Source organism: Megalops cyprinoides, chromosome 17 (assembly GCF_013368585.1).
Source record: "Megalops cyprinoides isolate fMegCyp1 chromosome 17, fMegCyp1.pri, whole genome shotgun sequence".
NCBI lineage: Eukaryota > Metazoa > Chordata > Actinopteri > Elopiformes > Megalopidae > Megalops > Megalops cyprinoides.
The window spans coordinates 4,504,579-4,576,667 of NC_050599.1; the positions used below are offsets into that span (position 1 = coordinate 4,504,579).

The 72,089-nt window shown below is 43.4% G+C and overlaps 2 protein-coding genes across 3 annotated transcripts; one reads left to right on the top strand and one right to left on the bottom strand.

Moving 5' to 3' along the window:
• The first annotated feature begins 208 nt into the window (after positions 1 to 208).
• LOC118792504 (histone deacetylase 2) lies at positions 209 to 16,379 on the top strand. 2 transcript variants are annotated; one of them, XM_036550372.1, is made up of 14 exons: positions 209 to 432; positions 2,935 to 3,047; positions 3,359 to 3,476; positions 4,200 to 4,274; positions 5,312 to 5,450; positions 5,734 to 5,875; positions 7,501 to 7,593; positions 7,899 to 8,007; positions 8,362 to 8,502; positions 9,229 to 9,337; positions 9,971 to 10,101; positions 10,625 to 10,780; positions 11,533 to 11,593; positions 15,983 to 16,379. In XM_036550372.1, the coding sequence occupies exons 1-14, from the start codon at positions 378 to 380 to the stop codon at positions 16,011 to 16,013; spliced, it is 1,473 nt and encodes a 490-aa protein (XP_036406265.1). In that variant the 5' UTR covers positions 209 to 377; the 3' UTR covers positions 16,014 to 16,379. The 2 variants fall into 2 exon arrangements, with proteins under 2 accessions (XP_036406265.1, XP_036406266.1); XM_036550373.1 differs by having other exon boundaries at positions 11,536 to 11,593.
• A 4,750-nt stretch (positions 16,380 to 21,129) lies between these two features.
• On the bottom strand, positions 21,130 to 24,741 carry marcksa (myristoylated alanine-rich protein kinase C substrate a). The gene is made up of 2 exons (XM_036549733.1): positions 24,368 to 24,741; positions 21,130 to 23,112 (listed from the first exon to the last, which is right to left on the bottom strand). Exons 1-2 carry the CDS (start codon positions 24,461 to 24,463, stop codon positions 22,390 to 22,392), a joined length of 819 nt encoding a protein of 272 aa, XP_036405626.1. The 5' UTR covers positions 24,464 to 24,741; the 3' UTR covers positions 21,130 to 22,389.
• Between the last annotated feature and the right edge of the window lie 47,348 nt (positions 24,742 to 72,089).

Genomic DNA, 72,089 nt, shown 5'->3' on the forward strand with positions numbered 1-72,089 from the left:
CATAACCTGAGGAGGAAGGGGAAAGGTGTTATTCAGGAGCACGCATGGGACTCACTCCAACCGAAGGAGGATGTCACGCCAAGCGTTAAGTGTACTAGCGTGTACACTCACCCAAAGGGAGCAATTGGGGAGAAGTGAAAGTAACTCCTGCAGAATGGGGCACCCTATATCACGTGACTCTGCGCCATTTTGAGGGGAAGTGCTTAGGGCAAGTGAGCGAAAAATGCAAATTGACGCAGCCGATCCTTCCCTCTCTTCTCTGTGGTCACGCCTCCCGTTCCGTGCCCACCGTCTGCTCTTCCTTCCGACTGCTCCGTCCCATCGTTTCATTCAGCCGGTCAGCTTCCCAGGCAAATTACTACCCACCTAAAGCAGTCATGGCATACACTCTCCAAGGCGGAACGAAGAAGAAGGTCTGCTACTATTATGACGGTAAGAAGCCGCATATTTCACTGGGTAAACACAAAGACGTAAAATTTAATTTTGCAATATGCTGTATTGACGATGAGTGGAGATTAGGTTGTGTTAGCCAACTCCAGCTAGCTGTCTCAAGTGAGGAGAGAATGAAAGAAGCGCTATCCGGTGAATGGTTGGAAATATAACCGTGCACAAAACTCCTCACTAAATTTGCGCTATATAAACAACTATGTTGTGCTCGGTTGTTCCCCTGTAAAAGTGCACGGGATGGTAACTGGTGATTGCACATAGATTTCAGGTAATGTACCGCTACAAGCAGGACGGCACATTCGGACACTCTTTGCACTTGTATTTAGCTAACGTTAGCTACCGAACTCGTTACCGCACAGTCAACGGACCCTGAAACATTTCGTTTCGCATCTCAAGGTTTACACCTTGAAATGAATTTGCGTGAACGACTATAGATGTCCATCGCTCCCAGACGGCTATTCGAGGCTGATTAGCTAGTTAACTGATATGGTGGAAAAACTGGGTTAGTAATGGGCAGCTGCTCGTTGCCGCCGAGGCCCATTATTATGGACTTGAAACGGAACTGCGCACAGTGCGCATGATCGCGTTTCATTACGGCACTGGAATAGGCTGTTCTGTATCAAAAGCGGTCCCCTTTATTTAGCCACGGGATGTTACATGCTGCTCATTACCATTGCCATTACATCAGCTACTGAAGTGTCTTCGAATGAAGACGGATTGGAAAAACACGGTTCTCTTTTTTACGGTATCCATGCTAATATTGATCAATCTGAATAATTATGCAACCCCACGTAGCTAACTAGGCAGCTAGTCATGTCGTGCCATGAAAATTTGAAGCAAATTAATTAAAATAGAAAACGTTATTTTTTACCATTTGGTCTCACATCTGGATCTACATTTCTGGCTGTACTTAATCTTGTAGGTAAATGGTCTGCCATTCAAAGTTTTATTAACATTAACTATAAAGTCCTGATACCGCTTATTAGAACAGCAGTTTCACCCATACAAATGATGTGTTCTCTATTAGACAGCGCATACACATTTGTTTAAAAAAATTCTGGCATCAACGTATTGCCAGTTTATGACTGGCTACACTACCTCGCACAGACTAAAGCGTCTCTGTTCCCAATGAGTATTGCAGCTGCTACAAAGGTAAATGTCATATACACCTGTAACACCTGTAACACTTGCCAAGGAGAAAACCAGAAACACAGAAGAAAGGAGTCAAAGTCTTTATCACGATGATTTGTGGCCCCCTAGGGGCACGGTTGTGGCTTCATATTAAAGCGTAGCAAACAATTTGGTTAATTACTCTTATCACTCTTCTCTCTCTTTTTTTTAATAACTTTAGTAAGGACACTAATAATGTTCACGAGAGCAGATGTTGGATTAACCATACAATAATCATGTTTGGTTGACCTACCATACCTTTTTGTTCATTGGCATGAAGTCAGCATGCGTATCCAACACACGCATATGCATTATGGAGAAAGGTCGTTGCTGTGTGCGAAGAATAATTCGCCGTAAAGGCTGAATTTGTGGTTGTGAAATGTGAAGGTGAGGTGACGTCACCGCAGAATGTTTCAGTGATTCCAGAATGAAAGAAGCAGCACTGTAGAGTGTCACTGCTGACTGCCACTGTGGAGTGGATGGACGGTCTATAATCAGGAGTAACAGAAACTAGGAAGTCCAGCCAGTGCAGCATGAATGAATGAATGAATGAATGAATGAATGAATGAATTTATGGCAAATTTCATGCTGTGTTCGGCATGTTTTCCAAGCAAATTTACAATATGGCAGCAGTGTGGTGTAGTGGTAAGGAGCGGGGCTTATAACCAAGAGGTTGCTGGTTCGATTCTCCGCTGCCGTTGCAACCTTAGGCAAGGCACCCACAATTGCCTTAGTAAATATCCATCTGTATAAATGGATAACATGTAAATTGTGACCTATGCAAGTCTCTGAATAGGAGTGTCTGGTAAATGGCAATAATGTAATGTAATGTAATGCAATGCAATGCTTGGCTCTATCTGGTGGTAGTTCGGGCAACCAGTCCTGTGTGACGTGTCTTGGCAAGGGTCTAAATCAAAAGTAAATAGGCCTACTGCCTGAAGTAGGAGCCATCAGAAGACTTATGTAAAGATATATGCCTGTTTGAGTGTGCATGCAGGCATTTATTAGCAGTTAGGACACGCTCAATAAGCAGTGCCTGTTTATCAGTTAATTTTTGAAGCTGTACAGTTGCTGTGTACATGGGCAGAAAAAATGTAATTGGCTGTTATAGGGTAGCAATTATTATGTTTCGCATTGTGTCCATTCAGCATGGTAAGTGGCAAGTGTACCATTGCGATATTATGCGAGGTGACATTTACCTGGTTGATCTGTCTATAATATAAAAACAAATTGAAAAAAATATAAACCAGCTCAAATGAACAAAATCCACTTTATATTGTATTTTGTGTGAATTAATACCACATTTGTGTTTTTCAGGGGACATCGGCAACTACTACTATGGGCAAGGACACCCCATGAAGCCTCACAGAATCCGCATGACTCATAACCTGCTCTTAAACTATGGGCTTTACAGGAAAATGGAAATATATGTAAGTGGGTAACGTAGTCATCAGGAAGTACTATTCCGTGGATTTTACTCCATCTCTTGTTGTGGTAACCCCTACTGACACCAAACTGTCTGTTTCAGTTCTTTATCTTTCTGTAAAATGGAGGAAAATGTGTGCAGTTTGGAGCCCGTTTGATATGCTGTTCTGTGTCTTCAGGTGTGCATTATAAAGCAGTTAGAGTATGTGAATGTAGACATGCCTTTGTTTTGAAGGCAGCTTTTAAAAGGTTTACAAAGATATCCGGTAAATATATGTCATATTTAGAGTAAAAAAAAAATTGTTTCTGTCCTAAGCGACCACACAAAGCCACCGCAGAGGAGATGACGAAGTACCACAGCGATGATTACATCAAATTCCTGCGATCCATACGCCCAGACAACATGTCTGAGTTCAGCAAGCAAATGCAGAGATGTGAGTGAAGCCGGCGGAGGTGTGGGCGGGGGGGAGGACCTAAGCGCTAACCAGCACGGTTTTATAAAACCAGTCATTACCCACCTAAAGGGGGTTACGCGAATATACTGCAGGTGCCACCCTGCACCACATCCTGGTTAGTTTTATTCCTATGTGCATGTGTTTGCATGCGTGGCCTTTGCAGATTTAAAACATAGACTGAAATATAGACTGAAATAGGGGCGGCAGTGTAGCATAGTGGTTAAGGAGCAGGACTCTTAACTGAAAGGTTGCCAGTTCAATCCCTGCTGGGGCACTGCTGCTGTACCCTTGGGCAAGGTACTTAACCCACAGCTGCCTCAGTAAATATCCAGCTGTATAAATGGATAACATTGTAAAGACCTGTAACCTATGTAAGTCGCTTTGGATAAAAGCGTCTGCCAAATGAATAAATGTAAATGTAAATAGATCATTAATAGATGCTGCTCACCTGCATGAAATCTCTCTGCCCTGTGGATTACCCTGACAGGCTCGTGATCCTCACAGGTTTGCCATGCACACATTAGTGTGTTCCAGAGAAGCTCACCATCTCAGATTCATTCAGATGCAGTGGTCAGGACCACATGCACACTGTTTTATTAGGATGTACAACGTAATGCATCTGGATAAATATTATCAGTAATTACAGTTCACGGTGTGTTTGCCTTGGGGGTTTCTAATTAATTCTGAATGTGTTTTTCATAGTCAACGTTGGGGAGGACTGCCCGGTGTTTGATGGTTTGTTTGAGTTCTGTCAGTTGTCAACAGGAGGCTCTGCTGGTGAGTGTGAAGTTATTTAAGAAATGTATATCATTATTATCCTAGTATTAAATTATGACAGGAATTACACATCATGCACTCATTTGAACATGAAAGTCAGCTTTTAAATGCTTCCTTTGTGCTTTGTCCCAGAGGACCTTTGGATGAGTGTGTATACAGTATTATTGAGCGGGGTTAGGATACTTTCATTGACATGGTTACTGTAAACATCCCTACAGCTGATTTCAGAGGTAAAAAATTGCTACAGTGTGCATTTAACTAGTGCAGAGAGACCTGTGTGTGCTTTGGGAGGGTGAGACAGATGTTCAAACAGAATTGGATGACTATTTTATTTTATGACTATTTTATAATATACTGCTTCTCACAAAAGTGTAGCTGAATGGCATTCTTTTACTCTTGATGATCTGGGGTCAAAAGCATTACCGTCTCATCTATATAAAATTACATAGTAATCAACAATAAGTATATCAGCAAACATACAGCTATGTTACATTGTTAGTTAAGTGGATTGCTTGCTTGATATTTCATGTTCATTTTGGAAACCACAAGCATAGCTAAAATGTGTGCTCAAAGTATATTAGACCGCTTTTCAGAAATATGTCGAAAATAGGTGATTAATGTGATGTGTTTTTGATGTACTATTTTGAAGATAGTTAAGAGGCTAGGTAATAGCTGAATGGTAGGTGGGCTATGAAGTGTGATTGTATGTGAAATAGAATATGTTCTAAAAGGTTAGCTAATAAAGTAGCGTTTTTGCTAACTATCCAGTTAATTGCAAGGTCAAAGTAAATGTATGCTATGTGCTCCTATATTCTGGATTTAATAGTGGATAAGAATGGTCTCAGACACAGCTTTCTTTCCCTCTAAACATTTCTGTAGTAAATGTGCACCTATGCTTCTGTGGTCTTCACAGAAATTAATACATTTTTAGTGCTCATCAAGTCACCTTTATCAGTAAAGTGCTTGTGTTTATGTTGATGTTATTTTGGAAGGTTTGGTTCTGACAGATTTCTTTTTTTTTCCTGTGGGTTGCGTAGCCGGATCAGTGAAGCTCAACAGGCAGCAGACTGACATTGCTGTGAACTGGGCGGGCGGCCTCCACCACGCCAAGAAGTCTGAGGCCTCGGGGTTCTGTTACGTCAACGACATCGTGCTCGCCATCCTCGAGCTGCTCAAGTAAGGAAGGCTCTTACAAAGGGGCGGATGAGTCATGCTTATACACAGGACGGCTGAAAGAGCTTCATTGTACACAGGAAGTTTATGTGGACGGAGTTCAGTTGCTGTGCTTTTTGTGACATCTCAGGATTTCTCGCTAATCCATCTCTGTTACTCCAAACAATTGAGACCAACAAACTCTGCTTGTGTTGTATAAACTTACTTTGTCAACGTTGGACAAAACGTTCAGAACTTCCTGGATTTTTACCTTACTTACCATTTTGTGTTTACTATTCACTCTCAGATACCACCAGAGAGTGCTGTACATCGACATCGATATTCACCATGGCGACGGTGTAGAGGAGGCCTTCTACACCACTGACCGCGTCATGACCGTGTCCTTCCACAAGTATGGAGAGTACTTCCCTGGGACAGGGGACCTCAGAGTAAGAGAGACTCTTTTTAGGGCTGCTGACTGTCATGAGTACAATAATGGTACATGCAGGGGACAGATAGTTCTGGTCTCAGGGGCTTTGGGTGTGAAAGATGCCACATGAGCTCATCTGTATCAGAATTGGAACATTAATACCCTGTTTCCACTGCACCTCTACATGGCCATGATTTGGGTTGGTTTTACATTACCATTACTACCATTGGAGCTCAGCCAGTGCAGGGAGTAGTCATTTTAGGAGCTAATATTCAATATCACCGAGCTGGGCTGGAAGGAAGTGTTGTTATTTGTTTATACTGTTTGTCTGTTTTCAGAAAATACCACATTATTGAAATATTTTTGAAACAAAGATAGATTGTCACCTGTCCCAGAAACATGCATTTGTATGAAGAAATTCACAGTTCTCAGGAGTATTTTGCATTATGGGTCACTTACTTTCTGCTCAGCACAATATTTCTTTGTATTTTGTAGGTTATATTGTCTCAAAGTGAATAATATCTTTAGTAATTACATAGTAATCATAGGTCTCTGGTTATGGGTTCTTCAAGATCTTATGGCACAATGCCTGAACAGTAACAAGCTACAGGAACCTTTAATTTAAACGGCCTGGTCCTTCAGGAAGAAACACACACAGCTTGATGCATCTGTTCATTTTGCAGTTCTCTTTCACACTTCTCACCGGTGGCAGACACAGAAACTGCAGCATACCTGCTGACTCTGTGCTGTCTGTCACCAAGCTCCGTCCTGGACATTAATCACAAGCTGTCTCTTCCCTTGTCATGTCCGTGTCTGGAAGTAAAGCAAATGGCTTTTTGAGAAATGGAAAGTACAGCTTGTTTGCTTTTGAGTCTCATTTAAATTCCCATGTTGTGCACTGGTGTATAAACCCTGCAGTTGATTTGAGGGGTATGTATGAGAGATTACTGTAATCTACTATTTCACTCTAGGTACTGTGACTCATTTATTTACTCATATATGTAAATACTGCAAGGATGTAGTTTTCAGATGGCTAAACCACAGTTTGTGTTTCAGTAGATTTCCATAAGCATTCTCCTTAATGCATAGCAATAATGTGTTCCATTTTGTGTTACAATAATGTTATGCATTTCTGCTGTTTCTTTTGCAAATGAAATGTGAATAATTTCAGAATTAGTCTCAGCCTTAAATGCCTGCCTGTTGCATCTGATACAGACTTGCATATAGGCTGTATGTTTCACTTGTGTCAGGAAGCAAATGGTACAGGAAAAAGTATTTTCAGATAGCTTTCTAGTTTAGCCAAATTGCAGATATTTTGATTGAAAGATACTTCCTGGAACACTTGCAGTGGTCTATTCTTTCCCAGGATGCTGTGCATTCAGTTCAGTAATGCTTTTCCTAGAACACTTTAGTGCAGTAATACTAACAGCAAAATTATGTTTTGTAACAATAAATACAGGAAATATGACTACATAAAGTTTTGTTTCATTAACATTAGAGCTGTGTTGTTTTTGCTGAGGAGCAGCAGGCTGGTATTTCACTGAAGGAGCGGTGAATGGGTGTGTAGTGGTGTGGGTGAGTCTGTGGAGCTGGAGCAGCGGCGTCTGCTTCAGTAAGCCTCTTATTGTCACTGTTTCCCCTCAGGACATCGGTGCAGGCAAAGGCAAGTACTACGCTGTCAACTTCCCCCTGAGAGACGGCATCGACGACGAGTCCTACGAGCAGATATTCAAGCCAGTAAGTGCATGCGTGTGTGTGTGTGTGTGTGTGTGTGTGTGTGTGTGTGTGTGTGTGTGTGTGCGCGCGCCAAAAAGTGCAAGCTTACTGAGAGGATGATGGGAAATATAAGATGTTTATGAAACAGAAGTGAAAAGACTGGAATGTAGAATTACAGAATTACATATATATGTATATTTGACAGAGGGATGAATGCATGTATAGAGAGGCATGTACATACAGATATTTTCTCATGGATTGGAAGTACTCTGAGGCTCCTTGCGGTTGTGTTTGGTTGTGATATAGTGGTCTTTGTCTGTTCGCAGGTGATGTCTAAGGTGATGGAGATGTACCAGCCCAGTGCTGTGGTCCTGCAGTGTGGGGCGGACTCGCTGTCGGGAGATCGCCTGGGCTGCTTCAACCTCACCATCCGAGGTAAGGGGAGGCGTCTGCAGCGCTGTCTTTATGCCATCTGTTGACGCTCCGCTTCTCTGTGGCTGGAAACATATTCACGCATCCTCATGAAAACCCTGTCTTTTGACCTTTACCGTACCCATTGGGGGGGGGGGGCACCATTCGGCAGCAGTACCATTTGGCAGCAGTACCATTTGGCAGGACGTGTATTCGTTTGTAGTATTTCAGCCACTGTGGTCAACTGGCACATCACAGCGTACTGAGATGCCAAGTGAAAGATTGCCAAAAAATGTCTCCTTGAATTGGTGAAATAAAATGAAAAGCGTTGCCTTCGTTTGGGTCCTGCCTGAGCCTGTCCGTGCTGTGTGCCACCAGGCCATGCCAAGTGTGTGGAGTACATGAAGTCCTTCAACCTGCCGCTGCTGATGCTGGGGGGAGGGGGCTACACCATCCGCAATGTGGCGCGATGCTGGACCTACGAGACCGCCGTCGCCCTGGACACCGACATCCCCGACGGTACGAGAGGCTTGCTGCCGAGGCCCCGGGGCCCGGGTTCGAGCAAATCGCATCACACACACGGGAAGACACTGTTCAGCTGATGCTACACTTTACTGACTCAACGGGATGAGTTCAGCAGCTGCTAGACAGAAAAGATGGTGTCTTGTCATAGTCTGGCTGAGCTTAAAGGAGAGTACCCACACCCATTCAGAAGAGTAGTCCATGAGTTCAGTGTTTAGTGATTCTGTTCATCATTTGCACCATCTCTTTAAATGCATTTACACACAGTTACTCATATTCATTTACACATTCATTCATAGAATATTAATCATTCATACATCCTGAGTGTTAATATTACCACACATCTTTAAACATCAACAAAATCCAATCCATGGCAGTGTTAATATAAAATTAAACATTGAATTACAATAAGGAAAGAAGCCTCAGTCGCACACCCCGCGGCTTGGTATTGTCTTTACAGCTTTTATACCCTGAGGAACCAATAATAGAAATGTGCGTTTCTGTAGATTACTGTGAGGATTGTGTCCCTGAGACTGGAGACTGCAAGTGAGGAAGAGGAGGGGTTACAGAGCGCTGCTGTCAGCTCTGTGATTCCCTCTTCCCTGCAGGGAGCTGAGCTAAATGTCTGGGAGGGAATTATCACTGAGAAATGGCACTGAGCATTGAGGACCAGTAACTAACACTAAGCCTCACCATGTGGACTGACTTTGTTACACGTTACAGAGCTGCCCTACAATGATTACTTTGAGTACTTCGGACCTGACTTCAAGTTGCACATCAGCCCGTCCAACATGACCAACCAGAATACACAGGAGTACATGGATAAGATCAAGTAAGAGCTGTTTTCATTACATTACATTAGCCTGGCAAATACATGGGATAACAGTTTTATTCATTTATACAGATGGATATTTACTAAGGCTATGTAAATAGCTTGCCCAGAGGTATAAAAGCAGTGGCTGACCTGGTAATGGAATTGGCAACCTTTTGGTTACAAGCCCTACTCCTTACCATTACGCTACATTGCTGGCCACTGTGGTGTTCATGATTGTATATTAATTGTTTTAGTAGCAGTGTTTTGTGTGTGTGTGTGTGTGTGTGTGTGTGTGTGTGTGTGTGTGTATGTGTGTGTGTGTGAGTAAGAGAGCTTGGCTAGACATGCTTTGCCCCCTAAAAATTGTTTGTCAGCAGAAAGAAGTTTAATTACTGAACATATTAAATTTCACTTCCTTAAATCAATACCATGTCAAGGGAATAATGTGGGTTCAAAGAAGTTAACTCCTGTTTGTGTACGTGTGTGTGTGTGGGCTTGTATATTTTTGTGCGCATTTGTATTTATGCATGTGTGCATTTGTGTGTGAGCGTGTATTCCAAGGTTTGACCTTGTTGTGTGTGTATATGTGTGTGTATGCGTGCGAGTGTGCGTGTTCCATGGTTTAACCCCTGTTGCATGTTTGCCCCCCAGACAGCGTCTGTTTGAGAACCTGCGCATGCTCCCTCACGCCCCGGGGGTCCAAATGCAGGCCATTCCCGAGGACAGCATCCCGGATGACACCATGGACGAGGACACGGAGGACCCCGACAAACGCCTGTCCAGTACGGCTCCCTCTCCCCATGCCGCTCCAGTGGCATATGTGTGAAAATAGCGTGCAGGAGAACGCAGGGCTCTTTGTGCATTTACAGCACCGGTCAAAACTTTGGACACACCTGCTTAAGATAATGGGAAACATGCATTCAAAGATGTTTTGATCTAAAGATTTATACTTTAATGCTTGAATTTTTTGTCTTAGACAAATATAAATCGTGGATCATTGATTCGATGCCTACGTATGAATTTCTTTCCAAAAAAAAAAAATTTTTGAAAGAAAGTGGTTTTGATTTGTTTAGCACTTTTTTGGTGATTGCACAATTGCATTTGTGTTATTTCATAGTTTTGGTGTCTTTACTATTATTCTGAAATGTAAATAGTTGTTTCCAAACCTTTGACTGGCACTGTACATTTCAGGAGGTTTCTCCTCTTAGAAAAAAGCATAAGCAGTTCGGAACCCTGTGCATAAGTTTAAAAACTCCGGGGTAAGCTTGTATGGAGACTGACCATCCCTCCTCTCTCTCCTCTCAGTCCGTGCATCGGACAAGAGAATAGCCTGTGACGAGGAGTTCTCCGACTCCGAGGACGAGGGGGAGGGCGGGAGGAGGAATGTGGCCAATCACAAGAAGAGTTCAAAGCGGGCCCGGGTGGAGGAGGACAAGAAAGACACAGAGGAGAAGAAAGCTGGTGAGCACTGTGGTAGTGGGTATGATGTGTTCTTACAGCACAGAGTAATCGCATTACTCTGAATCAGCACAGTCAAAACTGTCTGTGGAAGTGACCAACACTGAAAGTGAGTGGAGCTCTTTTAACTATCCTACATCGAGGATATGGTTTAGCAACTAAGAATAAGAAGAAAGTTCAAGCTTTACTCATTGGGGTAGGGGGGGGAGGGGGTGTTTTCTCTGTTGGGACAGAGAGGAATTGCATCACCCTGAACCAGTGCAGTCAAATCAATCTGTGGAAACAGACAGGAAAGGAACACTTACACTATCCTGCATCAACAAAATGGTTTAGCAACTAAGAATAAGAACAAATGTTAAAACTTGACCTTTTGGGGTAGGGGGTTATTTGCTCTTGAGGCAAATTGTACTTGCATAATTATATATATTATATATAATTGCTTATATAATTAAAACTAGACCCAGTGGGAGCAGACCCAGTTAACACGGACATGGTAAATAAATGTTGGTAATGGTGTGTAAGACTTTCTTTTTTGCTTTAAATTACCTCTCTTAATCATGAGATAACGTAGAGGAAACGGTCCCTGTGCCTAATTACTGGCAGGCTGTTGGTCTCTGTGAGCTGCTTTGTGACAACTTGTGTTGTAAAAAGCGCTATACAAATAAAAATGAATTGAATTGAATTGTGATATGACATGTAAATATATGAATATGTGAATATATGTATGATAGATGAGAATATCATTTCTCCCCCAGCAGAGGTAAAAGAGGAAGAGAAATCGAAGGAAAGCAGCTCGGAAAAGACAGACTCTAAAAGGTGAGGTCCAGACCGGGGCTCCAGCAAGCCGGCTTCCTGTTGTCACTAGCCATTAATTCAGTAATTAGCCAAAGTGATTCACACTGCAGTACGAGGCCCTGCCCTCAGGATAGAGGCCGTCGGCAAAGGTTTCGCCAGTTCACATCAGATCATAACAGCCAGTTATTGCAGAAGCAGAAATGCCCTTAAACACAAAGCAAAGGAGTGCCTTTTCCCCCCAGCTGCCAGCAACAGAATAAAATGTGAAATCGAGGTCAAATTACCTGATTTTTGCAAAGTAGTTTGTTTTGGTCATTGGTTTAGGTAACTACATCCACAAGAACAGAAACATGCTGTCCCTGCCTCAGAATAGTCATCAAAGAATGTACCTCATTGAACTGTAGCATGAGCTGCTAATGTATTACTTTGTTGGTATTCGCTGGTCTGAAGTCCTCAAAGAAGAATGTCACACTTGGGACCGTTACACAAGTCTGTAACAGAGAACACTGAATATCTGAAATATTTGAGGTGCTGTTGATGCATTGAATACTGGGTGCATTTGAGCAGTTTTGAATCCTTCGGTTAGTTTTTGCCAGTCAGACACACAGCCGTGTGACGCAGAGATGAAACAGATCAACACTCACCGAGCACAGAGGGTTCACATTCTGAGTTGCTGCACACAGGACCACACAGAGTCTCGAAGATGAACCGTCTGCACTGTTTTTCATTGTTTTCATTGCTGTATTTCGGATAAAGAAACCGCAGCGTATAAAATCTCCAGAGGAGGTTTTAAAGGAAGTGAAAGTGGAGTATCTGCTGTCAGTGAAAGAGAACACAGTGGCTGCTCTCTAGAGGAATCCATGCTGTTTTGAATTGGTAAGTAAATCCAAATGTGGTTTTTTATTATTTATTTATTATTTTATTATTTTTTATTATTTTTTTGATATGTATCATCCTCTATGTATATGTATAGTCCTCTGTGAGTTTGCTGTGAACTGGGTGTCACGGATAATTTCTCCAGACTCTCTGTTACTATGTGTTTTGTGGCCCATCTGCTTTGTCTTTATAAATGTTTCCTAGACACGTCTAGACATACAAACATTTTTTTTTTTAGATATTTTATGATATTGACTTATTCTTTTGCAGTGTGGGTTCAGATTCTGCAGCTGACAGGGAGGCCTCCTACCTGCCCTGCCCCTTCAGGCATTCTGACAGAGAAACTCGCCCTTTCCCTGCAACATCCACACCTCTAACACTGAGGCCCCTCGCAACATCCGGACCTGTAACACAGCTGCGCCCTGCGGCATCAGCAGGCAAATCCATTTGCTGAAGTGGACAACCCTGAAAGAGAAAGGAGTGCTTAAACTATCAGGGTTCAGCAGCTGAGAATAAGATCAATGCACAGACTTGCCTTCTTGGGGTAGAAGGGAGTTGTCTCCCCTACCGGGGCAAATTATACTTATATGATTATATATAAATAAATTAGATGTGTTACTTATATAATCAGAGGTAGATCCAGTTGAAAGCTTAGCACATATGTTTTAAAGAAAGTTTAGAGCCACATAGTTAATGCGCAAGGCTTTGCTGCTTTAAATTACCTGTCTTAATCACGAGGTGATAAAGAGGAAATGGTGCTTGTGCCTAACTAAAGGCAGGCTGTTGACCTCTAACAGAGGCCAGCTGCACCCAGGAAAGTTCCCAAAAGAAGGGCCAGTGCCCCAGAAGCATGTACCACTGCTGCAGCGGAAGAGGAGGAGGAGGAGGAGGAGAGGAGGCTGAATGCTTCAGAGGAGGACGAAGGACACAGGGCATCCCAGGAGCTGAGCTGGGTGCTGTGCAGTCCCGCTTCACCACCTTATTCTGCAGGATTGTGGCCAGCACTAATGAGCATGCTCAGCTGGGGGCTGCAGTGAAGTGCCCATTGACTCCACTCAGCGAAAATGAGCGCTACTCATACATCTCCCTGCTGCTGGACAGAAAACTACTGGCCTGAAAACTATTTCTGACAGTTGGAGCACAGCCACTACTACTGCTACTGCCGTACCCTGGCTCTGTCACGTCCAGGCCATTTCCAGGAACCTTCGCCTCTGCAGCCCTCAAAAAGGTGAGAAGAACCACAGGAGGAAGGGGGGAGCAGAGTGACTGACGGCTCAAGATCAGACGTCTCCACACTGACACCCTGGCTGCCTGGGAGGCCCATTTTCACCCAGGCAGGCCTGTCATTTGCTGAGAGAATGGTGGCGTCAAAGGCCAGGATTGCCCTAAAAGAGCACAAATTGGCTAAATGTGTAACATGAAGGATGCAGTGTGTTTGCGTTGGCTGACAAGGGCTTGTATTCACACTCATGGAATTTCATGCAGCTTATAGACTTCCCTTTGCTTGTGTCAGGGTAGATTTTTGTTGACAGTTTCCACACAAGCCCTTCCCATTGCAAAGTCCTCCTCAAGACAGACATTGGCACAAGTGGCAGAGTCTGGCGAAAGAGACAGGGCTTCCTGCAGACTAGAGTAAAGGGCACGCCAGAGAGGGGCGCCCTCTGCTGGATCCGGAAGGGATGAACACACAGGAGAGAACGATGCGCTCCGCTACCCACCAGGCCTGTGGTGGAGACAGTGTCAGCAGGAGAGTGGTCCACAACCGGGGACACTGCAACAGGAAGAGCCTTCTTGTCCCAGAGTGTGTGAATGAATACATCAGATGTATGGGAGGAGTAGACCTTGCAGAAGCCTTGAGAGGTTGATCAACGTCTTTCACAAGATGAAAAAATGTTACAAAGCTCTGCTTTACCCTCTGTGGGACACTGCCATTGTGAGTGCCTCTATCCAGCACCAGCATGCCCAGGACCGAACAGGAACAGCCACAGACACACAGGGCCTTCTGGGAGGATTTACTGTAAACGCTGGCTGACCTGGGGGAGCAAGACACAGCTGCTCCACAGAAGACAGTGGGCTACATGTCTCTGCCCAGCTGTGACCAGGGTGTGTGTCTGTGCAAAGCTCAGGGCATGAAGGTGGTGAGGCCAGTCTGCTGCACACAGTGTGACGATTCCAAAAGGAGCCGTTTCCACCGGAGGCATGCTGCCAAATAGCAAATGACTGTAAAGGGGGCTTTCATTGTAAATAATCTGTTTTGGGACTTTGCTTGTCAGTATGTATCTAATAGGGAAACTAATGATTTGGTTTGTGTGACTGTGTGTCTCGGTGTTGTTTGCCCCCCATTGTTCACATTTCTGGCAGGACCCCCCCCCCCCCCCCCTCAATCTCCATGGCAACCAAGAACTCAAACACCTCAAAGGACAGTGAAAGCTCTTCGAAAGCAAAAGGCCCCGCTCAGAGTTTTCTGAGCTGTCAAACAGATGGTTTTGAGGTCTTTGCTATGTCAACTTCAGATTTTGCACTGATACTGTTGGCATAGGACACAGGTTTTTCCCAGCTTATTCGTCAACTACTGACTGATGTATACACTGTCAAAAATAAAATTCCAGTAAAAAAGTAAAAATGAAAACACTCACTTTCTCTCTGCATTATTTATTGTGGCTTGGCCACAGGGTGTCTGTGATGAAATCAAATTAATATCATCCGTATTTCTGAAGTCATCGACTGAAAGATCTGGGCATGTAGCACCAGGCAGAGAATTTTTGCAGTCCAGTGGTTTCCTTAAATGATCTCACAAATGTTACAGGCAGTTTCAATTGGATCTGGATGATTTTGGGTGAAGTGGTGGCCTCGCTCTCTAATCAGATCGTGTCATCCTCTTCACGGCTGTGATGGGCTAAGAAAATGCAAAATTGTAGTTGGCCGGGTGACTTCCTTTTCAAGTATTTCTGTGTTGTAAAGTAGTTCAAAACTTTTTGGCTCTCAGTTTTTGAGCAGTTAAAAGTTGGGTCGTAATTCTCATGTAGGTTATGGCAGCAGTACTTATGGGTTGTTAGACTTCCCTTTTAAAGGTGTGACTAAGGAGACTGGCCCAAGTGGACTGTTATAAAACGTTGTTCATCATGGAGGTGTTGATGGACCTGTCCAAAAGCACCTACATGATGAACTGTAAGGACAGGCCAGGATCGCCCCCTCAAGAATTCCTCCCACACAGGTGGAATGTCAGGTCGTATTTCTTCTGTAGTTTTTATGCTTCTGCAGAATGCTCCTTTACATATTCCTCACAGATCAGAGGTGTAAAATCCACCCTCTTTTGGGGGAACAAGCAGAGACACTTTAAATATTAACTTAGTAATCAATAATTAAACAAGGGAATCGGAAATGTTTTCTTCTTGTGGACTCAGCCATTATAAATATGCAATGTGGGGGGAAAAACACAAGTACAAGGTTAGCGCTAAAAGTGCATGTTCCCAAATGTGCCCCGTCAGTGTGTGGTTCCTGTCTCTCACCTCGCCTCTCCTCTCTTCTTTGCAGTGTGAAGTCGGAGCAGACCAGCAGTGCCTGATGTCACCACAAGGGGGAGAACTGTTGGTCATAGGCAGCCCACAGAGGGAGGCATTTTTCAAGAGACTGGACTTGTGTGTCGGAAGCCACACCTTAAAATATATTTATTTTGAATCTGTGTGTTGTAGATTTAAGGTTTTTGTGCCGTCAGTTTGTTGCAGAATTAGTTTCCCTCAAAGATGTTTTGTAATGGTGTCAGTTTTTCAATTAAATCCACAGGGAGTGTTTGCAGTATTTCCTTTTGATACCCAGTACGAAAGCATTTGTATTGCAAGGGATTTTTGTTTTTTTTTTTACATTTTCTATCCATTTATAATTAAATGTTTATTTTAGAAAAAGATTATGTATGTTCCTTTAGACTATGAAACCCAGCAATGACTTCATGTTTGTTTAAACTTTGATATTTTGCATTCACATATTAAAATTGTTTTTTATAAATGAAGATGTGATGTTATTTCTGGATTTTAGAAGAAAAACATACACAGATTATGTTATATACAAACTATGAATACTGAAAATGAAAAGATTAATTGCTTGTATATTTCAGTGACCTTATTACAGAAACACAGTGCATGTTTAAAATAGTAACCTAAACAATTATCTCAGGAAGATTGTTTTGTATATAGTGTTTTTACATATTTCCAGCCTCAAGAGGGTGCTGCATGCATATATTTATGCACGTGTTTTGGATTATACCATACATTAGCATCTTAAATGCCAAATTAGGTATATAATGCAAAATTACCCTATAACTATGCATCCATATTATAGCAAATTAGAAGTTAAGCCAGTGTTTGTGAGTTTGCTGTGAGATTGGTTCTAATCAAACCACCCAATGATTTAGGAGACATACTATTTATAATACATAAAATGAAGATGACATAATCTCTCTACCTCATCTTAAGAGTTCTGCCCCCTGCATTGTGAACCTGGTAACTTCATGAGCAGACAATTATGCGGTTTAATTTCAGTGATTTAGACTTTAGCAATTGGAACACCTTAGCCAGAAGAGGATGTAGTCCCAACAGTGATAAATAGTCTCATCTCAGTGAACTGTGTTTGCAAGATAGTGAAAAGTAGTGACACCTCATGCTGACCTGGGATTGGAGTACTCTGCAAAATCAACCACCCACATAGGACAGTATGCCCTCATCCAAGGAGTCCTCTCTCTGTTGATGAGCCAGATGTGACACACCTCTGTATCTAATTGAAATTTGAAATTAGATGGATATCTGAGGGTGTCTCTCAGCTCTGTTAAAAGAGAATTTTTTATTCCTCTTGAGGTGAGCTTTGCTCAAGCACAGTTTGCTGATCAGACAACTAATTTTAATGCTCTAGGTTTGAGTCTCAGGTGTGGCTACAGGTTATTTTACCCTCCTGAACACTACAGTCACTTCAGTGAAAGTAGCTGGCAGTATAAATGGACAACCTATTCAAATATTAAACGACTTGGAAGTCACTTGAGATAAGGGCATCTATTCTACGGATTTAATTAAAAAAAAAAATTTTAAAAATGGATGCGATCAAAACCCACTTAGGCAACATTTCATTGAAATAAATACTCCAAATAAGTGGCTATTCTGTAATGTATTACGTAGTGTATTGTGTATTGTATAATAAAATATATATTGTATAATAGGTGTATTTTGTAGTGTGCTAGGTACCCATTACAGGATTGTATTCACTAAATTACATTACTGGCTTAATCTCATATATTTGTGTGATGTTAGTTGTGCATAGTTACAATACATGAGCAAGAGACAGTTTATGGCATTTACTTCATCATAAGCAGTACAGGTCAGAACAGTTGCTGAGTTTTCTCAGTCTCATGTTGTTCTTGTTCATGCGTACAATTCATGTAAAGTTATAAAGCAATATGCTTTTATGTCTCAGGTGTGCCTAGTTAGAAAGTGACTTCCTATAATGATCCCTATAACGTATGACTAAATACTTTGCTTGGAATACTAACCCAGTGCTCAAGGAATTTTGGACTGAACCTATGAGGCTGGGGATTAATGGTGTCCTGTTGATTTGTTTTGCCATGTTCTGCCATGGTTTACAGCTCCCGTCAGGGTTAATGACCACCACTGTTCCCTCTAAAACTTTCACCCGTGCAGCCTTAATTGGAAAATGACATCAGCTGTAAGTGGTTGGACTTTGCTTATGAAGGTGGTGACAGTGAAGCCTAAAATCTGCGGTTTTGAGGGAAAACAGGTATGGATGGTTTGGCATTCAGATGCAAACCTGTACATGATCTGTACATGTACAGGTTTACAGCAGTAAACTACTGAATACTGCAATGACGCTAAAACTAAACAGATCGCTCGACAAATGTATTAATGATTTTTCTCGGTATCCTATACAGTATTCTACTGCCATTTTATTGGTTTATTGGCATTTTGTGCGGCAGAATTTAAACTTCTAGATAGTCTCACATCCACACTTTAGAATATCACCGCGGTGACAAAATAATCCGTTGAAAAAAATTAATTCAACTGATTTCGAAATCTGAGCCTCACGCGGACACTCACACAGTTTCAAAACGCAACGGTTTTTCGCATGAAATAATCCTGTCACAGTAATGCTAGCTTCGTCCGCTAGGTGCCGCACTGCTCCAAGGTTTGTTTGCTGAGGGACCGAAAGGCTACGCTGCCTTCTGTACAGAGCTGTATAGAGTTTTCTCTACCGCTCTGCTGTGGGCACCTAATATTTTATTATATTATAATATTTTTATATATTTTTTATTTATATTTTATTATATTATAATATTTCTTTGCATTTTTTTTTAGCGGAAAGCTGTCATCTGATGTCACGTTTCCGGAAGGCTTTTGCGTTTTGAGGGTACAGTGAAAGAAACTGTTGATATTGACGTCGTCATTTCTAAATGTTGACCCATTGTGACTTTGAAGAGATGTGTGTATCTCTAAAAGGTGGTGCATACCTAGGTAGTTAATTGACACAACACGCTCGCTCTGTCGTCTGCTTTTTATAACCACAAAGAGTATCCAAAAAATTGATTACATAATAGGCGGGAAAGTCATAGCTAAGCGCTAACAGTCCCGATTAGAGGAAGCACTTAAGAAGAACCAAGCGGCCGACCAAGTTTTCCCAAACAAAATCCCTCTGGTTGATGATCCAGGAAAAGAGGAGGACACTGTTGCAGGAAGTGAGTAAAACACATTGATTTTCTTGAAATGAAAAGCTAAGATTTTTGTTTAAGTTGTGAAAATGGATGTACGGGTATCTATAATAAGAGTTTCTTGTTGCAATGCCTTTACTCAAAGTTTAATTGGTACGTGTTTATGGATACAGTCAAACCATTATTCAACATTTATCAAAATGCTGCTATACTGAAATATTACTTACCTAGAATGACTTACATGTTATGCATGTTGTAGCCCATTTCTAAAACTTGGTTTTTATAAAAGCAATTATACTGTTCTAACTACTACTCAACATCTCGCTATCTGGACCTGTGGTTCTACAGTGCAACCTCTGTAGAGATTACAGGGGACGTGAATGTTCACTAAACAATGTTGCTGTTAGTGACTGTATTATACTCTTACGGACATCACCATAAAAAACTCCCTTCTTGTACATAGTTACACAAGTTTTTGCAAAACATAATTGTCATCAACCTGAAGGGGTTACTCATGTTATTTCTCCCAAATTATGAAATGGCCCCCAAAGCATGTCAAAGTGTCCACAATACTTTGGTGATATCTATGTTGTCCCCAGCTTGTACTGTGAGTTACAGCGGCAGTTCTGGATGGGCTTTGAACCCATGATAATCTAGCAATGGCCATACTCTCCATCTCAATAATTTGTTTCAATAGGTGGCTCAGTAGGAGTAGGTCCCAAGGCTGAAGGTGTGGTTTCTGTGAACTGCCTGGCCTGTGTTTTCATAGACCCTGTTGTGACCGAGTTGCCATTTTGGATCAGTGGTTTATACTATGACATGACCCCCCATGAAGTGACAGTGTGCTCACCCTGTCTCCTCTTCAACCACTGCTTCAGCTGGCTTTGCAAAATAAGAAAGAAAAAAAAACTTGATCTTACAGGACAGTACAAAAGCTTTCTCGCCATTCAGGAGGAACGTTTGATTACTAATGGCTGGGAACTGTACCCACTTATTGATGGAATGCTGTGTCATATCTATAAGCGTGAGGTAATTCATGAGATGCAAAGTTTACAGTTTTGTAGATTTATTTTTCATCATTTCAGATGATTAATGGCTTTGCAAGGCATTCTCATCCACAGGGATTGATCATAAATGTAAATTGTAGATACAAATAATCTTTACTGTAATTTCCAACAAGTTTGGTTTGACAAACATCTATTGAAGCATTCGGGAGTTTGATGTGGCTTCCCTCTTGGTCATGACTTGTTAGGGCCGTTTCCTGCATAACACCAGCTCTGTAACTATCGATGACAAACCCATTACTAGATCACATACAACATTCGGTGCAGAGAGGGCATACTGCACAATGGCTTTCAAAGGACCTCTCCAATAAAAACTGTTGGATTTATCTTTAACTGCACTGTAGAAAAGATGGAAATTTTGCAGCAACCACAATAGTAGAAAACAGCAATGTGACTGAGAATTTGTAGATCTTAACTGAGTCATTGCAAACTTTGGAGAGCCACGTTTTGAACAGGAAACACTTCAGTGACGGATGCAAGTTACATATATATGGACAACTGAATCCCATTTGGCTTGAGTCCTCCCATCTATGAAAAGATGCCTGCAACTATTTGTGATTGCGAAGCTTAGTATGCACGGGATAGTCACGTGTTAGCTAGGGGATGTGTTCCAAGTAGAACTATTTAGGGAATAAACGTGCTCTCACAGAGGCTGACATTTTAAAGACCCGTTTTCTAATTAAAATGTGGCAAATTAGGTTCATTAAAACACAAAGATGCCACATGAAGATGCATTCAACGAGGCAAACTCGTGGTTCATTTCCAATCTAGTCCTATTTTTTTGGCTAGAGAACCCAGTAAACAGTTGCTTGCCTGCCCTCCTTACATAGCCAGTAAGCTATTCCATCCCACCTTTCACTCCCACTATGCAGACCTGCCCTTCCCTGGGCCAGGACAAAAAGACAAAACTATCATAAATTTTATTCACATTTATTTTTGCTTTTAGTGTGCTCACAGAAAATTAGAACACCTTCAGCAGAGGAGTTTAATAGCAATTTTTGTAAGCAAAGTTACATTCCATCTCTAAGTCAAATTGGTCAAAGCTTCTCCAGTATTTACAAAAGAAAAGAAAGAGACAAGATGCTACACAAACATTGCATCTGATAAAGATTCCTTAATTTGTCAAAGACCACTGAATGAAAAGCATTGTCTGCTGTCATCAAAACATACCACAGTATATAAACAGTAACCATTCCACTTATCACAGCTTGGTTTTGAGTTCAAAAATTGCTTAAAAGGTCTTCCAGGATGACTTTGTATTTTGTTATCTTACAAAATGAGCAGGGTGGAAAAGAGCTGCAGACTTCATGTGCTTCTTGAGATCAAGATTTCATTTGTACAATAATCACAGTTAAAAACACCCCGCCTATACATACTTACACTTTATTAAGGTCATAAAACCAGCAATAAACAGGAAAGCCTATACAACTTGTATTTCTACTGAATCACTGACTGGTACAGCTAATGAGAGAAGTGAAAAGCTTCTATGGTTTTAAAAATGACCTCCTAAACCTAGTTCTGGGAATTTCTCATCTTTTTGTTGTCTTCTCAGAGTAAAAATGACTTAGTGTTGTAAACCGCATGGTACACTTATGGTACACAAAAAGACATTTGTAATTTCATTTTTTAAGACTACCCTTTACATCATAATCTGTGGCATGTCTCCCAGGCAACAAAGGTGCCGTTTCCCGCCCCTTTCCCACTCCCTCCCGCCCCCTCATCCCTTCATTTACATCTCAACTTTTGACCACCCTCCTCCTTCATACCATGGGCATGTCCATACATTTTGACAAGTTTACATTTTGTATAAAAAATGCAAAATATGCGACAAAAAAAAACATTTAATACTGATGCAAAAAAAAGTATACGGCAGAGTGTGGATGTATTTTTTTTCCATATTACTTATCTAAGCCACCCACCTCTCTGCCCCTTGGAATGGTAGTAACAATGGACCGAGATGGGTTTTGTGGAGGGGGTAGGGGAAAAAATAAAAAAAAAAAAAAAGAGAGAGAGAAAAGCTTTAAAATATCCCTGGTTGTAGGACAAGTTCTCCAAAAGCCAGGACCCTGGCACCGCTCCCACATACAAACAGGGAAAAAAGTTCTTTGATTATCTTTTTTTTCTCCTTTTTCTTCTTTTTTCTTTCCGTTGCTCTGGGCGTCTGGGGGGGGGGTTTACTCAGCGGCTTCAGCAGCCGGGGCCTCCGGACTGGAGGCAGGCTCCTGCGTGGCAGGTGCGGGTGCGGGCTCCTCCGCTTTCGGGGCCTCCTCCTGCTTGGCTTCAGGGGCGGGCTCGGCCGGCTTCTCCTCCACCTTCTCCTTGGGCTCCTCGGCTGCCGGGGCGGGGGCGGCCTTTGCCTCCTCGGCTGCGGGCTCCTCAGGCTTGGCCTCCGGCGAGGCGGCCGCCTCCTCCTTCGTCTCCTCGGCAGCAGCGGGTGCGGCCTCCTCCTCAGCCGGTTTGGCCTCAGCTGCCTCGGGTGCCTCGGCGGCCTCGGTCTTAGCTTCCTCCGTGGAGGTGGCGGCGGCGGCTTCCTCGGCCTCCCCACCCTCTCCCGTCTCCTTTTTGGTCTTCTTGAAGGAGAACCCGCTCAGCTTGAAGGACTTCTTGAAAGAGAAGCGCTTCTTCTTCTTTTTGGGGGTCTCGGTGCTGGTGGAGGGCGTGGCGCCCTCCTCTGCCTTCGCCGAGCCCTCTCCGTCGGCAGCGGCAGGAGATGCCGCCTCCGCGTTCTCCTTGTCTCCCTCTGCCGCCTCTTTCTCTGCGGGGGCCGCCTCTGCCTTCTCCGCCTCCTCCTTCGGACTCTCCTCCGCGGTGGCGCTGCCGTTGGCCTGCACCTCCTCCTTCCCGGCCTCCGCTGCAGCGGGAGAGGCGTCTCCGTTCACTTTCACATGCCCGTTTTCCTGCAGAAAAAAGAAAAGCTTTTATTATAACGGCAAGAATAGCAGGTTATGAATTAAACATGCTACGTGTACTACTACTACCGCCACGCGACGCAAGGGGCAGCAGACTCCACATAATCACAAGGCGAAATGGCTTCACACGCCAACTGTCGGTTTTACAGCATCGATAACCCTTTCCACGCACAATGTAGTGCGTTTTTAGTTTAACGTTTAGGACATAACCGTGTTTAACGCTCACATATGTTTATAATGATAATCAGGTAAGATTTCTTTCCCTGGATCTGGAAATCCCTTTCCAGGCATCTGCAAAACGGAACGAGGATGAGCAGCTTTCGAATTCACCACTAGGGGGCGATAGACACCTACCACGGCTACTGGTGAATTGTAGCGCCAAATCAGACCAGATGCTCATTAAAACAGCAGATGCTCATTAATACACCCGATCACGCAGAGCAGCGTTCAGTGGAGGACCCAAGTTGCGACCCTCGTTTGTTCAAATAAAGGTTTAAATGACCAGAAATCGTGTTTCCTGTATTTAAGTTACTTGGTCTTAACGGCACAGGTGAAAACAGAAATTGATACGTGCGAGTGACTGCCAGTCGCCGTGATAGTAAGCATCTCCACTCTAGCCTCTAACAAAAGGCGTGGTGAGCCAGATAGTAGCAAACCATTGTTGCTGCCGCGCAAAGCGATTCCCAACCACGCTATCCTGCAAGCTGCCCCCCAAAAAACACAGCGTCCACTTAGTGGTTGAAAAAATGCATGAGAGAATGTTAACATTGGAATATTCAGTTGGCTATAATAAATTACACATGCTCCGTGATAGATAATACCCCCAACTGAAGCCGAATGCTTCAACCGTGGCTCAACATCCATCCACGTCTTAGAACAAAGCAGGCTGGAGGCGCCAGACCCTCTCACTGCTAACACGCCGTGTTGATCACAAATTGTCCAAACGATTGACTTCGTGTACCCAATTAAAGGCGCGACTTTCCAAATTCCAAAACTAACTTAATCCATATCATTTTTACGGGACCAATAATTACACCAAATTAACATCAGCACAAACTATGAAAACAGATTGTGTCTTCCCGGTTTTAATCAGGCAATATAAGAATAATCCACAGAGTCGTATCGAGCCTCTGGCGTGCGCTTGGATGAGGTCCCCGACAATAACGCACCGCGAGCGCACCATAGCGCAAAACATCGAAGTGCAAACAATTAGCAAAACCACATATTCTTAAACAGTTTTTACCTGGCCGTTTGTCTTAGACGGTGAAGCAGCCGCCTCTCCTGGCTTTTCAGCCGCGGTTTCGCCTTTTGCAGCGGTCTTGGAGAATTGCGCTCCCATGCTTTCTGTCCAACAAAGAAACTCAGCCTATCCAAAAAACGAACAAAGACCACAAACCTCTTTCTTATACGCCAGATCAGTACAATTGCCCCCCCTTTGAAAAGTTTACACTAGAAGTAATCGAAGTCCAGTCGCAGTGAACAAAATGGGTAAATCGCAAAAAAGCCTGCCAAGTTAAGAGAAGTAATAAAAAATCCCAGATTTGTGGCTGTGTCGCTGTAGACAGGGTGGAAAATGGAGAAATCTCCCTTGTTGCTAATAAGATGCGGAGTCCAACGCCCAAGTACACACATGAATGGGCATTCCGAGCGATGACGGCATCCGCACCCTGATCCAGCCAATCAAAAAACTCACACAGAAAGTGGGCGAGGCTTAGAAAGCGAGTGAACAATGAGGCTGAGCAGATTGTTACAAACCTGAAAAAATCAGCTCGTCCCGGCAACATTTTTTCCTCAATTAGACGACCAGTTAAAGGCAACAGATTTGATCAATGCCCTTAATGACGCCGATATGATAAAATCTGGCTTAATTATCCTCCTGAAAAGTTTTTTTCTTTCTCCACACGCATTTTGTGATTGTGCACTTATTAATGACTTGTTGTTTATCCTATTTTAATTGCTGTGGGTGATACGTTCGCTTGTAACAAATTAATTGGGATTGGATATCTATGATGGGAAGCGATTGGATTTTTGTGATCCGAAGGGCTGGTTCAATCAGAAACCAACGGATGGTGTATTGCAAGACGCTGCAGCCAATCTTCCCTTCGTTCTGGTACTAGTTGTAGTTTTAAATGTTCAATTGGCAATCAACGGCTCATGGATTTTTTTTTCTCTTTGGATACTCTATAAAAGCTTACACCAGTGCAAGCTCTTTGATATTGCTGGCAGAATATAAACTTCTGCTGTGGCGTACGGATTCAAAATTCTTTTTTTTTTTTTTTTCTTCAACCCACCCCAAATTATTTTAATCGCTAGGGGGAAATGCCCAGTATCGTTACTTTCCCATCAGCGTATTGCTGTTCTTTCTGTTTAAGACCTTCAATTTTCACTCATTTAACCTATATCGTGTAACGCCAGTTACAATGGGGGGGAATGGGGATTAAGAATTGAAACGCGGCGTGCTTCTGACACAACACCCATACATTTTGGGCCACCATTTTGTGAAAATAATGAGCCATCATGTTTGTATCACGCTTTCTGAAGGCACAAGACCCCCCCCCTCCACTCCCCACCCACCCCCTGCGGGGTGAGCAAGTGCATTTAAAGATTTTTTTAGTCTTAATCATAAGAATTTCCAGTATCTCGAGAGGCGGGGTATTGATGCTATCAAGAACTGCAAGTTATCAATTAGGCAAAATGACGCTGCAGAGATGCACGTTGTCAATTTTGCTTTGGAAGTAAATCGTAGGCTATGTATACTACGTAATAAATAGACTGAACGAATAATATTTAGTGACCCGTTATTTCTACCAAAGGGAATGAGAGAGGGAGGGGCGACAAGCCCAAATCAAGGGTATATAAAATGGAATACCGTATAAAAACTTTCATTTCAAAAGCTCGAAGGAAATTTGCACCAGAAGGTTTGAGTGTTCCCGTATGGCCTAATTCCTCTGATATAATGTAGAATTTTAAACACCGGGTCATTCTGGAATGTTTTTACTGAAAACACATAGCTTCGTATTGAAGGATTTTCTTTCATTGTGTATTAGGAGTAAATTCGTTTTCTCCGTTCTTGTCGCTGGGAATCCTGTGGTTTCCATGGTGACTTCACTGGCAGAAGTGAAGCTAAGGCTGGATCGCGAGTAAGTAGAGGAGTGACATGCACAAAGCAGCTCTCCTCGCCGCGACAGGGCGCGACAACTGCTGAAGGCGAAGGCTAACAAAGAAACGAGGAGAATTTAAAGGGGGTTATAGAATGGGGGGAAACGTGAGAGAGGGAGAAGAAAGCGGCTTTTTGTGTGCGTGCTGTATTGGTGCGAGCGATTGTGTGTTACTGAGGGATGGGAAGTAGGAGGCCGGTGGGCTGCACGAAAACGGTGAAGGCAAGAAAAGGGATATGATTCTGGATGGAAAGAGAAGAGAAAGAGCAGATAAGCGAAACTAGAAACTTGCTGACTGCTTACGACATATTCGGTGCCGTAGATAGCTGAATGCAGCTTTTGTACCTACAATGCCGACGGAAATTTCCTGGGATTTTGCATTGTCGGAATTTGTGGATTTCTGTGTTTGGGAGGGTCTTGCAACTTGTACGTGAGATTAAATTAGTAGGGAAGATAATTCGTATTTTCATATACAGAAAAGGCGCGTGCATGTTTTAAACCGCATTAGGATATTATGTGTCTGCAAGTGTGTGTGTGTGTGTTCTAAAATCACATCATTTTTGTGTCAGTTTGAAATAAATTTACTACTCGCTAGTCAAGTTCAGGTCGACATGGGGTTAAGATAATATGCCGTAAATTAAAGGAATAACGTATCTATTGAGTCCTGGAAGAGACAGGTAACGGAGTCACTGTTGCCCGAAGCAGTTCTGATAAGTAAGCAGGGTAGCGGAGTAAGTAGATTCGCATAAACACACGGCTACTGTTACAGAATAGGGCTGGTTAAACCAGTTATCAGTGACATTGACGTAACACAACCCTTGAGCAGATTTTTGAAACCGTCAGACACGTTAATACACCATTTCATCACCCCAACCCCCCCCCCCCCCCCCCCCCCCGGCACCCCCAACTCGCCTTTCCCCTAACCCCGAAAAGGTGTCCAACACTATCCTTTCATAACATAGATAGATAACTTTTATTTAAGTGGTGGTTTCATCATAAAGTGTCTAAACTAACATCAGGACATAACAGAACTGCCACCTTGCCAGTTACAGGCTTTTTCATCATTTCCATGAAAATGATATCATTTGTGTGCGTTTGAACCATTTCCGTATCGTTGCAGTTGTGTTTCTTCTTTGGAAGAGCAGGGGCCAATGAAGAAGAGAAAACGACACTATTATCTGCCACAGTGGCCGGGCACTCGCTCTCTCGCTCACTCTCTCCCTCTCTCTGGCTCTCACTCACGTACACACAGCTATAACTGAAAATGAATACAGTGGATTATAGTTTGTGTCAACGTGGTACAGAATTTGTGCATAATGGTCTTTTTTCACATTGATGAGTTACGAGCGCATTGACATGCATAGTGCAAAGAAATCTTTATGTTTTACAACAATACCATCAATACCATCATCTGTTATAGTCTTTGCGTAGAAGATGCTCCTATCTAGAGGACCTTACATTCAGCGGTTTTCATTTCATGGTATTTATAATGCTGAATTTGTGTTACAGAAAACCAATTTAAAGGGTGTGTCAGTTAATGCAGTGAATAATAGAGGATTTCGTGAGTTATACAATGTAATGTTAGATTCATCACACAGGAGCCAGGAGTGTCAAATGGAAGCACAAGTGCTTTAACCTCTGCCCACAGGGCAACTGATCTGACTGAACTGGAAAGATGTCACTCTTATAAGGTGAAGCTGGTAACTTACGGATTGATGTGCAATGTACTTTATTTTGTGGGGATCCCCAGTTCATGCTCTCTGCTGAAGGAGTGGAGTTTATGGTCCAGTATCTCACGGGCAACCCCTGAAGTTTCATCAAGGCTTTTCTCCACTGTCTTTGTCATCAGCTCTTGAATTAATCAGTGGTATCGCTGGCAAATACATATCCTTTCATAGCAGTCCTTCAGTTTGGACTTTCATCTTTTTTCCCCTGGCAGTCTCTGCCCTACTGTACCCATACAGTAGCATGAAAGGCTTTTCCTGTCAAGAAGTTTTTTTTTCTTCTTTTTTTTTCAGTGCTGCCAAGCAACATTCTTGGCAGTTGTACAGTACTCTTGATGGCAGCGAAGGGAGATTTATAAGACTTCAAACTGAGCAAATTGAATTTGTCTACACAGCTGACATCATAATAATCATGTTATCTGACCCATTTGTCAAGTTGTAATGTTGTTTATTGGTGAATGTTCTATTAATTTGTCTTTGAATGCAGTGCTGGTCTTAGCTGTGACTCAGTACCCGGCCAGCTCGGGGAATTCTGCACCCTCATCATTAGCTCTTCGAGATTACTTTGGAGAGGGGCCAGTGGTGAAAAACATTTATTGGTTTAATTTCACCTGTGGGAAATTATTTAACTGGGTCAGTATAAGTTGACAAAAGCCCTCTGCAGGGTTTTTGTTAAAAAAAAAAAACGCATACACATACATAAGTTGTTGGAAGTTTTTTGAATCTCTGCAGTGTCCACCAACAGCGCCCAGTATTCACTCAACTGTATTCACTATACAGTTATCATTGTTTTGCATATTGTACAACAATAACTGTTTTTCTACTGCACTTCATACTGTATAATAGCAATAACCTTACCCTTGTTTATTCTTGTTTCATAATTCATTTTATACTATGTATATAATCATAGCACAAGCATGATAACTTCTCCATCTCACTATTCTCATTTATTTATTATATGACAGCTACAGAAGTACTGCACAACGCATAATTGCACAAACTTCTTTCTATTTGTTGTATTTTATACCTCTCTATTTATTTTATTCAATTTTTTCTTTTGTTGTTTTTGATGTGTGCCGGACGGTGTAGTTGTGACACTCAAATTTCCTTCGGGATTAATAAAGTATTTCTTATTCTTATTCTTAAAATCCTTTCAACAGAAGTGGGGGCTGAGGATAGGGTAAGATGACAGGATTGGGCTGCTGACTCGCTCTCAGGCCCATACGGTGACAGGGCAGCGTGTTGCACTTGCAGGGGTCAGTGATAATGTGGATGTAAATCGTTTTCCCTGGCATTCCACTCAGGTGAGCACACCTGCTCATCTGGGAAAAGTAGCAGGGCCTGGTGGAGGTGGCAGACTCGCTGAATCTGAGCCATCCAAATAAGGAGCCCCTCAGGGGTGTCACTCAGCAGGCCTCTTGAAGCTCTCCTCTCTCCAGCGATTCCCTCAGACACGCTGCCCCTGGTTCAATGGCCGCAGTCCCACAGTCCCACAGCACGCGCGTGGTAGGAGCACCTGCAAAGCACAGGGAATGGCCTCTGAAACTCCTCCGTGCAACATGCGGGCCTGTTGACACATTCTAGCGACCCACCCAAAGGGAAGCAGTGCTGTGTTAGTGGGTACGAATTTTGCAAAGCAAATCCGTCAGAAAGAATGTAGCGCGTTCCGTTACTATACGTGTACACCTTACTGTACTGTTTCAAAGCACTGTGAAAGATAAAGGGGAAAACGCACCCGGATTGTTTTGGGGTGCACCACTTGGCTGATGTGTTTGCTCAGCTCTCTTCTGTGGTGCTTGCAGCATAACATGCAAATATGTAAGATATCATTCTGGCCATTCAGCGGCTGGCACCCTTGACAAATTGTTTTGCATATTATGCATTTAGATAAATTTGATTTAATGAAAATTGAGCTCTGAGGTGTTTTGAATAAACGTGGAGAATGGGTGGCAAAACTTCAAAACATCCCTATGCGTGACACCTCCTGTATTGGGATTTTAACAGTGTAAAAAATCAAATAGCTCTGCCTGAAAAACGTCATTCCTCAGGTTGTTTCTTTTTTTTTTAACCTTTAACCTGGTATGTGTCCTTGTCATGGCAAGCTCCCTTTCAGTGATTTTTGGGGACACAGCTGACACTCCAAGCAGCATGTTGAAAAGATAGTGTGATGATAACTTATCTTGGTGTGGAAGACACACACTTTGACAAGAAATGCCTTAAAGGCTTCTGAATGTTCAATACAGTATTCATGTTTGAACAAAGCTCTTTATCTCACCATCTCTAGTGAGAGGCCCTCAGGTTGAATGTGCCTTGTACGGATATAATTTATACCAATATGTTGGTATCAGTCATGTATGTTATCCTGATAGCTTTTACAGAAGTTTTGCTGCTATTTAATATTCAAGAAGTGGTTCTTAGATATGTGACATTATACTGCAAGTTTATCAGTCACGTAGTTTCAGTCTTTTCAAATAACTCAGACAACCATTGTTTAAGTAGTGTGGTAGCTTTTTTGGCGATCTGTGTTGTCGTGATGATAGCCTCAGTGGGGAAGATACTTCAAGATCACATTTGCATGAAATCAAATTTGAATCAACTGACATTTAGTCCTGGAGAATGTGCTGCGGATCACCCTTTCAGATTATATCAACCAAACAGCCGCCAGCGACTTTCAACTGCCTCATGCAAAAGACTCGCCGCACCGAGGGTCAATGCAAAGTTATGAAACCTTTCACAAACATCCACGGCATCATCATGCAAACCTACACGCACGAAGAAACATTTCCTTATAACGAAGCAGTTGTATCTACCACTTTCATTGTTTCGTTTTCAGACTGACAGCTGCACTGCCTTATAGTGTTTTTACTATTAGATATTGTCTAGATCGAATCATTGTCTGGAATACTTAGCTACCCTTTCTGCTATGGATCTTTTCTGGTGGAGAAATGTTTTTTTATTTCAATACCTGGAGTGTTTCTGGGTAACTTGGGGCTTTTAAGCACATTGTAATGCACCAACTTTCAAGCCCATCCAGATAAGAGATGAACTGTTTCACGTTGAATTTGCATCACATGACACTAAATTCAATATGAAAAAGACATAAAATACCTTTCAGTTGGCAGGCATCTTGAGGACAAGGCAGAGGCCTTATACATTAATTTAATAACAGCATTTGCAGCAGTCTAGGAGTTATATCATTTTTTAAACGTATAAATATATATAACGTTTTTATGGTTTTCAATGATAGGGAACAGGACGCTCTGGTTAGTTACCTATCATTGGTAGGTTGTGTCTTTTTTACCCAGTATGTTGAAGATATGTGTTGTTTTATACATTTAACATTTTAACATTGAAACTTTTCCTTCCTGAAGTGGTCTCCAGAGTCCTGATGGCCCAGTTTGTTTTGGTATCTGAAAAGCTCTGACAATCTAGAAACCTATACAAACCCTTATCTTCACTAACAAAGCTGCTATTTACCTTAGTCCATGGGAAAATGCCACTGTGTCTCAGCTTGTGGCTGGTTAGAGTTACATCTTTTAATCCCCATGCAGGCTGATTATCAAGAGCTACATCATCTAAAAGTGTAACCATGAACACAATCATACAAATTAACAACAACTTCAGTATTCACTCAGCTGTTGGGGAAAACCTCACAGCTTTAACTCATGATTGACAATACTTGCTCGGAAATTAACTGAAGAAAAAAAAAACAGCAGTTGTTTCCCTACAACATAACACAACATTTATCTGTCAGTCATATCTGTGTTGCTTGGAGTTCCGTTAGAATCCCACAGCTCTGAAGTGTGAGAAATATTTAAATGATGTCTCAAGTAACAGGCAAAAAAAGTGTTTACTCACTGGGTTTGGTGTTTTTGTTTACTAAATGTCAAGTAAGAGCGTGGGAGCTAAAATATGTGGCTGTGCCACTTTCAGGTAAATCTGCAAATGGAGGGGTTTTTTTTCCACATGGAGGTTTTGGTGTCTTTCCACCACACTATAAAGGTGTGCCAAGGTGAGTCTCCCACAGTGGTAAACCTCACTTTAACGGTCCTGTGCTCTTTAACAAGGACCTCCTTTATTTGGCGTTCTGTGGCTGAGTGTCAGTGTAACGGTTGTTGGACTAGGGTGTGGGGGGTTGGGGAGTGACCTGAGCTCACCACTGTGCCCCGTGACATGGGCGGTGTCAGGTTTCCTCACCACCTGGCTGCCAGAGTCACATCTGCATTTTCCTAGTGTAAGAATGGCACGCATGTTGCAGAAGAGACCGGGGGGGTTATGGTCATTCCTACTGTGGGGTTCATCCAAAACTTTAACCATTGAACAGTTTTTCATTTTTTCAGTGTTTACATGACATTTTCTCATCCATGTTTTCACCTTAAAAACTACAAAACGGCATGAATAAAACACCCCCCGGGTCATTCTCTGTGCACGGCATGTTAGCCCTGTAAACAGACTGTGAGCTTCTGATTGAACTCGCTTGGTTCATTCTAGAAGTAGCTTTAATGCTTAGGTTAGTCTGCTTTAACCTGTGCATTAAAACAGACCATCTGAGCCATACCTGTATGCTGTATCTAAAACTGGTTTCAGGGCAGTTAGCCAACGCGCTGTTTACCGTTACGCGGTCGGGCATGTGACAGAGGTGTTCTGGCAGCGAAGCAGAGGAAGTCGAAACGAGCGCGGGTGAGGCTAAGGAAAGCACACCGGCCGGCATGCAGCAGAGAGGCATCGCTGCGGCCGCGCTGGCCGCACTCGCTCCTGGCTGAGAGAGGTTTCTGTTCTCCAAAGTGACCCTCCCCCACAGGCTGTCTGCAGTGGCTGCTCAATAACCCGATGTGCGGGCGGATTGAACTGTAATCGCTGTTGTCACAGTTTCGCAGAGATTGATTGCCAACATGAGACAAGCTGAATATGAACCAATAATTCTATATTTACTAACGCTGATAGGAATCAGTAATATCTCCCCCTCTCTCTGTCAAATATACAGAAGTATGGAAGTGTCTGAAAATCGATGATGCCAGACACTGCTCCATTCTGTAGTTTCCCTATGAGTTCAACGCTTGCGGTTCTGCTATTGCAGAGGTAACGCCAGCTGGCCAATGACGCTTAAGCTTTTTTTTCCAGCATTAAGGAATGCCAGAGCGCATTTGTTCAGGGTCAATGTTGTGTAATTAAACCAAACTGAGGTGAGGAGAGATGTGAGGAGATGAGTGGCGGAGCTGAGTGATTGAGACCTGTGAATGGCTTCACACCCAGCAGCAGGGGGTGAGCTCAACGGCCTGAGAGAATGGGACAGGACAGACGGTGAAAGGAACCATTTTAAATCTTAATATCCCCCCCCACCCCCCCCAATCATATGTGTTGGTTCACAGTTTCTCCTGTCTCTCTGGGAATCCTATTAATTGTGGCCACTGCATTCTGTGGGAAGCCTTGAGAGGGGAAAGAAATGAGATTTGTACGCATACTTACCAGAACAAAAGGCAGGGAACCGAATACTGACCACTGCACAAAGAATGGGGAAACATGATATTTGTTTTATAAGCCTCAGTTTTGTGTGTGAGGGAGAGAGGCAGCTTCTGCTTTCCTGAATAATTACAGCTCTTCCCTCCCCTCCTGTTGATCCAGCCCTGATTTTTTCTCTTTTTTTTTTGTTCTCATCACTTTGTTTCTTCCTCTGGTCCCCACCCCACCTTCTTAGGGGCATTGGGGAGAATCTCTTGTTTTGGGTGTGCCTCTTGTCTAGCACAAATGTTGATTCAGGCCGCAACACCACACACACACGTGCGCGTGCACGCACACATGCACACACACACACACACACACACACACACACACACACACACATCTCTGCATTTCTGTGAAGCTGCGAATGCTCCGCACCCCTCGGAGCAGAACAGGTCTCCGCTGTGGCAATGTCTCTTCATTAGCACAGAGGGTACGAGGATAGCCGGCGCTATGGGGGTGCTTAGGGATGCACTGCACCCCCAGTTGTCTCCGTAAATCCAGATGTCTACATAGTATTTATTACGTTTTTTTAAGATATGTCCATGGTCCATGGATTGCAAGTGCACCCCCCATATTTTCTCCGGGCACTGAGCCTGATACGAGGACGCAGAGGTGTTATCCTGAACGCTGGCATACACACGCTAGAGCGTGTGCGCGGGCTGGACTGGATGTGTAACACTGTGACCCCTCCCACACTCCCGTCCCTCAGGACCCCAGCACTTAAACGCACTGTGATTATATTCACATGTAAGGTTCTATTAGGGATGGTTCCAGCCAGCTGCAGGCTTCTCACATCTGTGTGTGGGAGCAGAGCCGCGGAGGAAGGCAGGCCATGCAGCTCCTCTGAAATTCACAACCAGAACACTTCTGCTTCAATGCAAAACCTTTGGAAATACGCAACATGATTTCTTTCCCCCCTTTCTAATTCAGTTCATAGCTGTGTGATTCATATGCTTCCAGATGTACCGGTATGACTGTAAATTCATGAATGTAGCTTTACAGTTTCAAATATTCATGGTCTATTTACAATAATCTGTCTGGTTCAGTTTGTGAAGATGAAAGATGTTAACATATAAGGTCAGCGTTGAAATGTTTTGCGTCACAGGCTGAATGTCTCATGTCTGAATGTCTGTAAAAATACAGCTTACAGGAACTCATTGGACATAAAACCTACAGTATTATAAAAGTTGATATTACTCATTGATGTACTCATTCATTCATTTTTACATTTTAAAGGATTATTAGTAAGAGATTCATTAAGTATCTGTAGATTGAGCAGCAGAGGAAGGTAATAATTATAAACCCCTCTATGTGTGAGTGTGTGTGTGCGTGTGTGTGTGTGAGTGTGTGTGTGTGTGTGCATGTGTGTATGTGAGTGTGTGTGTGCATGTGTGTGTGTGAGTGTGTGTGTGCGTGTGTTTGTCTTACAGCTGGAAGTAATAGCCTCACATTCCCTAACTGCTGCTGTGAGGTGTGACTCATTAACGAGGAAAGGAAAAACCTTTAAAAGTAAAGAGCGTTTTCAAGTGGGAGACTGAAATCCTCTGCATATCCTCAGACAAAACTCTTTATAATTTAAAAAAGTTACAGATAAACATATATTTTGATGTGTATGGTGGTTCCCATGCACATTACTGGCATGTGTGCAACATGAGGTGGATGTGTACGGTCTTTCATTCAAAAACCCACCAAAAAGAAGCAAAGCACGGCCACCTCTCACCCGGCAGATTCATACAGCAGGATCGTCAGGCACGGCCACCTCTCACCCGGCAGATTCATACAGCAGGATCGTCAGGCACGGCCACCTCTCACCCGGCAGATTCATACAGCAGGATCGTCAGGCAGAGATCTGTGAGGTGTGACGTGTGTGTGAAATCATGACCTCCGCATGCTTCTGCTCCGCTCTGGGTGCACCCCTTCATGAAGAGACAGTTAATTAAAAGCAGGCCCTCTGGGGGATAGACTAGATTGTTTGCGCGGCGTTTCGATCAGACATTTGTCTGCGCAGATCGCTGCCTCAGCACAGGCTACAGCCACAGGAATGCCACCGGCCCGACAGACGCACCAGAACAGAACCGGCACGTGTTTCACAGAGTAATCACTTTAGCCCACCAGTGCGCCGATGCCAAGCTCGCCTCGCTACGCCATACCCCTCCAAACTCTCACGGGAGCGACCCCGGTATCGTGCCTGTGTTAGCTGCCAGGATGTCTGCGACGTGCCGGCAAAAGCCGTCTACCGAAAAACAATGTGATTTTGCTGATTTAAACAGCTGCCTGATTGCTGTGCAGTACCAGAGTGGCTTTTTCCCTGCCAAGAAAGATTAACTTGCCTCATGTGTTTGCTATCCAGGCCACCTTATGCAAATATATAATGTATATAACAAATATATAGGTATGCAAATATAGTATATTGCTGTGTCTCTACAGGTAATGTAATCTTTGGTGTCCCCAAAACAACAAGGCGCATTCCTCTCCACCCCCCCCCCCCACCACCCCACCCGTACTGCTAGTTCACACACCCTCACAGTACACCCCCACCCCCTCAGTCACCAGCATCTTGGTGGAGCAGGCTCAAGGAGAGGTCATTGGTGGGGGTGGGGGGGGGGGGGGGGGGGGGGGGGGGGGGGGGGGGGCGAAGCCTTAGAGGGAGAGCATCGCAAAGGGATAAGCTTGTATTATTTCTACAGCAGTGTGTGATTATAAAATTACAAATTGAATTAGAGAGTAAATTGGAGTTGTCAGATAACCAAGGCCGCAGATGTCCTCTCATAATACAGTGGACATTCCAGATTTCCCCTCTACGGGATGGCTGTCTGATTCTCATTACTGCTCAGAGGGGCTTGGTTTTTTGTGACTCGCCCGTTTTACAACATCTCTCAACTGATCACTTGTGATTTGCCCTGCTGCACGTTATGCTCACGGCAAGAAATATGTATGACATATGAGCGTGGATCAAAAAGTTCAGTCTCATCCAGATGTTCTTCCATAAATATAAGTCTCCATACATCATTTTTCATCATAATCCCCCATGATTTTAAGACAATTGTTTCAATGTTCCAGCTTCCACACTTTCTTCACTGGAGCCGTTTTAATATCGGTCCCACCAGGTTACCTCAATGATACCAATCATCTCGCTATCAGATGCTGAAGATTTTCCATGGAAGGGAGGCATCAGTTTATGGCGGAGATAAAGGTTGATAACAGTGGTGTAGGTGTGCTGTTTTTCCTGCAGGTGTGTGGTCACAGCTCACTCTGCAAGCATTCAGTGTTCCAGGTTTGGCCTCATGTTTCCCTTCAGTGGTTATCCTGACCTTTATGTAAATAAAGACATCTGTAGGTCACCCGTCTAACTCAATGTAGCGCTGTAGTCCTGCCTAAAGAGGGGATGGTGCAAATGCAGCATCAGTGAAAATGCTCAAAGGCTTTGACATGCTGTTATTGCAAGACTACAGCTGTTTCAGACTACCGTGGAAAGACAGTTCTTGGTCCATCCTTGTGCATATCCGGTCAGGACAGTGGGGTTGATTATTACTGACAGTCCGTTTTAACGCGATGGACGTGTGATGATGGCTGTGCCATGTTCAAGAATGGTAGATATTTGCTGCCATGATGGCATTAGATCTCATGTTTTGAGCCAGCTGGAAGCCTCAGATTGATTTTCTTCTTCTTTGCATTTGAGTTTATTTAACCTAACTTTCCTTGACCCCAGTTGTCGCATTGATGATTGATTCCGACCTCTGTCTAAAGCTGTGGAATTTGCATGAGTTTTTAACGAGACCAGTGGAGCTCCTCTGCTTAGCATTAGGTCTTGTTGTGCAAGATCTGCAGGTCTCTTTGAGATCCCACAGATCAAAAGCAACCCCCTTCTCCTCAGAGTGGCTCCTTCAAAGGGCCTGCTGGCGACACCCCGGCCCTCATGCAGGCCGCCTCTCTGGGTTCAGCCAGCCGCCACCGGCCCCGGGGCCCATAGAGAGTTTATGTGGTGCAGCGACACTATCCCTTTGCTTATCACCCGGCCACTTGCTGTCAATTAATGGCCAACACATGTGGAGCATCGCTGACCTTTGACCCCGGTAAACAGGGCTACCGCTGCGTGCGATGGGTGAGATCCGCGGCGTTTAAAGCTGGAATTTAGGGGCACAGGAACACAAACAAAGTACCCTCTGTGCAACCCCCCCGTTCCTCCCGACTACAAGGCATTCCAGCGTTGCTGCAACGCTGCCTGTTACCCCAGCGGCAAAAAACAAGCACATATTTATGTGATTAGGAGCAGGCCCAAGGGCCTGCCTTTTGCAAACACAGGCCAGGTTGATTATTTGTTTATTGCGTCGAGTATAACCTGTTATAAAAGGTAAAAGCTGTTCTTTGAAGTGTTTAGGTCATATGATTCCAAGTGAAGATCTCTCATGTGTCTTTGGCCTGTTTTGCAGAGGCATCTGCTACCCACGTATATAGGTAAATGATTCTCTGGTTTGAATGGTGTGTTTTCTCCAATCCAAATTCATTCGGGTCAGATAAGTCTCAGGAGCTGTTTTTGTTTGACAGCAATGGGAGGAAGTGAAGTGAGTGAAGTTGTGGGAGAAAGTTGTGAAAGGTAATAAAAAGCAAAACAATTGCCATGCTATTAAAAAAACCTATGAGCGGAATGATTGTTCTTTTTTGTAGTCGATTAAAGAATGCTATGGCTGTGATGTCTACACGGTGGGTCTGTGCTGGGGTTCTGAATGACATCACAAAGGCTGCAGCTGTGACAGAGATTCATTACTCTATTGCAGCGGCTGAGCTGACTCCCGCTGCCTGACAGAGTCAGAGTGATATTACATCACAACCGTGTGGAAGGAGCTGGTCCTTTGGCACAGCGGAGTGGTGATTCAGCCCTGCCTCTGAGTATCACGTTACCATGGATATCCCCACGGTATCGCGCTGATGGCAGACTGAAGCCCACTGTCTGGCTGGCGTGGGCGCAGGCGGCTACCGGTTAGCCTGTGCTAAAAGGCAGAGAGAGGGGCTGTCCGATCTACTGCCTGAAATTTCACCACACAATGCCGCTGATTGAAATAGTTGTTTTTTTTTCTTTTTCAATGTGCTGTTGAACATTTCAAACAAGAATAGATTGCCCAATCCTGGATATTCTGATGAGTAAAAGTTTCTTCTTAATGCCCACAACAGTCACAGTTCTACCCTATTTGAGATGAGTCTTATATTTCAAACACACAAGCATGCTCTGTATTGTGTGCACATATTTTTAATAGTCTTTCATGAGGAAAGAAATATATGAAAAAATGAGAACTCCTGTTTCTGACTTGACAGCCTTGTCCCATCTCATTTTTCTGTCATGTAGCACCTTTTATCCTAAGACTGCAAAGCGCTTAGCTTTGAGATGCAATAAAAACACACCACCAACGTGTAGCACCTCCCTTATCTGTGATGTCTGTAAACATCTAGTTAATTACACATATATGGCTTTAAAGCCATCTCTGATTATCGCTTTCCCTCACCTAAAGCAACGAGGGATATTTCAGCTGCCTTTTATATGGCTTTCCCAGAGAATGCATCCCCCTGTATCATTTTTATTGGAGCCATATAAACTCAGCAGGAGAGAAGGTTAGCAGCTTCCACAACAGCAAACGGGCTCATACAGCATCGCCTCTTCTCTTGAACGGCCTGTTCAAAGGCAGCGCGTCTCAATCTGGATTCACAAGCAGTGCAGCTGGGCGGCTTTGTGCAGAATGTTATGTCCCTTTAAGAGTTTTGACAATGCGTTTTATTCTGACTGATCATTTTAATAAAAATGCAAATTGCGATATTATAATAATAGTGACGCTATTGGACAAGAGGATAACAACAGCCGAAAGAAAGGACACAATGGAAGCTTTTGTTGGCCTCTTCCTATTTCCCTGTCTATCTGGTCGGAAGGCCGCCGCTCAGATTGTTAAACATGATGCGGAAGGAGTTCCTCCTCCTCCATAAACAGGAAGTGGCCGTCACAGTGCCTGCAGTTCATCCCCACTCGGCCCTGCGACTGTCTCCTCCGGCAGGCAACTGCTGACGAGTCTCCCTTAAGCTGGACAGTCCCTCGGTAGTCACATGCGTTTTTTTATGATTTAACTCTTTCACGCCTCATATGTGCGCCTAAATTTAGACCGCACATGCGGAGTGTCCTGTATAATTTAAAAGCTTTGCTCTGAAATATTTATCTCAGCAGAGCAGGATTATGCCGGTTCTAAGCACTACCTTTTTCAGACTCATGTACTTTCATTATTATTGTTATTATTATTAAATAAACACATACACATATATAAAATATGCAATGCTTTTCAGCAGTGGCTGAAATTTCATTAAAAAGATAGCATCATCAGTTCTTCTCCATTTGTCAGTGTTCCCAGCGCAGGACCCCCTGGGTCCTGTCAGCAATCCAGATGCACACCAACCCCGACACTGGACAGGAAGTCTCCTCAGTTTTTGTCTATCTGACTCAGGGTTCTTTAGATGTTGTTATTTATTTATGGAGAAATTGTGAGTGACTACCCATAAAAGTCATGGGATGACACACGTGTGTGTGTGTGTGTGTGTGTGTGTGTGTGTGTGTAATTTTCTGTGTAAGTCCATTCAAAATAGCATAGCAGGGCTCCACATGGTAACTCAGTCGAATATCCGACTTTCTGGTGACAGGTCCAGTCTTACCGCAAACCAGTTTACATTAACATTGCTTTAAATACACTGCCAGTCCAAGTCTGGTTTTTGTCTGTTGGGCAAACCTGCAACCTGCACCCAATATTTTATCAACTGAAAAGACCTTTTCCAACACCATGAACATTTCTGTGGGGAGGTTTGCATATGCTTCCCACATCCTTTTGTTTTTTACTAATGATAAACAGCAAAATGTTTACGATACGATACTACACGATTGCATTAAACACAACTTCACCTTAATTCCTGCGTCCATTAAACCTGTCATTTGTGTTGTGCTGTGAAATCCTCTAATCCTCTCTCAAAAAAAAGAAAAAAAAACCCATAATCTGACATGTGCATCCCTCTCTGCTTCCTTCAGCTGGGCCTTGCTGCCGTATTCCGGCCCACTGGGTCGCTGACCTCTCCCCGGCCCGCCTGGCACCTCTGGGGACGGGAGGCGCCTGCCCCAGCGTCGGATGGTGTGGGAGGAGGAGGAGAGTAGATTGGGGGGGGAGGCCGTGCTATCAGGTCAGCCTCCTCCCCGCTTCAGCTGTTGCTGAAACCCAGCTGGGGGGAGGGGAGGGGAGCAGAGAGAGAGAGAGAGTGTGTGTGTGTCTGTGGGGAGGAGGGGGGGGGGGTTATAGGAAGGACTCACTGGCAGCCATGCAAATTGGCACTGAAGTCACCTTGGTGAGGCTGTTTTGGGTGGTGGAGGCAACGGTCTGCATAGCTGTGCGGGGCCTCTGGAGCACCTGTTGTTTTTATAACTGCGGTGATTGTTTTAGGTACTCCAGCCCAACCTCTGCCCCCCTCGCCCCCCACCCACACCCCCCACCCCACGGCTCTGAAAGGAGCAGCAGCCGTGAAATCTGGACACAGTCAACTGTATCATATTTTAATGTAATGGAGTAAACCTGCCTCTCATCTCTTACAGTAGGAGCAGGGGTCCTGGCTGGCAGGACAGGATTTAGGGCCCTGTTTCAAAGATCAAGTAATATAGCAGTGTAGCTGCTACTTATTAGCAATTCACATAGGACAGACAACAATATCAAAAACATAAACAGATGCACGCATTTTTACGGGTTTGATTTTACTTTTTGGTGACTCCCAGTTCAGAAATTATGTCACAGAATTTAATAAGGAAAGTGACACAGTTTAATATTAATAATTATAAAACACTTCTAAAAAGAGCTGTCATATTAAGGACAAAATTTTATCATTTTCACATAGAGGCACGGGGCACAAGAAGCCAGCTTCAAATGATAAACGAAAGGTCCTGTGATATTAATTTGTGTAAACCTTTTCCTTTAAGCCAGCTTGAATGTCACAAGAATATCAACTAGTTGGTGTAAAGTGGAACAGATTCATTGAAGCATAAACAGGTCAGATATCAAAAGAGACATAAATGCCATTAGCACGCTGTGAATTACAACACGTAATGAAAAAAGCCAGATCAGTAGTAGATCCCAGTCTGAGTTTGCTCACAGGTAATTGAGATCTGGTTACAATGTGCTTGTGTTAATGGGATTTTATGTTTAAGCTGGAGGCAAGGCCGTTAATCTCTCCCACTACACACCGCACAAATATCGCAGCGAAGTTGTTTTTTAACACGAACCAATAGCCTTGGAAAAGGACAGAGCACAGTAATGGCATTTAAAATGACATCGCCTTACCGTCTATGTCATTTCATTCCCATACTAAACGTCAGTGTTGTACCACGGCTGTCGTAAAGAAATGTTTGTCTGTTTTTTTTTCTTTTCAAAATTGGGACAAGGCATCACATTCTTTTCTGGGATAGTCAGTGGTGTACACAGTTACAGTAGGTTGTATTGTGAACTGTGTCTCATTCAGTTCCAAATATGAATGAGAAGCAGAAAGGCTATGATGTCACCCCTGTTACACAAACAGAATGACATCATTGTTATCACATCTGGGAGGGATGAATTTCAAGATGATATCTAGGTTGCAAGAAATTAATTTGATATACGAGCAAACTGTGACCTGCTAACATCAGTGAAAAAGGGATTGTGGTCATGAGTGGACTGTATAATTGGAAGGAATACATAATACAAGAAAAGAAAATGAATTAAATAAAATAGTTATTAAAATAATTATCAATATGGTATTAATAGTTTATGCACTTCATTCAGGGTGTTGTGAGGCTGTAGATATTAAAATGTGTAGACAGGAGAAAATGGATGTATCCAAACTGTGGTCTGACTACCTATCTGTCAGCTGTTTCCTAACTGATATCTATAAGAGACTCAGGAAGCCAATATCTGGCACAACTAATGGAAACAGATGAATCAAACTAATTCATGCATGTGGATTTCAGTACAGAGAGACCCAAGCAAACACATGTGCTGTAGGAATACTACACTATGAGTCAGTGTGTCTCCCTATCCAGCCCCTCATCACAGGAGCTAGTGTGCCACCCTCTCTGGTCCAGGGGCCAGTTTGTCCCCCTCTCTGGTACCCCTCGCCAATTCCATCACAGGAGCCAGCATGTCCCCCTCTCTGGTCCCTCTCCTCCGCTCTATCACAGGGAAAGGGCTCCCTGGGCTCTCACTGCCGGGCGGATCAATACCTCTCTCACTGCCCACAGTACAGATCATCCCAGATTACCGGCGCAATTAGTTCAGCTCTGAGACTGGATCTGTGGGAAAGACTCAACTGGCTGGAGTGAGAGTGGGAGACAGAGACAGACAGACAGAGTGAGAGAGAGAGAGAGAGACAGAGAGAGGGACACAGAAAGAGAAAGAGAGAGAGAGAGAGAGAGGGACAGAGAGACAGAGGAGAGACAGAGAGAGAGAGAGAGAAAGAGAGTGAGAGACACTGAGAGTGAGAGACAGAGAAAAAGAGAGAGTGAGATGGAGAGAGACAGGGTTAGAAGGAGTGAGGGCAAGGAAATGAGAGAGCAGGAAAGCAAGAGTGATACAGAAGTCTGTAACATCCCTATGGTTCCAACAGAGTCCTGCTCGAGAGATTAATTTAGCATTTGCTCAGTTTTTCATCCAAATTGTGGTAAACTGGCCCATCATTTGTGTAAGAGTGTAGGTGGGTATATGTATCCTTGAATTAAATGTGTGCCCAGATTCAACCAGTCTCATTTGGGGAGTAATGAAAATGCACATACTCCAAAAATCCACTCTAGGGAAGGTAAACAGAGCACTGGAAGCTAACAGAGCCGGGGAAGGGCTCAGTGGATTTGCCGTTATCGCGGACAGATTAGCGCAGAGCGGCAGAGCCGAGAGTAGCAGGCTTACTCCTCATCAGACTTTACAGGATAAGAGCTTGGAGAGCATCTCTTTTGCTCATTTAACATCTGTTTCTGTTTGGCTGGTCAAGCACCTCTTTATTCCACGGGATCTGCTGTCTGCTGAAGAGCTTTGGAGTGCATTTGCTGCAGACTGTTGAAAGACAGACTTTTTCTCATGTTTTCAATGATTCTCTACCCCCCCCCCCCCCCCCCCCAAAACCACCACCACCACCACCCTTCAGGCAGTTAGAAAAACTCCAAGTATGTATGTCAAGGCAACAAACTTTCAAACACCCTCCCCCTCAAAACACCCATTGCCTTCTGTCTGAGGCCTGGCTTTGACATGTACGAAATCAAATCATCGCCCATTGAACAGATCAATTAACCCCCAAGGAAAAAAAGCACTCCCCCTTTTTTTCTCTGTCATTAAAAAGCAAAAGGGAACCACAAAAGTCTTCATCAAAAATCCATCTCCTCAACATTTATTGCAATCTGTTTGTCTGTTTGCTGAAGTCCTCAGATAAAAGCGATCAAACGGAGTGATGAGTCCCCGGGGCTTATGGAAGAATTTGAGCTGGATCGTATATTATGTAGTTTACATTGATGCGGTCGGGGTTTTGTCAAAGCATGGTAATGAGTTAGCGGTGTTTTTCCACAGTTTCAGGGGGCCCGTGCATCAATTACAGATGTCTTTTACTGGCTGTGCGTCACAGTGAGACGGATGAGAAGGCCTAGGAGAACGCTCTGTTTAATTGCCATCAGTGTCTGTTCTGATCTCCCGGCTCATTCACCCCCCCCTCCACCCCGATCAAGGGCCCAGATAAAGGCCGTCCCCAGGTGGCGACCCGATGTGGAGGGGAACAGTGTCGCCTGCTCCACCACAGTCTTTATTACACGCCCCGAAAACTGCTGCCTCAGCAGAACTTTGCAGCCTGTTGCAGAGTTGCCGGTCCCTGCCGGTCCAATGAAATGAGTGATTGACGACACTCAGACGAACAGAAGCCGTTTGTCATTCTTTACAAACAGCCTTACAACACTTTCACTCGCACACTCTTTTCCACTGTGAGTCTTCTCTGCCTCTGGTTAGATTTTACCAAATGGAATAATCTCTGCTGTTTCTTGTTTTATTTATTTATTTGTTTATTTGTGCTCACGTGTGCTGCTAACCATCCTTGGTGTGATTTAATGTGAGATCTTTATTGTACTCTGTGCGGTCATACAAGGTCCTTCACATGCCTAGCAGGCCCCAGCGGGTACATCCGATTCTGGGAAGAGCCCTGAGGCAGATTCAACCAGTGACATTCTGGACCAGCGCCAGTTAGGGCCAATAAATGGATTAAATGCCCTAAATGACACTCGAGAACTTAAAACATTACATTACATTATCATCATTTTAGCAGACCCTCTTATGCAGAGCATCCTACATAGGTTACAGTTGTTACACGTCATCCATTTATACAGCTGGATATTTACTGAGGCAATCGTGCGTTAAGTACCTTGCCCAAAGGTACAACTGCAGTGCCGCAGCGAAGAATTGAACCAGCAACCTTACCTCTATGCCATTCTGCTGCTGAGGCAACACTCTCATTCGAAAACGTGACCCCCAACATGTGCCAGAGCTATCTCGTCCCCTGGTTTTATGGTGACGTGTCATAAATGATCTGAGAATGAAGATACAGGCCGAGATAGGAGTCCTACATAGAAGAAGGGCCGCGCTGTGTTTGAAGAGCTGTAGCACAGAAGAGAAGCTCCGGATTTTAATGAGCCCAAACACAAGGCTTGCCCCGGAAAATCCTACGCTACGTGCCGTGCTTCCACCCGCTAAAGCCTGTAGATAACATTAATAATGAATAAAAGAGCCCGCGAAGATTAAACGGAATTCTCAATCGCGCGCAGCACTGGAGGAAATACATTACGCTTCAGACAAAACCGAAAGAAATCCCCGTTATTAGCTTTAGCTTCACAGCGTTGTTTTCGTTACAGATTCTGACAGATATATAAAGCCGCAAACGCTGAAGGATGGAGGAGGATGCGTTTTGTAGTCTGAAACAGTTATTAAGTTCTGCCTGTCTTTTTTAAAAAAGACATCTTGCTGTACATGGTGTAGCACCTATCCTTTGACCTATTTGCCATAAGTGAAGTAGTCAGTGGAATTTATTGAATATCATTTGACACGATAGTAGCAGTGTTTTCTTTCTTCCTTGTTTCTCAGCAGAGTACAGGAGGATTTATGCTGTAATTTGCATGCCGTAAGATGCAAGCCAGCTGGTTTCTGAAGATACCTGAGGACCGGGAGTTTCTGTAAGGCAGGAAGAGCTTCTAATTACCCTCTGCCACTATAACTGATACTGAATAAAACACACAAATGCACGCACGCACACACACACACACACACACGCACATACACACTGTAAAAACCTCTCCACCCCCCACCCCTCCCACACACGCACCACAGGGTAAGCGGGGGTTCCATCCCAGGTTTTTGAAGTGTAAACAGAAGTGTATACAACAACAGGCTGAGGGCCGATTTATGCTTCTTAAAGTCAGTGCAGCTGTAACTGCCGCATGAACAAAATGACATAACTGTGTCCATAAAGACCATTTGCATAGTGGGTAACATTGCCTGTTGCACTCCTCCAAGATTCTGTAACAATGTGAAAGGCTATGCAGTCCAATAAGCACATGCCTTGTCTGTAGCCACATGCAAGTTTCAGCCATAAATCAACTTTAAGGAGTGCATGAAACAAGAGTGGCTGGACCATTAGTCACCATGAGTCAACTACATACATTAACTGATCAAATCAGCCATTAGCTATCACATGAATCAGCTCCCCTGATCGTAGCACAGTGACATTAGTAGTGTAAGTATGAATGACATTAGCGAAAGACAGGAAGAGATGGTAAGAGATATAGTAGATGACAGTGCACGTGCACATGATGATAGTGTCTCATTCTACATCAAAGTTGTCATCCCAGGAATGCAGAACCCATAAATACGACGTGCTCACCTCACCACTGAATGATTAGAAAGAAATGCCCGCATCTGATGTAATCATGTGTAATGTTCTCTTTTTTCTGCAAATGATGAGTCGTCTGCCAGCAGTGGCAATTCCTTGCATGCTTCACCATGTCCTGCGTACACATATTTGTCATTTTTAACTTTTTTTTTGTCTAAGTGACCAAGGTTTATCCCTTGGATTTGAACATAGAATGAAATACAACTGTGAGAGCTGAAAAGTACTTAAAAAATACAGCTATGAAGAAGAAGAGGTTAAAGATAACCTTCGAAATGTGAAAAGACATGAGTAAAAAAAACCCTCTCTTTGTACCGCGCTTTAATGAGATGAGGGTGCAGGGCCAGCGTTTTGATTTAAAGAGTCGACTTACACTGCCTTGTCAGAGTGTCACCGAGCACCACAGAACGAGAGAGTTCCTTAATGACACAAAATCATGCCGGATCTCATCAGCCACAGCGGAGGTTACCTGCAAGTCATCCCTACAGATACAGCATCATTGAAATCATTGAAACTGCCTGTGGGTGAAATTCAGGTCCACCGCTGGAGCTAGTGGGAAACTCCAGTCCTTGATAGCCAGGGAGGTGTGTGAAACGATGTCATCAATTATAATAATTTACAAGGCATGGGTGGGGGTAGTGGTCCAGTGATAGGATTTTGTTGTGTGTATTTATACTTCAAGTCCTCTCGTGCCACACAAATCAGGATAGTTAGAGTGGGGTGGATTGAAAGGACCACCTCACGTTTGATGTAAATTTTGTTGTAAAGGGTTTGTACAATTGAACATGGGCAGAGCCAGTGGGATCTCACGTTGAGTAGAAGTGACAGCCGATTGGGACATACCAGCGATCGACTCAAAGGTGTGCTAGAAAGACCACTTGAAATAGAAGGACAAGGCTGCTGTCGTCTTCATGGCAATAGTTGTGGACAGCCGGACCGGGTTTGAACTTCCACCATGTGCACAATGCAGATCTCTCCTGCCACGTTCCTAAAGAGGCCAGGCTGCCTCTAGCATTCCCTCTCAAGGATAGCAGTTCTGTCACTGCAGCAATTAAAAGTATTAATTAAATGTCACTGTCCATCAGCAGATGCCTTTTGCGCATCATAGTGTGCTGTTAATTTTTAATCAAATGACAAATGTCAACTGGTCAGATCTGGTTTGGCATAAATGCCAGGGCAAAAATGCCAACTGTGCTGCGTCCAAACTACCACTGTGCCCGGAATAATCACCAACACACTTTCCCTGAATAATAACCAATATACCCTGTGTAGTATACCCACTCAGCAGCCATGATAGTACCAGCAGAATGAAAATCGTTAGCTTTGCGCTGTCATTTTTGCAGACTATGCTGATGTCAAGGTACCAAAAACAAGAGCATTGCTGTGAGCGCTACATTTCTGGGCCACCAAAACCACGCCTGTCATATGGGTATTTCATTTGAAGGAAAATGACATCATGGGGAGGAGGCCCTCCAACCAATCACAGTGAGTTCGTTCCCACCAATCGCAGCATGCTTTGGTTCATGATTTTGAAAATGTCATACTGAGAGAGGTTATGTACTGAGAAGCACATCCACCTTGCAGAGGCTCCAAACAGTAGGCTTGTAGAAAGAAGCAGGCCTCAGGTGCAGCTCTTCAGGACCCCCTGGACCATGACTGGGAGTTTGTGTCATCCCACAGCACATATCAGGGACCATATTTCATACAATTATTCACAGACCATTTAGTTTCCACATTGTGTTTAGAAGAAATAAACCTTCATTCTCGGATGCTCCAGCTGCTTTCATAAATTGACATGCACAATTAAGTCACCGCCTGACTAATTTTCGGTGTGCTGAATGAATTATTCAGAAATTATGCATCAATTAAGCAATATGTGGGAGAGGCCCAGCAATGTTAAATACCGCAGATATTTTTCTCCTGAGTATTGTGTGAGTGTTTTTTATGCAGATCCACAGATTGTGCCTTTGTTGAAAGTAGTGCGTTTCACTTCATGTCCCTCAGCCCTCAATTAGCTGATGATGCTACCATCCTGTCAGCTGTCTTTGTGATCCACCCTGTTTAAGGCAGGCTGATAAAGCTTCCAGTGACCCCATTTGCATTGCTGGAGACCCTGTGAGGCGTTTTTGTGTAGGGTAATAAACATAAGGCTCAGGGGGAAGAGATGTGTCTGCACTGATACCATGAAAGGAGGGCATGCTTTTTGGTCAAGTGGCATCAGGAGGACAATTACTCTAATGCTGCAGGTGGAGTTATGGGGGGGTCATACTCCGAACACGCTCTTTGAGTTTTATTCCTGGCTGAAGTGAAATAATGGCAAGGGAACAGGTTGATCGCATTATGATCCGTCACGCTCATGATTCATGTGGATGGGAGGGAAGGAAATTCGACACACACACGCATACACGCACACGCGCGCACACACACATGCACCGTTACATAAGCTGCAGTCTCCCAGCCAAGCGCACAGCCAGATACCTTATGGGAAGCCCCGTATGGGCCCCTGTAACATAATACATGTTTTATACACATGATGTACTTATGCTGAATAGGCTGTGAATAAAGACCCACTCCCAATTAGGCCATTTCTCCCCCAAGACAGCCACTGAGAGACTCCACCTTGTACTATATCAGGGCCGATTGTGTAGACTTCAGGGTGGCTGCCTAGTATGTGCTGTTCCCATAGATAGTGGAATGTACTGTTAATAACTATAGGTACAAGTCCACACACATCCCTGGAATTTCAGAGGGGGCAATTGTTCATTACTTTTGAAAGGTCCTGTAAGAAGCTCAAGGCCCAAGGCTAACCCCCCAAGGCTCTCTGGATTTTGTCTTTGACAGCCAACTAATTGCTTCAACTGAGGCTCTGCAAAAGAATGGTGATGCCACAATGCAAGTCTGTTTGGATCCCGGAAAGCATAAAGTCATGAGTGGACTTGAAGCAGTGTTATATAAGACAGTGTGCTACAGTGTAGCTTAATACAAAAACAGATGCCTTTGACTTTGAAAGCACTGGCCTGTGTGTTGGAGGGGGAATTGCCATGTAACTAAGGCTGGAATTATAAAACTGTGACCCAACCCTTTTCAACAGCTTACAAACACTGAGAGCTGTCAGTTCTGTCCCAAAGGCACTTCATAATCAGAACCAAACTTGTTATTTGTGCCTGGGTGCGGATGCTTTCTGTCCTGATTTATTTGGACCCATCAGTCAGTGAGCATTGCTGTTGAGTGATGCCTTTGAAGAATGTAACAATTTTCAGCTGTTATTTTAAACCCGAATATGAATTGATCTTCATGGTTATTACTTTTCCAGAAATCAAGCTGATCTGATATGTAGGATTTGAATTAGCTCCCTCAGCTTCCTTGTTGATGAGAAAGAATAGGTGGGCTTAACCTGTGAGTTTGTGCTGTCATGCATTACGCTACTAACCTCTTCAGAGACAGGTTGAGCTGTGTGCAAACCCCGAAGACTATGGAGTCTCCATAACAAAATCTTCAAATGGTTTGCCTTTCCTTTGTAAATGCAATAGTCACTTTTCCGATTCTAAATCATAATTATACAGCAACAAAAGAATTCTCTCTAGTTTCAGTTAGTAAAATTTCTATTTTGTATGTAAGAGTCATCTCATATTCTGTTTTTAGTTATGTAAACATCAACATAACTTAGTCATGTCTGTAAAATAACTTAAACAGGCTTGGAATTAAGAAGGAGGCAGCTTTTTTAGACCGTAGTGTAATTATAAGTTAGTTATGCAAGGATAGTTCTGAAAAAAAATCTAAATAGTCTGTTTTTATAACACTTCTTGTAAACAATACATGGTTACGAGAAATAAGTGCAAATGAGTAAGTATCTTAACAGTGATGCATGAAGTATGTCAATATGAGTCATAGGAAATGATTTTTTTCACATGAATGTAAAAAATGAAATATACAGACAAGCATGAGACAGATTTATTCATGGTCGGGGTAACCTTTCCTTTCCTTACTCACATACTGTATCTTGGTGCAATTCTTCTATTCCTAATAGGTTTTAAATTTGTTGCATTTATGTATGTAACAGCAGCGTCACACTGCCATAAGGAGCTCCCAAACAGAAAAAAGGACTGCTTATCACAAAGTGAAACCCTCACAAACGCACACTCCAAAAGAAGTAATAAATTAAATATAAGCAGCTTCCTCATCCAACATACCCCCCTAGGCTTGTGTCTCTACAGAGAAAAGGTAGCTAGCTAGCAAGATTAATTTCCATAGTTATATATTTATCACCTCTTGTGTCAGGTGCTGTGGGTCTTTTCTCTGAGGGGATTTTGAAGCCCTGCCAAATGTAAGGTGTCCAGGTGTCTCCCATGATAGCTCCATCACCGGATGGTGGGTTTGCCTGTGCCACAGGGAACTCGGCTACAGTGACAGCATGGGCTGGCAGAAGGACTGAAATGTCTTGGTTGTGCGTCAGCAGAGGATTTCTGAGGAGGAGAAGGAGGTTGTATTTAAAGCTGCAGGAAGTGCTTTGGGCAGTCTCTCTCACCTCATTTCAAGCTGCATTTTTATGAAACCGACCCCTCCTTTGTCTGTTTTTCTGCGAAGCGACCAGGAGCTGTCAGGATGTCAATACTCACTTGATTTGTGTTTGCCTGCATGTTTTTTAAGGTCATCAAGTGCATGGTAAATCATGATAAATCTATTAGAGAATGTTTTAAAAGGATGTAAAAATTCAAAGGTTTGGCACCATGGGAGGAAGTTATGGAGTACATGTGATGCAGTTGTGTGCATGTGTGTGTACTTCAGGTAACAACCAAACAAGGTGTAGATTGTGGGTACAGGTGTTCTTAATTACTAATAATTAAGGACAGCCCTTTCTGATGAATCTCAGAAGGAGACCAAACATTTGTATCTGCTGGGCAGCTGGGTCTCTTACCTGTCCAAAAAGCCCTGCTGTTTTTCAGGCCTTGCCTGGTGAAAACCAAGCTCTTACCTGAGATAAGCATGCACAGAACACAGACATCAGCATTGCTACTTATCCAGTTGTCCCTTACGTAATGAGATTTGTCTACTGCCTACTGATTGAACAAATGAAACACTTTTGTGCATACATTATCTCAGTTTGGAGCATCTTTGTCACATGCAGTCAGGCCTGAACAGCTTCTGGTCTGCAAAGCTGTCATCAGATTCGGTTGGCTCCCACAGTGCAGGTCTGCTGGTCCTCACCACTCGCTGGTCATTCAGACGAAACCTGCAGACCTCTCCACTCTCTCAGTGGATCAGTTACAAAGCGACACATCGCTCTCCTCAAGTACACTCTAATGTGTGAACGCCTTCCCACTTTCTGGCAATTAAGGCCTGGCTCTTTGCCTGACACGCTGTAACGTTCTCAGGAAGGTGTAGGCTTACTCATGTCTATTGAAAGGGTAGTAAGTTAACACCAAGGTCAAGCTGAGGTGAAGCCAGAGTGCCAGTCTGCAACGTGACTTATCATAAAGCTTTATGAGCAGCAAACTTAAAACATTACAATGAAATGTTTGTCAGTGATTGATATACTTTTAAGATCAGCCTATTTATAGATGTGAAAGTTAATGCAAAGGTGCCGTCCCAATTGCTACAGACGTTTTTTTTGTTTTTTGTTTTTTTTTAAATTTTGTTTAAATTAATTAATTTAATTTATCAGCCAACACGAAAACATGTGAAGGAAACATGAGACGACTGGGTTTAGGTGGCTTTGTGAGTCTGCATTAACAATGATGCATCCTACATTAAAGAAATTTATTTGGGAAAAACACATTTAACTTTAATTATTTAGTTCATTTTGTAATATCAGCACTGTTGTCGTGATTGAATAGTTGTTTTTTTACTTGAATAGACCGATCAGCATAATGTAGTGTTTTCTTTTAAAAAATCCAAATTCCAGTAAGGTGATATGACCAATCTGATCCCTTTCATGAATCTGATGAAAACTGTTCAACACTCCTGATTGGTCAGTCTGACTTACAGTCAATGTCTGATTCATGTATGGATGACCAATCTGAGAGAGCATCACTTTACAAGAAGTAATTTATTGTGGGTTGGATGTAATTTTGTGAAAGATTTAGAACCAAAAAGTACTTGTCATGTTAAAAAGTTGTTGTTATTTATGTGGGAACTATATCATGTGCACTGGTCCCATGCCTTTTTTTCCTTAATTATTTTAACAGAGTAATTTTATTTCCCAGTCCTGGCTATTACCCTATGCAGGTCTTTAGTCCCTCTGACTCTGACGCTCCCAATTAGTTAATTTTGGGGAAGCATTTAAATGCTCATGAGGGTTTTGAACTGTTGAACTGTTTTTGCTTGAAAATTATCTGCCTTGGTTCCTTTGAGAAGAAATGGATTATTAGGAGTGGTTTGTGTGTGTGTGTGTGTGTGTGCGCGCGCACACGTGCACCATATGTGCACATGTGTAAACGAAGTGTGGTGTTTAAGTGGAAAAAGCAAGCGAGTATGCGTGTGTATGAGCAAGCACTACAATTAAAGAAAATTCATTTGTTAATTTCTCCAAGATTGTTTGCCCATTATACAATTTAGTAATACAGGATAGTATTCAATTGAGTTCTGCTGCAGAATTCCAATCTATTTTATTTCCAGTTGACCTTCAGCATATCCATACATGGCTGAAAAAGGGAAACATACTTTTTAAACCATCTTTCTTAGGTTCCTCTCCTACAAAGTTATTATGAAACCACAAAATGTCAGTTACTAGGCAACTTAAGAACATCAGTAGACGCTATACATATTAAATATGATTCCTCTTTTTTTTTTCTTGAAAAAACAGAAGAATGAGTTTCCATGGTGAGGATATTTTGGGAAACTGAATCGGCTCCTACGAGGACTCTGAGATGCTTATGTAAATGCTTTCATTTTGATGGTGAAATGAAAAGGAATCATTGCTAAATGTGGCAGTGGGCTGCATTTCCTGTGCCACTCTGGATAAGAGTTTCAGGTTCTCACAGTAAGCAGCATGATTAACAATATATGCCAAGTCATGCCAAGATTTTAGGAGAGCATTCTTTGAAATCTGGATGTGCTGTTTGTGTAATTGTGTAACTAATTAGTTATGTTCATGTAACAACAATCCAGTGGCAATATTCTTATGTGTTGAAAAATGCCTAATAGAACACAGAGAAATCACATTGAATATTAAGGTGTGGATTATAATTTAATCAGATCAGATCACTAGTTTTCCAGAGATGTAAGACCAGATTCATCAACTCCTGGCTAATCCATGGTTATGAGAGACTACTGTATGTGCTCTATATACTAATGTTGTGTTGGGCAGCTGAAAATTATGTGTTTTATTTGGTGAGAGAAAAGGAGAAAATTCTGAAAAAAAACAAACAACAGCTACACTACCAGTCTCTGAAAACATTTGTTGACATTCGTTTCTCAGTCTGTGCTGTTCAGAGACCAGAGAGAAGATTGATCCTCTGCTTATTTTTAGAGCTACACAAGCCCTTTGAAACACCACCCACGTTTACTACAGAGAAAAGAGTGCCTTTGGACGATTTGGGCTTTTTCCTCATTTCTTATTTGCATAGTGTTAGGTACATTCAAATGGTGGTTTAGCTGCTTCAGAGTAATAACATGAAAATGTTACAGCACAGAAGTGCCTTTTTCCCATATGTCTTTTCAGTGTAATCACCGTTCATATTTTTGCCCTGTGGTGTGTATCTCCTCTGTGATTTTGCCATTTAATTTCTAAAGACTACATTTTAAACTGCACCACAGCTTATGTGCTGCCAAATTAATAGCAATAAATCAGTACTTCAGCTTGCAGCTTACAGACACATATCTATACTGCAATATACTACAATTAACGGGTTACTGTTCTCTTTGCCAGTGTTTGTACGTTATTCAAAGATGCACTTTCACAACACTCTAAGCTGCAAGTGGAGTCCTTTTTATTCAGTTCAGTGTGTGTCCACTGAGGATGTCACTCATAACAAATGGTGGAGTGTTCCATTATTCCAAAGGTTCTAACTGCCCCTTTTTGCAGAAGTCACTCAATTAGCCTTGCGTTCATGGTCGCAAATCAGCATCACAATGCATTGTCCAGCCCCAGCTCCTGGAGTGCTCTCTCACAGCGTGGCGCTGCCTTTTGGGAGAGGACACTTAAAAGCAGCCGGTGACACTGGCCCATTCACCGGCTGTCCCATGGCTCTTTTTGTGATGTTTAGTGGCCAGAGAAAAAATAAAGTCAGTCGTTGTAAAAGTGCCTGATTATCAGAGAGTCACCTGGGTGGAGAGACGGGTGAGCTGATGGGAAAAATGAAGATAAATGAATGATAAAGCTCTCTTCATGTACTGTCTGTGTCTGTTAAAGTGTGGACACAATCAAAATGGACTGCGGCTTTCAGGAGTAAATGAAAAGGGTAATATCACCAGACACATAAAATTAAGTAATTTACAGTTTGGCATGTGTAAATATTGCAAAAGGAACCAGTTTCACACTGGATAAATTTGAATATCATTTCACAAGGATGTTACACATGAGCAAGGGGTGGACACTTGATTTCTAACTCCCAGTGGCAATTGCATTTTTTCCCCTCTTATGTCCATATGAGCCTTCAAAGCAAACGGGTCTTTTCAACATTTACATTTTAGATAAATATTGCTAAAAATGTCAGCTGAATCCCAGTGTAAGTGCTCTCACTGCATTTCTGTTGGCCTCCAAGCCCCAGCATGCACTGTGATAGCAGTCGGTTCCCTTTTGCCTTTTAATTGTGGCAATTTCAATTTGTTATTGAAAAAAGGTTTTTCTCAAGTAAAGGGGAGGAGCAACATCTCAAGTAACTCAACAGCTCACAAGTATCCTAGTTACAGGTTATTCAGTTTGTGGATTATTAGTGCTACCAATAAAATGCACAACTTTAGATCGTGCCTTGCTACATTTAGCTCTTTCTAATGCATCCAATGATGAAGTTCTGTATGTAGTAGTTAAACCTGCTGTTAGCTCTCCAGACAGCAGTCGTTCTCTTTCATAATAATTATTATTTGTCTATTTAAAAGGTGAGAAAACAATTAACATGACATTTTGCATATTAAACGTGTTTTTGTTTATCTGTGCTATGACTCCCTTTCATTAGTCGAGACAGCTGGGAGCTGACTCTATCACAGTCCGGTTTGTTGCTGAAGTTAATCTTTAAAAGAGTGCAGCATTTTTTCCATCACTCAAACATCTGTTATTTAGATCAAACAAAAAAGCAGTGGAAGTCATGACAATAAAAGGAAAACTTGTGATTCAAAAGTGAAATCAAATAGCCTTTTTCACACAGATAATTAAGGAAGACTCAGAACGCAAGCTTTCAGTCCTCATGGTGCAGTGATTAAACCAACAGTTCCAATTCCTTTACTTTATTGCCAACCAATTCACTTATGACCTCACCTCCAGTACAAGGCTGCCAGTTTACTCTGGGACCTTTCACAGGATAGATTCACTAATGTGCGAGATCTATTTAAGGGATCCTGTTTCTGCACATAAAAAAGAAGTAATTGATGTCTTACATTAGAATTTAGACATAAAAGCCGGAATTAAGCCAGTGTGTCATTTCGGTCTGCGCTGGAATTTGACCAGGCTTCTTGGGTTTACAACCTGACCTTTCCATGAAAAGAGGGCTCCGGGATTTTTAAACACTCACAAAGCAGATGAAGAAAAGAAAGGACACCCATTCTCTCTATGAACTCCTGAGAAACCAATCATAAAGCTAAAACTGAAACGGCAAATCACAGGAGACAGGTGGATTTTTTTTTTTTGCTTTTTTTTTGTCCTGTTTTGGCATGTTTGTAACTCTTGTGAACAGTGAGTAAAAGTTGAATGAGTTGGATGAATTAATGAATGAAAAAATCCAAAACATGGACAAGCAAATGAATGAACTAATCAATGGATATGACAGAAATACCAGAATGATTCATGTACTTCCTTTAAACACTGGCTTTGTGCCTGCTGTATGTATTGAATGCCCCTGCAGCTGCTTCCCTTGTACATAATACTCAAGCTGAATTTGCCATTCAGGTAGTACCCTAGTGGCACCAGTGCAATTACAAGCAAACAATTAATTTAAAGCACAAGGCACCCAGTTGCTTTTCAAAATAGTAAATGCAATTTTACTGATGGATTGATCCTCATTTGTAGTTTCCTTTCCACACGAGAATTATGTTTATCCCTAATAACCGTGAAACAATTCATGGCAATCACTGGCAAAGAGCACTTACTGATAATACAGTGTAGGTGAAGTTATTTATGTGCTTATCTGTCCTTAACCTGAAGGAGTTACTTAGCATTTGACATATCATGGAATTATGCAGCTGGGTATTTACTCAGTAGTTTCAGGTAAAACTGATGGGACAAAAGCCGTGGCCGCAGAGTATTTCAGCAACATTTCATATCCATTCACTTAATTGTTATGCCATCCAGGGATTCAAGCATAACTGAATGTGATTGGGGTTCTTCTTGTGCTTATATTCCCTTCAGGTATACTGTAGCCTGAGCCAGTGACTCTCACTTCCCTCACCGTGTGCCACCTAACATGTCGAAAAGTGGGACAAATGCAGGTAAGTGTGTCTGTTGTGACGTGCATGACACGAGCAAACAGGGTTTATTTTTCAGACACTCCTCCTGTAGATAAATAATACAGCAAAAAATGAGCTCAGAAGTGTGTATAGTATAGTATGTTACCGCAAGAAACATCACGGAAACACGGGGATGCACAATGTTAAGGTTAAACGAGGTCCTTGTTGCGCATAACTTTTCCCAAACTATCATATAGAAAATTACAAAGAAGGCAGTGTAGCACCCCTTTTCTCATTTTCAAAACATAGGGATATCTAAAAATGAGAAAATACATAGTCTGGCAAAAAATGGGATATAGAAACATAATCTGAAAACTGCTGCTTTCGCTGTTCCTATACTGTATCATACTTATTTGCTCAGAGACCCTTGGTAACTGGCTGCACTTGCATTGGTGGAGGTCCTGATCTACGTAGATACTCTACAGGTGTGTTAACATGGGATATACAGGCAGATACTGGGGGGCTGGGGGGCAGCCAGGGAAAGCCCATTACCCAACACAAAGCCCCTCATGAGTTGTTTTAAACCCATTTCAGACAAATTAATGACTGTTATACTATGAACAGAAACTAGTAACTTGTAATTTCACTTCTGTCATCTTAGCTAGAGTAAACTAGGACTCAAGCATGGTAGCTGTGATCAATAAAACAAAACACCTGTGAGAACAACATGGACAAAATGATTCAAATGAATAAAGCAGAATCACTTCATCACCTTCAGATGCCATGAATCCTTACTTTTCAGACTAGCTTCCTCACTGGAAACTGTACATGCTATGAGTCACCAAGCAATCTATCAAGCTGTTTTCCATCCAGCTGTTTTAACTGCTTGAATGTGGGGGTGAAGTTGGGGTAGGTGACCTCTGATGCTAAATGGATCCAAGGTCAGGTGTGCCCCTGAAAATATAAACAGCCATCTTGAATGGTTCCCTGTCAACATGATTTGTGAGCTGATGAATGTATCCTTATGACTTTACTGTTTTACTATTTGCGTCAGGATTTTTTTTTGGCCACCACCTGCTATTTATAACGGATTTGCCGAGTTAAATATTACATGTCATTTGTGTACGCTGGCAATGGTGTAGTGCATTGGATAAAGAGGTTTTTCTTTCCAAATTCTGTTTAGGTCACTGACATTGAACATATGGTAGGCGGTTAGCCAATGAATTAAAGGATACTCCACCAAAACAGAATGAAATATATATAATGCTTCACTGCTTTTTTCAAGCCTGTGAAATCTGATCTTTCTGATGCACTTTCCTGCTAAATTTGATGTTGACTTGATCCAGCATTGATGGTGGATTTATGATCTTTGTTAGTGCTGAGATAACAATGTTGTTATCTCACTTTGCCCTCTCAATTCAACAAAATTCTACAACAGCAATGTCACAGATAATCTAAAGAAAAAATGGTCTGAGACTTCATGGCTACAGCCTTATGTGTAGGTACTGGATTAAACAGATGAGAATAATTATGTCATGTTAGTCACTCACAAACATGCACAAACAAATGAATAATCTTTTAATAACATACCACAGAGTATTTGTCATAGTACACAAGGCAGTTTGGATATTTGTGATGACAGTTTTAGCATTTTTTTTAGTTTAGTGAGGATACAGTAATGTAGTATTACTGAGAGAATGTACAATATTTATGTTCGGTGTACTGTGACGTAGAAAGCCATGAGAAGCATAGAAGTGGAGTGGATATTTAAAATGAGTGTTAGATGTGCTTCAACTGACTTGAAATTGGAGTGTAATTGGCGCAATTTGTCCTCCACTATCACAATGACATTTTCTCTTTTAGAAGTCCTTAAAACAATTTTAGATTCAGTGATATTTTTTTTTTTTTTTTTTTTTTTTAAACTAAAAAAATCTCTGAGTTGTCAGGTAGTCTGATCTCTGACAGGAATCAGAGTGACATCACATACTCTGTAGCCTCTGGGGCTAGCTGTTTGAAAGCATGAATCCCTTGTCTGGAGGGACAGGTGTGACCATGAACTGCTGAAAAGAGAGATGCTGAATCAGAAGAATTACCCCTGCGGACCGCTGGAGCATCCCTCACTTTCTGGTGTTAATGATGGGTCTCATTGCCCAAATCTGCCTCTTGGAGAAACACCTCTGTGCCAGAAATATTAAATAACCGCAGACCTGAAGGCAACTTTAACACAGGTCGTATCCCTCAGCGTACTTTTAAGTGCTTTAGCAGCATCCAGTTTATTCCAGCTACCCCTCGACACCCCTCATCGCCCCCCCTGGTCACAACCCCCCCCCCCCCACCAACAGCTCAGACACAGGGCTGCCTCTGCAGTGTGGAGAATCCCAGTGACCTAGATTCAGGCCCCGAGTTTACCGTCGAGCTGCAGCACGGGCTGCTTCTCACTCTGCAGCCAGCCTGAAATCCACAGGGTGCTTTCACATCGGCGCTCTGACCCACATCTCCATGGCAACCGCTCCACAATGCCCCAGCCGTGCACCGGCGGCGGCTGGCAGCGGGAGGGGAGAGAGGGAGGCATCGCCACGACCCTGCCCAACGCCCAATGGCTGGCCTCTCCCCTCCCGCATTGTCCTCGTTCACCCCCACATAAACCCCCCCCTCCCCACCCCCACCCCCCCCTTCTCTCCATCTCCCTCTCACTCACCCTCTTCCATTTTGTTTTGAGAATAGTTAAAAAGCATGTTTGCGGATGTATTTACAATACGGTGAGCTGGCTGCCCGTGGTCTCTCAGACCAGCGACTCCGGCCTCCTCTGAGACGGGAAAGCTCAGAAGTGATAGTGTGGTAAACTTAAGCTTTCCCTTGTCCAGAGATCTCCTTTCCCTCCTGAGCCCCACAGATCGGCTACACCCCCCCCTCCCTCCCACGCCATATGCTCAAACTCCAGCCATGTTTGCCTTTTTTTCGTACCCTCTCTCTTTAACGTGTTGATTTACACTGGCAGTGAGCAGACCCTGTGTCTCTGTCTTTTACGCTGAGCTATGAACAGCTTGTGAAAACCTGAAAAAAAAAAGAGAATCACCTTTCAATATGAATGGTGTGAGTTACTCAGCATTTATTCTGAATCAGAATCAGACACACTTAATGGTGCACACTGCAGCCCTGCTGTTAAGAGCCTCATTCTAGTTGAGCCAACAACAAATACTTCAAAGCAAAGCAAATTGCCTGCTCATTATTTCAACACCTCGGTTCATCACCTTAATAGAAAAAAACAGTGAAAGCAATCAAGAAATCAATCTGCTATTTTGGGGTTTTTTTCATGTTTAAGTTTGGTCAGTATTTTGCTTTTTTCTACTTCAGTTAGTTTTTTTAATCTATCAGCGTAAAATATCATAGTAACAAAGTGTAGAAGTCAATTAGACATCTTTGAAAGAAATTATGTCTCTGTTTACTTTTCTCTTTGCCAAGTTCCCTGTGCCACTGCCAGTGATAGCCCTTGTGAGTTATTATTTGAGACTGGGTAAGTACTCTCTGAAGAAGAAAAAAAAAACATTTTCAAAAGCCTCGCTGTACGCAGAACAGGAGCAATTTACTGGCAGCGCTGAGGTAAGTGCTGAGAAAGGACAAAGTATTCACCCGACCGCTGCTGTTTTTTTTTTTTTTTAGTGTTTACACAAATCAGAGTGGACAGTTCAGGCCTAGATCTCATTACAGTGCTGGCCCGCGCTGCCCACCTCCTCTCTCCTGCCAGCCTGGTTCCCCCCTGGATTGGACCCCCCCCCCCCCTCACTCTTATCACAATAATGCACTGTCACTTCACATTTACACGGGCTGAAACCTACCCCGCCAGCCGCTGCCGCAGGGGTCAGATAACATGGCCGACGATCACTGGCCCCGCCCCGCCCCGCCGCCTGCCAGATCGCTACGCGGATAAGGGCCATCTGCACCTCCGCCAGGCTCACCCTCTGAGCCGGGCCTCCGCCGCCAAAACCCCAGGGGCAGCGAGACCCCCCCCCCCGTCTTCTGGTAACCATGGTCATTAATAAAGTGCCTCTCACCATGGAGACAGGCGGCAGAAATCAGCGGGGGCCGCCTGCGTAACCCGGTCACTGAACCCGCAAGATCAAAAACGCGGGGAGTAATGAGGGAAGAGCGTGAGCGTGTCCTCAGTGGCGAACCCCTCCACTGCGATCCCGCTCATATTCAACACGGCCCGACAGGCTCCATCGATCCTCTGTCAGCATTAAACAGGTTATTCTGCCAGGGGAGTCACATTAAAGACGGGGAGAAGTCTCATTTGTACATTGTCAGAATTACTAAATTTTACGACTCTGTTGTCGTAATAGCGTAAAAAGCAGGGGTAGTCATATCAAAACAGACTTAAGGAAGACTTAAGCAAATGCAGTGCTTCTTAACTAAAGAATGACCTAAATTGAAAATGTTTCTAGAAGTTTCTTGTTGGATACTTGCTCCAGCTGCCGCTCTGTCTCTCCTCTGCATTCACACCTTTTTGCTCTGTAAGGCGGGTTCAGCTGGTGTGGAAAAAAACCCAGGATTCACAATGGGCCTGTCCTAAAGTTTCCTCTGCCCCTCCCCCGGGGTCAGCTTCCTGATATTCCATCTCTGCCATTATTCTGTCCTTCAACAAGCTTTTCCATGCTAATGGCTGGATACCATGGCAACCAGTGGAAGAGAAAGGTTTGCCAAACAAAAGGTCCCGGAATAATAATAGTATATTAAAAACATAAAGATTTCCCATGAGTGAGTGCAAGGAAATGCTTTGAGTTGTAAAATCTGGCCAACAGAGATTTGGATACCTCCCACCCTGATGCAACCAGCCACACACTTGCACGCACACACACGCACACACACACACATACACACACACACACACACACACACACATACATACGATCGCTATCGAAGACTTAATTTCACCCTAGGGTTTTGTGGTGCAAAGTATGGAAGTACGCTCATGTTCAGTGAAGTCCTTCTCATTTTATGCTGACTGGGGAAGGTTTTGCCAGCTTCATAAAGCAGTTTCTTCACTTTTCTAAAGCAGTTTTCAGTTCCTTGCCACTGTTATACTTACTGACCATTTTATATGGCAAGAAAAGTCTCATTTGGCCTGAAAGTGATACACACCCCAATCTCTTAATATTACAACATCAAAATGTAGTGATGGAAATTTCTCAAAATTGCATTGTTGATATTCAGCTTCAAGCATTTTGTCTGTAGTTAATTTCTTTTTAAAATCCCATTTAGCAGGGTAGACTTCATTGTGAATGGACTTAAAAATATTTGCATTTGGAAGATTTTATTTTACAGTGTTTTTGGATGGAAGAGCTGGAAGTGGCTGGAATCTATAATTTCTCCAGAGGCATTGCATGCCAACCATAATGGAAATAAAATATCAAATCAAATCAAATCAAAGACCCACAAGACGAAATGTCTGACAAGTATGACAAACAATAGACATTCACATCTCCCTATTGTTGACGCTTGTCAGTTTCCGTAATTACAGTCTTCTCCTAGTCAAAGTATAACAATGCTCCATATTGTTAGGAGCATGCCAGCATAAAGAGATTGTTCATGATTGTTAATAACTTCTGTGGAAGTACAGGGAAGCATCTGAGTAACTGTCATTTATATTATAGACCAACGGCATGTGATTAATCTCAAAGGGCGGCTCTCAGACCATCTGAAGAAAAGATAGAGTGTGAATCAATTCATGAGTCCATTTGTTGCGCTCCTGCGTATTCTTGTCAAGTGTCAAATGATTAATCCATCTGTGCTGCCTCATGGGAGACTAAAATTAAAAAATGTCAGTGAGACACACTTCACTGGGCCCTTTTTGAATGCAGTCAGAGACAGTTCAGGCTTATTGGGGGGATAAACAGCACATCACTGTACAACTAAAAGGAAGTGGGAAGCACCCTGTTCCTCTGGCTGGCAAAGAGTAGTAAGACAGAAGTAGGGCTACCAGATTCCTCCTCTCGCTTCAGGTACAGGGAATAAACAGAGCTATCTGACTGCTGTAATTCTCATTCGTGCCGGTGGCCAGGGAATGGCTGTGAATAGGTATTGACATCAGAGGCACCGCGCCCCTCCTCCACCCCGCCCTGCCCGGCCTGACAGGTCCCCTGGCAGGAGCCGGGGCCAGTAAACACCTGCGACTACATCAAACATGTAAATATCCCCGGGCGTGCAAATCAAGGTTCACGCCAGAGAGGCACGGGCGGCCTCCCGCTCGCACGAAAGACTCCTTCGATCGCCCCGCGGGAGCGTGGAGGAAGAAAGGCTCTCCGTCAGGCGGAGGCATCTTTGGCGAGATCTCTCATCCGTCTCTCTGTCAGCTCACGCTGAGCCGCGGCTCCCGGCACGAGCGCCAATCGCGTTTAGCGTCGCCCCACGTCTGCCTGCGTGTCGCCTCCAACTGCACAACGGTATGCAGACGTATGCTAACTAGCTGCAGTTGTAGGGTGCTGTCTGTTACAGCTGTTTGCCTGCTTTTACCATTTTTACAGCAAGGAGAAACACAAGCAGAATCCATGGTTATTTTAAAACTGTCACGTCATGAAGGCCTGCAGGCCTGGTTTGTCTTCAGAGACTTCCACGCTGGTTGGAGCTCTGAGAAGTTCTAAAAGAAGTTCTAAAACTCTCTACCCCTCCGCGAGTTCAACTAAAGACAGCAGCTCAGCCACCACCCCCATGACCCCGAATTGCAATGTGGCTGTGCCCTCCCTCCTCACCCAACTTCACGCTCCCCCTTCCGTAATCTTCAGAGTGATAGGTTGGCTGAGCTGAGCACAGCCTGTGGTTGAACCATTGACCCCGAAACCTGGAGGGGCCGGGGGGGTGACCGTTGCACTGTTTGTTTATACTCATTCACCTTTTCTTAGCCGTAATTCTCTTGTTGTGAGGTGATCTCAAATAGCAGCCCCCCCCCCCCCCCCCCCGCATCTCCCACACTGACGTCCTCAAACTCAGCATCTTGTATTCTCAGCCCTGCTGCGTCACTCTCACGTCCTGTTTCTGCTGTTGGTCTTGAGTAAAACGCCTCCATTTTGCTTGCTTTGCCTCTTTTTTTTTGTTTCTTTTTGAAACACAAAAACAGTCGCTCCGCTCTCTGGCAAACTAACAGACGTTGCTTTTTATTCCGCTGCTCTTGGACGGCGGTGTTGAATTCCCACCAAACAGGTTCGACAGACTAACCTTAATGCCACAGCAGGCTGTGCCCAGAGAAACAGACAATGGCAAGGAGGCAGAGTGCTGGTAGGAGGCATTCTGTTAACTCGCCATTCTTTGTGCGAGCAAGTTGTCGCCTTTTCTGGGCCATGTTCGCGTTAGTGTGAAGGAGCCAGTTGCACTGCTCAAACAAACAGAATTAATAGACAGCGGGTGGAAATAGATGAGCTCACTCTTTGTTTTTTTGGCTTCACGCGAGCAGTTTTTTTTTTTTAACTTTGAATGATTTTAACTACATAGGACTTTGTCACATTGGATCACGGCCTGACTGCGCAGAAGGCCGTATTAAAACATTGAATAGAGGGTTATTTTCAGCTTGGTTCATGAATTATTTGTGCACCTGTCTGAATTTCAAAGAACATGCTCGTGCTTTTGTCATTACGGAGCGTGCCCTCTCCAAAGGGGAAGACACATAAGCCTCCTGTTCTGTGATTGCACTGTAGAACCTCGAAACACAGTTTTTCGAATGACACGCAAACACACATCGGGATAATCCAGGGGATCCAGAAACATAAAGCACTTCCCCCGAAACCATTTTCCCTTTTTACTCTTTTTTCTCTCTCTCTCTCTTTGATTTATCCTAAATGATTTAAAAAGAGCTCTTCAGCCCTTTGCAGCCCTGCCTAAATCCCTCAGCTCCTCTCCACCCCATGGCCCCACCCCACCGCCAAAATGGGTAAATATTCAGAAAGGGATTAGCGGAATAAAACAATGTCAACACTTGACATTCAGATTGGCTGTAGTTGCAACTCCCTGATTGTGCTTTTTTTTGCGTCCTGCATTATCAGTGCTTTGAATGGGGCCCGGGTCTGAATGCAGGCACGCATGGGGCAGATGGTTATTCTCTCCCTTTCTTCCCGAAAGGGTGCAAACAGGGGCGTCCGATGCCCCCCCCCCCGCCATTTTCCCCGCTGTGATCTCAAAGACGGCGGCGGCAGCAGGACGGACAGAAGGAGGCTGCTGCCGCATGTGGAAGGTGAACCCAACAGCTGCAATGACATCCAGACAAGTTCTTTCACACTTTTTTTTTTTACCCCCCTCTCTCAGTGCCACGAATGAGGTTAACAGCAAGCCTTCACTCTGAGCTGGCAAATTTGTCTCCTTCCAGCTCCTGCTGAGGTGGCTGAATGGGGCCAAAGATTGTTTGTTTTTGGGATCGTTCTATTGTGCTTGTAATGAGTACAGACATGAAATCGATCAGGCCAAGAATATTTCACAAGTACTTTTAAAATATATTGATGTAAAGCAGAAATACATTGTGGTACACCAAAACAGCAAATCACTTTTGAATACATTGATTGAGCTAGAAGTATATTTTCTAAAATATTTTCTCAATATATTATTTTTTTGTGTGGGCACAAAAATACATAAATAGTCTAATGTATTTCTCAGGCAGAAAGAGGGGACAGGGATTTTCAAACAAAATTTCAAACTGTAGGAGGTTCATTGTGAAGGGGAGCAAATTCAGTATCTTGGCGCATCCTCCATCTCTTTCTAGCGATGTTCTCAGCCGATGTGGCTTGGGCGATGCAGGCATGTTTTTTTTCTGTCTGGGAAATTTTACTCAGCACAGTGAGGGAGCGGGAGCGTGCGGTTCAGCCAGGACACGCGCAGCGATCCCGACAAGGCGCACGGCATCCAGAGCATCGCCGAAGCGCTCGCGTCGGGTTCGCGCGAGGTGAATAGTCTGGCCGATCCGTCACATGCTCGCCGTTCCCTGCCAGGAAAGTTGAGGCTGCCCCGGCCGCTGTCAGTCAGGAGCTGAACCCGTCTGGTCGCGTCGGGGTAGCAGACGCGAAACTGTCGACCGATGCACAAAGAACTGTCTGACAATGCCGCGCGCTGACGTGCCTCTCCTCAGCATCCCAGTGACCTCTCCCCTACTACCTTTCCGTAGACTTGGCATTTTCTCAGGTTAAGTCCTCCCTGTATTTTGGACTCAAGTTAACAGGTGCAGAAGGCTGAGTGCTGACTTTGAGTGGCTCATTCTTTTACATAGCTGTACTATATCAGCACTGCTGTGGAGAAGGATTCACCTATTAAGTAAGGCTCTCTATTTCACCTTTGAGGGAGTGAATAAAAAGGCTGTCTGTGACTGTGGAGATTTCTGTTACATTTATAGGTCCATCACTTCATAAAGTGGGTCAGCTGGTCATGGGAATATAGGCCAAAGCAGAGGGAAACACCATTCATAATACAGCAGATAGATTTACATCTTACACTGCATTTAAAAAAAGGGTTTAATTGGCTTGTTTGCTTTTGAACATAAGATTCCAAGAGAATAAGATTATTCAGATTATTCAGAAAACCACAGACAGAAACTGCAAAAGAAGGGGGGAAATATGTCAATATTTAATGGCCCTGGAAAAAGTGTAGAGTGATTATCAGGACAGAACCGAACACTTCAGATAGCCCTACAATAGGGTTTATCATATGAGGAGACACAGCCCAGTGTCAGTGTTTTGGATCTGTTTCAAATACCATCACATCACCCCATTTACACAGTGTTGTGACTAAAGAAACTTATATCCCACCAAACATGTTTCTTGTTTTAATTCCATAAGCCATTTACATCGTGGAGGATACACACACACATACACATCATTGTATGAAAGTTTCATTTTGCAACTGATCCTCAGAATCTCCAGGTAATGCCATGACCTCTCAACACAGACCAGAACTTCAGAGCAAATGATAAATGGAGGAGCATGACTCAGACATCCCTCTAGCAGGCTAAAACAACTGAACTGAACTGTTCCTGGGTCGTTCCAGCCTCTGGCTTTCTGTCGTTTCGCACCTTCCTCCGCTCCAGCTCTCGCCGAGCTTTTTAAAGCCCCTTTCATCTTCATTCACACCCCGAGCACCGCCGAAGGTATTTCACTAATTGATTTATTGATCAGATCATTAGGTGCGATTGACAGGTAGGAGGAAAAAAAGACCCGTTCTAGAGCTTGACTGTTAATCAGATACATTTGAACCAAACCCAAGGGTGCTTTCAATTACAATCACGGCCATTTGCAGCATTGCGAACGACAAAAACATAAACACAGGTGATACTGCTGTCATAGGCCAATGGGGAACTTGACCGGACTCCTGGTATAGTACCTACCATATAAAACACAAGTGATACAACAGAAAATCGTTCACTAAATTTGCAACACAGCATATGGCTGTACGGTGGGTTTAAAATGTCATTAGGATTCTTTGTTGAGCCAAAACACATTTTTGTAATAGTGGTAAATGCTTTTAACGGAGAGCTAATTATAGAAATATCCTCAGGGATATTGTTCAATTTGTTTGCAGATATCATTTTGTTCATCCATTATCAGTTCATAATGAAACTAATCTTCTATTTAGACTGGGGATAAACTCACAAAGGATCTGATTGATATCAACAACATTAGCTGTTTGACAAGCATGATCTTAACACAAATGCAGTAAATCATTACAGATGTGTTTGTTAAAATATCGCTGTGTAAAGAGAGATGGATTGTCCTCAACAGAATACTGTCCGGCTCAAGCGAAGCAAACGTTTATGTGTATGAATGTGCTGCAACTTCAGCAAAAAGGAAGTGATGTTTAGACTTTAGTGAAAACATTTATTGTGTTGTTTTTCAAATTAATATATTTTTTCCCCCTTGGTGGCTGACAATGAGGAAAGCGCATAGTTCATTGTAGAAAGTCTGATGATGGTCAATACATGTAGTCCTGTTTAAGTATGATTTGTGACACAGTTCAGACTCAAACCCAGGTCTGAGCTGTAGCCTGTGTTCAAAATGAATGCCTCAGCACCTTACTCAACCCAAGCACAGCCTTCACTTTCTAACCACGTTGAGACAGAAAGTGAATGTGCTCGTTCGAATGCGGGCTGCCTGTAATCTCACTGATAGGCGTGGAATGAGTGACAAATCTTTTCCCGCGCTGACTGATGGGTGATGAATGCGGAGCATTCACAGTGAGTAAAGCACGGTACTTCCCAGCCCTGCCACTGTTTCACTTTGCCTTCCTGTATCGCCTGCATCTTTCAGAAACCTCTAAAGGGATGGTGAGCATGAACTGACTGTTAACCCTTTGTTTTGTTTCTTTGAGGTCTTTATCTCGTGAACTTCGTCTCTTGCGTGTGTTTTTTAACATCGATGTGTGCGCTAAGATGAAAACCTTTCACACGCTTGGTCACGGAGAACTGGCAGCAAATGAGGCCAAGAATTTTTTTCTTTCTAAAAAATGTAAGCAAAAGAAAAACCCCAATGTCACACAAGACTGTAGATTATATCAGGTTACCCACTGGTGGTTTTGCTTGGAAGGCCTGTGGCTATTTAGCTCTCTCTTATTGCAAAATATGCAAGAAGCTTCTATTATAAACACTCATAGGGCCAACAGAAGTACACTGACAAATTATATGAACAGTTACTACGAGTGACTGACCTTGGACTGTGACCTTGTCCACCCAAAAGATGCCAGGATTCTAAGAATCAGCTTTAAATGGCTTTGCAACCCTTTATGACATTTGTAACCTTGCCCATGGAAGCCAGACCAAGAGCAGACGCATAGTTCAAAATGGGTCACATTTTTACAAACAGCGCTAGGTAGGGTTTTTGGGGTCAGGAGCATTGGCTTTCACAGTGCTGCTGGGCTGGGAAGAGACGCATTCATGTGAAACAGGAGGCTGGATTCAGTGATGGACTGATGTGTGCTCTGCTCTTTCACTGAGGGTAATAAGTCCATAAATGTCAGCATAAAGTGTAAAGTGATTTTCACAGAAATGTGTCGTTGGAGGAAAATTAGATCATCACAGGAGGAGTGATGTAGCTCATGTTGGTACTCGGTTGTCAAAGAGCACAGAGCAATTGGTGGATAATTGGTGGAGAACAAACTGTGGAGCCCCCCCGCTACACCCCCATAATTGCTAACATTGTCACAGACAGCATTTCCTCAAACATGATCTCTTGCCTCCAGCTTGGAAGCACTTGCACGCTTGTGGGTTTGCTGATCAGCTGCAACTGCAGGCCATTATAATGTGATCCTATTGTTGATGGTCCACATACTCGGGACATTTTTCCCACCAGCAATGAGGAAATTGCTGTGTCAGCATGCGTCATCTATCCCCTTATATGAGCCAGAAATCCTTCTCTTCTGTCCCGAACCACCATGTGTGACTTCCACTTGTAACCACGGTGTCTGTTGCATCCCTACCACCCCATGATGGTGTAGTAGAAAATATTGGTAGCATGAAACCAAGCGGCAGGATCAAGATTTTTTAAAGTCTCCAGTTTGGGGCTCAATTTAATGAGGACATCAGTGTTTGACCAGACAGGCTGCAGGTCTGTGAGGTTAATTTAGATATTAACACACAACTGAACTCAGGAAGATCAAGAAATTACTGAACCAAAACGAAAGTGCACAGTTCTGTTCAGGCTACAGTTAAGTCTAGACTCCCTACCTGCCTCCCTTCCCCATTTTCTTGTCAGGTGATTAACACCCACAGCTATCTACCAACACTACGTGTACTAACAGCTACGAAACTGCCATCTTAGCAGGGAGAAAGACGAAACAAGTGGGGTAAATACAGGACCAGCACTAAATTGCCATCTTCACAGTTTCAGAGAAACACTTCGTCAAGTAAACAGAAACGGCTTATAAGATGCTTAAAACCAGAGGGAGGGGGAAATCTTGGTAAGAGACTTTGTAGGAGACAGCAGAGCATGACAAATACTTTGGAATGTTAGGGGCTTTGCAAAGATTTCAGAAGAAAAAAGACAGGTTATTCCCATTGTGAGGTCAGCCAAGTTTCGAATTGGCAACTGATCAGCACAATGATTCACTGAGAACATCCTAAATATGACAAGCACAGAGCAATGAGAAACAGATGTGATGATATGGAGCAGGTAGGTCACAGACTCATTTGGTTATTAAGGTGAAAAAAAAACTTAAGACAAAGAGACCATTGATATGGTATGTACATACTTGAGGCGTGGAAAGTACTGAGTCCTTCCTTGCCCAGCTGTTTGTAAGAGCAAATATTTGTCATCCTTTGTCTGTATAAATTAGCACAGGAGAAATGAAAGTAATGCAACAAAAGTGGAGTGTGATTGCTGTCACATGGTTTCCCCGTCTGGTTTTTGTGTCCAGGCTGTTGTCACTGGCTCTTCGCTTTGAAAAACGAGAGCTCGCAGTGCCTCCTCCTTTTGTCAGAATGCCAACAGATTTGTGTGTGTGCCACAACAAAAGTTAATGACACACTGTCGTCTGCAGGAGCTAAAAGCGTGTTTAAGTCAAATAATAGTCTTCTTTTTCCTTAATGTCAAGAAAAGAGACCCGCAGTTTACTGGGCAGATTTCTCTTCCTCTTTCATAATGCCAGGGACTCCTCAGTCTCTGCCCGCAAGACGCATTGTAGAGCGGAATAAAAAGAGAGCGTAGACATCAGAGAAAGATGTCATCCACAAAGTTTAAACATGACTAGCTATGTTTGTTTTATTCCTGCATTTGATTCTAAAATCATATGACATCCTGCTCACGAAAAGTTGATTGCTCAGCCTGTTTTGGGCTGTGGTTGGGTCAGATCTTTTCCTGTTCCATCCATTCCTCCACAGTCATTGCGGCCTCCAGAAAGAAGCTCTCCATTCAGAGACTGTGAACACTTTTAGTCTGATCTCTATGACAACACACCCTCTTGATGTGTGACGGCTACAAGAATCAAAAATACCAGTTAAAAATGAGCAGCTTGAAATTTAAAAGCTTCAGTGTACTCAGAACCCTCAGTTTGCTCCGCCCTTTAGAAGGATACTCAGAAGTACTCACAGACAAAATAAGCAACGGCATAAGTACCCCTTCTCACAGTCATACTTCAGCTGTGATGAAGCCATAAACCAATCTGTTACACACCTGCTGTTTCATCATCTAATGGAGGTTTAGATCAGCTTCAGACTCCCCCCACCCCCCCCCCCCCAAACAAAAACCTTTCAGCATCAATTCGAAGTAATGCTGGTGAACAGAACCAGCGGTGTGAAATACTTCATGTGGGTATTGCTTGAGCACAGTATGAGTAGGAGGGCAGCTGTGAATGTGCCAAGAGGAAGTGCTGGAAATGGGCTGAGGTCAGACCCGCACTTCTGCTGTGCTCCTCCGTGAATTCCCCTCAGAAGACGACAGGCCGCTGTCGCAGGATTCACTTCTTAATGCTGAATTGCCTAGCTGTTAAGGACCTTACATTTTTACCGGATTTCCAAAAATAAGTTGCTTTTCTCTTTTTCCAGGGGGCTGTGTTTTTCCTCTGAGGTGTTCTCGTACGCTGCATGAAAAACAGCCATGTGAAGTCTGACTTCGCCAGCGTGGAGTCGCTTTGTATTCTCTGGCTTTGTGTTCTCTCCTGGGTGTTCTCTCTGCGTGTATTGTGATGCTGGCATACACAAGAGGATCTGACCACATCAGAGCTGTCCCAAACAAAACGCCTTTTTGAATTCAGCTGGAGGCTGGTTGTACCGGGGGCTGGCAGGACAGGAGGCAGCAGTCCCAGGATGCACACTACATGCTTCCTGTTCTGGACAGTTCTGCCTGGACAGTTAGGTCACATCCTGCACCCTGGCCTGGCACAGTGAGGTCATATCCTGCTCCCCGGCTTGACATAGTGAGGTCACATCCTGCTCCCCGCCCTGGGATAGTGAGCCACATCCTCCTCTCTGTCTTGGGATTGTGAAAAATACACCTTTACATGACCTGTGATTGTGATGTAATGCATTAACATTATTTGTTGTTGAGCATATAAAAGAGGCCCACTGTTTGTGAACAAAGGCCTATTTGAGCAGTGACTGGCTGGCTACTGGATTTCTCGGATTTCCCTGGTGATGTCTCCAAGCTCA

What these genes read in the sequence shown, in the direction of transcription:
- LOC118792504 (XM_036550372.1), top strand. Translation starts at nt 378, where the DNA reads ATGGCATACACTCTCCAAGGCGGAACGAAGAAGAAGGTCTGCTACTAT. An exon ending in CAGCAAGCAAATGCAGAGAT is followed by an intron (nt 3,477 to 4,199) that starts GTGAGTGAAGCC and finishes TGTTTTTCATAG; the next exon opens with TCAACGTTGGGGAGGACTGC. An exon ending in CCCCGACAAACGCCTGTCCA is followed by an intron (nt 10,102 to 10,624) that starts GTACGGCTCCCT and finishes CTCTCCTCTCAG; the next exon opens with TCCGTGCATCGGACAAGAGA.
- marcksa (XM_036549733.1), bottom strand. Translation starts at nt 24,463, where the DNA reads ATGGGAGCGCAATTCTCCAAGACCGCTGCAAAAGGCGAAACCGCGGCT. An exon ending in CGTCTAAGACAAACGGCCAG is followed by an intron (nt 23,113 to 24,367) that starts GTAAAAACTGTT and finishes TTTTTTCTGCAG; the next exon opens with GAAAACGGGCATGTGAAAGT.